General features: G+C 49.5%; 1 protein-coding gene across 3 annotated transcripts; it reads left to right on the forward strand.

Moving 5' to 3' along the window:
• The first annotated feature begins 4045 nt into the window (after positions 1-4045).
• On the forward strand, positions 4046-54306 carry PAFAH1B1 (platelet activating factor acetylhydrolase 1b regulatory subunit 1). 3 transcript variants are annotated; one of them, XM_053274920.1, is made up of 12 exons: positions 4049-4484; positions 29328-29539; positions 34138-34247; positions 34567-34651; positions 37746-37820; positions 39049-39255; positions 41158-41326; positions 44793-44895; positions 46478-46706; positions 48097-48198; positions 49237-49393; positions 50149-54306. In XM_053274920.1, the coding sequence occupies exons 6-12, from the start codon at positions 39052-39054 to the stop codon at positions 50220-50222; spliced, it is 1038 nt and encodes a 345-aa protein (XP_053130895.1). In that variant the 5' UTR covers positions 4049-4484; positions 29328-29539; positions 34138-34247; positions 34567-34651; positions 37746-37820; positions 39049-39051; the 3' UTR covers positions 50223-54306. The 3 variants fall into 3 exon arrangements, with proteins under 3 accessions (XP_053130893.1, XP_053130895.1, XP_053130894.1); XM_053274918.1 differs by lacking the exon at positions 34138-34247 and having other exon boundaries at positions 4046-4484; XM_053274919.1 differs by lacking the exons at positions 4049-4484; positions 34138-34247 and adding an exon at positions 7627-7765.
• The last annotated feature ends 5944 nt before the right edge of the window (positions 54307-60250 follow it).

Consider the following 60250-nt stretch of genomic DNA (forward strand, 5'->3'; position numbering starts at 1 on the left):
GCTTTATGGCCAAGAGCGTCAACACAAGAGTGCTCGCTCGACTGTTAGAAGGGCATTCTGCTTATAGGCTTTAGAAAGAAATCGCCGATATATGCTTCGTGTGTCTCACAGAAGCTTCAGTGATCCCCCCACCCACCCACAAAGTATTTATTCTTTTCTTGGGTGTGTGTGTGAGGGAATCTCACAGATGATCACAAAGAAGATTTGGCGATACTAAACACAGAACTCTTATATCTGCCTATGACATCTTCAGAGGCTTTCTTCTGCTACAGAGCTGTGGCTTCAGTGTTGTTCATCCTTCTTAAATCGTGTGATCTTTTCTCGAAATGTGCCAGGTGAGCTTTAAAATGCAGTTCTCAGTCACTCACTCCTTTGACTCGCCTTCCCTGTTCCCTCCTGAACAAGACAAACAATACTTCCAGGCAGGGCTGCGTATAGATTGGTCCTTGATACTGTTAGCATGCTTCTGTCATGCTCAAGACAGCAGGGAGACCTGATTTGTTACTTAAGGGCCATTAATAGATTACTCTACCCCATACATGGCATAGAAGCCAGTTGTCAGAAGGAGTCAGGTGTTTTGCTAATTGCAATCAAGCAGACTGGACTTGGACATCTAGCTTAATGCTGGACGCACCTGCTTCCTGATGGAAGATAAAAGGAGAAGGCGGTTTAAAAATAAAATAGGAAGCTGCCTCCTACCGAGTCAGACCCTTGGTCCATCTAGCTCAGTATTGTCTACCCAGACTGGCAGCGGATTCTCCAAGGTTGCCAGCACGAGGCTTTCCCAGCAGCCCGATCTTGGAGATGCTGCCAGGGAGGGAACTTGGAACCTTCTGCATGCAAAGCAGATGCTGTAGGGAGTGTACTAAGAAGAATGCCCACTGAAAAGCCCTGGTTCCTTCCAAATGGCTGTGGAAATAGGTTAAATAAAGATGTTAAATAAAGATCTCCCTGCTAACTGGGCAAAGAGGCACCTTTTTAATGTGGTGATTCTCTTTATTTAGCAGGGGGAGAGTAACTGGCCCTATCCACCCCCAGCACAGTACCTCCAGTGACTGTTGCTGTGAGCCCTTTGGGGACATAATTGGCAATCCTATATTCTTGCACTGTTTATGTGCCCCCCCCTCCAAAAAAACCAAAACACAGGTGCCTCAGGTGACTGCCTAGTGGATAGGCCAGGCCTGGCAGGATGCTTCTGAATCCCAGTTTCAGGGGAGCAACAGCAGAAGAGGAGGTATTTATTTATTTATTGATTTGATTTCTATACCGCCCTTCCAAAAGTGGCTCAGGGCAGTTTACGTTAACATACAAACAACTAAAATCAATTAAGTTAAAATCAGAAACTGTAAAAACAACATAAAACCATGAACATTTAAAGCAGTTCCTAAAACCCTGGAAAACCAGGCCAAACATTTACAGTTTAAAAAACATTTTAAAAACCCTGGAATGCCAGGCCAAACATTTGACAAATGAAGGCCAGGCATGCCTTCATTTCTTGCCTGTGAGCTTCCCAGAGGCATCTGGTGGTCCTCTGAGGGAAGAAGGATGCTAGACTAGATGGGACCTGACCCAGCAAGGCTGCTCTTATGTTCTCCAGACCAAGGAATTATACTGACGTAAAGAGACGAGGATTTTTTGCCACAAAGAATTCTTGATACTTCCAAAGACCTACACAATCAAGGACCAGGATACATCGGGAGGAAGGCACAACTGTTGGCTTGTTTATTTGTAATATTTATATCCCAGTTACTGATCAATATATCCCCGTTTCAGTTTCAGTTTCATTATTACAATCATTGATTACATACACAGTCCAAACCCAGATAAAAGGATCGTTAAAAGTGAATATCGATAGAAGTGTGTGTGTGTGTATACACACACATATACATATAGGAACAATTACATAAAATTGAAATAAAATACAATAGGATAGAACAAACAAAAAACCTGAACTAAACATTTCTAACACACCATGTGTGGAACTGCAGCTGAATAGAATATCCCAGTTTATATTTATATCCCAGTTACTGAGGTGGGTTACGATATATTTAAAGTGCACTAAGAAACAATCCAGTATCTCCTACGGGACATGGGGAAGAAAGCATAGCAAATAGAAGCAAAATAAGTGGAAAGCACTAAAAGACATCATGAAACCATATCTCTAAAATCATTTGAAAGCTTTGGCAGATTAAAAAAAAATAGTAATAGCAGGACACCTAAAACTAATCAGACTAGATATCGGGCGTATAGCTCTGGAGAGAACAGCCACCCAGGACATTTGGGGCACCTGAGGTGGGGTGGCAAACGCCCTCCTGCATTCGCCTCACACATGCACACGCGTCCGCTGCCCGCTTACCTGTGCCTCTGCTCCTCACTGCTGGCTCGCTGGAGAGCAAGAACACCGCTGTGTCCAAAAGTGGTGGCACCTATGGAGGTTAGGCCCCTCTCTGATATCTCTAGATAGCTGGGCGCTAGCTATGACACCTTCAAGGACACAGCATCTGGCTAAGGAAAGGAGTGAATTAGCTGGAACAAGATAAAGGGAGGGATGGAATGCCCAATTATAAGCTAGAGAAAATACTGCCAAATTGTAATATGAGCATGATTATAATAATTGTAATAAATAAATGATGGTAACCAATGAAGATTGTATCTACTGAATGTAACTGAGTTGTATATAAAGCTGGAACCACGATGTAATCTTTATCTCAGGTTGGGAGCGATTTCACTGAGATCAAATTGCCTGGCAATAAATCTGTTTTTTCTCAACTGGTGTCAATCTTCTCACTCTGAACCCGGGCTAGGGAATTCTGCTACAATATAGCTTGTTTATTTCTTCATTTTTGCAAAGTCCGGACTTTCTGTTCACTAAAAGTACCCGAGAAAACTGCCAAAGTTTGTCAAAGGCATCATTCCCCGTGTTTTTTCTACATAAACCACTTGTTTTACTATGTACAGACCCAGCTCCCTTGCAAAGTCCATAATGCTGGGGAACGTTGAAGGCAAAAGAAGAGGACGACCAGCAGCAAGGTGGGTGGACTCGATGACAGCCATGAATGCACCACGGAGAGACCTTCAAGGCCAAGTGGAAGACAGATCATCCTGGAGAGGATCTATCTCTGTGGTCACTAAGAGTCGACACCGACTTCACGGCACTCAATCAAACTGCTTTGGGAACTTTTGGATTGAAAAGCAGTATATAAACATTTGCCGTATTCATCTTCTTCACATGGCTCTCGCTGGTGCGCCAGTGACACCTCTTGGGGAACCATTTATTTATGTGTCAACAGCTTTGAGGGACTTTGGGGTTGAGGAGCAGTATATAAATACCCGTCATCTTGGCTAGTGAGTGAGGCCCAAGCCACTTTATACAGAGAGGCGATATTCCTGCCTGGCTTTAGGAAAAAGGCGAGTGCGAAACCATCTGGTGGTTTCAGGGGAGGAGAGCTGGTCTGGTGGCAGCGAGCGTGAATGGTCCCCTTGGCTAAGCAGGGTCTGCCCTGGTTTGCATTTGGATGGGAGACTCCACGTGTGAGCACTGGGAGGGATTCCCCTCAAGAGATGATGGGGCCTGCTCTGGGAAGAGCAGAAGGCCCCAGGTTCAGTCCCTAGCAGCAGCATCTCCGAGAGAGGGCTGAGAGAGAATCCTGCCTGCCTGCCTGCTTGGAGAGGCCGCTGTCAGTCAGCGCAGACAGTCCTGAGCTCGACGGAGCAAGCGCCTGACTCAGTCGATGGCAGCTTCCTCCAGAGGGATCTATCCGCGTCCATCTCCTCCTGGGTGGAACTATACGTGTTTTTCTCTTCGACCACTGTATTTTCTCTTACTCTTGGGAACGCAGAGGCCGTGTTGGGGGGTGGGAGGAGGCGCGCCCTGCCCCAGTCCAAGCGCGGAAGACAGCTGAGGAAAAGGAGGGCGGAAGGGAGGACGACGACGCGCGTGTGGTGGTGCGAGGCAGCAGCCCAAGGCGCGTGGGGCATGCCGGGAGTGAGGTCCGAAGGCTGTCGCCTGGGCCGCGGTGCAGGCTGGGAGGCGCCGCGCTTTCGCCTCCCCCAAGAGGGCGCCGGCGCTCCCTCCCTCCTCCTCCTCTTTCCTTCGTCCGGCCGCGCCTGCGCATTGCTCGCAGCGGGCCGAGCCTGCTTGCTCCCTCCCTTCCTCCCTCCCTTCCTTCCTGGCGGCCGGGGCGCCACTGACAAGACCGGGGCGGGAGGCAGGCGGGCCAGCCGGGAGGCAGACGCCGGCTCCGGACTAGGCGACGACGAAGCAGTAGCACCGCCGCCATCAGCACTAGCACCCCCATCCCCGCCATCTCAAGCCGGCAGCCATCGCGGAGCCAGACCAGCAGCAGCAGCAGCGCGGGGGGGAGAAGGAGCCGCCGCCGCCGCCGGAGACCCAGGAGAGGGGGAGGAGCAGCAGCAGCCGCCCCAGCCGCGGGAGGGGAGCGGCCGCCCCAGCAGCAGCAGCAGCAGCAGCAGCGCCTCCTCGGGTAAGGCCGGCTCTGCCCGGGGGGGAGGGGGGAGCCGGCTGGCTGCTGGGGAGGCCGCCGCCTCAGGCCCCTCCTCCTCCCCCCCCCGCCTGCCTGGCTGCCTCCTTCTTCCCAGCTCGCTCTCAAAATGGCCGCCGCGCCGTTGATGCTGCGGGGGGAGGGGGGAGCGAGATGGGCGTGGGGGGAGGGGGGAGGGAAGGCGGGCGTGGGGGCTCACTCAGCAGACCCCCCCGACTCACCCCCCCACTCCTCCTTCACGGATCTCTCTGTCTACCCATCCTGTGTGTTGAGGCACACAGACACAAGCGCCCAGAACCTGGGGGAGATCGCTCTCCTCTGTGTGTGTGTGTGTGTGTGTGTGTATATACACACACACGTATATGTATATATACACAAACACGCTCACACTTTGTCTCTCTCTCTCTCTCTCTCTCTCATACACACACGCACACACTTACTTGTCTGTCACACGCACGCTATGCACACACACACACACTCTTACCTGTCTGTTTCTCATATATACACACACTTACCTGGCTGTCAGTGTATGTCTGTCTGTGTCTCTCTCTCTCACACACACCCCTATTGCATATATATATAGATAGATAGTATATATACACACGCTTTCTCGCTCTCTAACATCAGAGCAACTGAAGAAGGCGGAAGTCTAAACGTCTTGCACTTTATATTCCTGTTCTGTGAATCAACAATAAATTCACACACTCGCATATCTACGCAATTGGAGGGCAAGTCTCATTTTGTACTTGGCTGTAGGCATCCCTGTTTTACGCAAATGATGGCACATAAAGTGAGTGTGTTTCTCATTTTGTATGGATACAAATAGAAAGTGAGTGTGTGTATGTCTACACCCACACACACACTCTCACAAAAGCAATAGAATGGAAAATGTGTGTCATTTTTTTAATGGCACACCCCCACCCCCCCGCTCCTGGCCCTCCTCAGCAGCCTACATGTTAAAATGTCGTTTCAAAAATATGTACACCTATATACAGAGGGAGAGACTTTGCAAAAAAAAAACAGTAGAATGGTCTGTGTCTCTCTTTTATATTGAAATATGAATGGACAGTGTCATTTCAGAGAAAGCTTGCACAAATGATGGCATGGAGAGTGTGTGGCATTTTATACACAGATTCAGAAGCAGCTGAATAGCTGTTTCATCTTTTGCTTTCTTATGAAGCTGCGATATCGGGGCTGGGTGTGCATGTGCACGCATTTAAAAAGTACGCGTGTACAAAACCACACACCATGCTCACTCACCATTCTCTGTTTTTCCTTGAGTGGTTTTGTTTGTGTGTGTGTGTCATCAATGCACAAATACACTTCTTTCTGTCTGAGGTTCCCTCCCTCCCTCCCCCCTTCTCTGCTGTAGTCTTTTTTTGTGTGGGTCTCTTTCTCCTTGGGTGACTAGGCAAGAAAGTGTGGAGGGGGGGTGCCGAATGATGATGGAGATGTTCTTCACACACACCCCTTTCGTTCCTCTCCCAGCATCCTCTTCCCAACATGTTTCTCATTCCCATTCGCTCTTCCTTATTCCTCGTTCTCTCGCCTCCCTTTCCCCCTCCCTTTCCCCACTCTGATCTGATATTGAAGGGTCTCTTTCAATTGACCCCCCTCCCGCTTTTTGCTTTTAACCCTGTAGCTCCCCTTCTACATCCCTCTCATAGGTGACACTTCCTTCCTGGGTAATGGGATCTGAATGGATCTTCTCCTTGCCTTCCCAATCCTCTCCCTTTATAAAGAGACCCTTGTATCTCCTTCTGATATTCTAAACCCCCCTCCTCCCTTTCACTCTTGGCAAGGTAGTTCTTTTCTTCCCTCCCTGGGCGGGGAAGAGTGGATATCCTACACTAAAGAGTGTGCATGATTTTTCCATAAGAGTGGGGAGAAGTTGGACTACCCACTCGCTGAATTATCGGCATCTCCTCCTCCCCAGATGGATGTGAGCCACTGTTTTTCTATAGCATCCCCACGCCATAAGCCCACTTCTCTGCATTTCTCCCTCTCTGTGCCAACATGCACACCTCTTCTCCATTCGTGACCTGGTTTGCCAGATGAGTGGCTCTGGTCTTCTCCACCCTTGGCTCTCTGTCGCTCCCACCCTGGGGGGGGGCCTCAGTTTCTGAGCCTGATTTGTCTGTGCTCGGTGCCTCCCACCCTCACAGCTCACTGCCTCTCTGCATCTCCCATTCACAGCTCTCGGGTTTTTTGCCCTCTCCTTTGCATCTGCTTTGTCACTCCGAGCACCTTCTTCTCTCGCTACCCTGTTCAAGGCCTTCAGACCAGCTCTGGGCCATATGCGGCCTCTCTTCCTCTCTATCACAGCCCACCTCCCTTCTTGATCCCAGTCTGCTTAGATCCCTCCTTTCCCCCTCCTAGTTCTTGGACCCTGTCCCTTGACTCATTCTATTGCTTTTGCTTTCTCTAAGCCCCCCAGTATTATCCCCCAATTTCTCCTCCATCTTCCACTCCCAGAGCTTCAGCGCCATCCTCTGCCAGTTCACAATTGCTTCTTGTCTGATATTTCTGCAAGCCTTGTCTCCCAGCCCAAAGCCCTGGCACCCTACAATACTTGTCTCCTTGTTCAGCATCCACGTTTATCACCATCTTTTTGACTTGGCCATCTGCATCCCTGAATCTTTTCTCTCGTGGTGACACAGCAAGAAATGAGGGTGGAGGAAGTTGTCATCTTGGTGACCCTAATAAGGGCCTGGAAATAAAGAGGCTCGTTTGGATAGAGAGAGGATACAGCCTAGATCCTCCCACCCCCACCCCCCATGTTCCTCTCTTGTTGTTGTTTCTTCCCTTCTTCCTGTCCACAAAGGTGGGAGGGGAATGATGGTTTGCTTGGCAAGGTGGCCTAGTTCTTGCTTAAAACCAATAAATGTAGAAAAGAAGCAGCTGAGCCTTAAGGTGTTGGATCATTGCAGTTAGGGACTGGTAGCCTTCAAAGTAAGGAGGTGTCTGGCAGCTCTAATCTGGTTTTCTGTCAAAAGGCCTTTTTCCCACCCATCTCCCTGCAGTGAGTAAGAGGGAAAAAAAATCATTGATAGGAGGTGGCTCAGACCTTCAAAATGAGCCGCAGCAAAGAAATGGGAGGAGGACGAGGCTGTAGCAGAAGGCGAAGGGTAGGGAGATCAGATTCCACTTGTTGGGGGTGAGCACCTCACTGCTGCTAGCTCAGAGGCGAAATTGTCCTTCCGAAAAGAAAAGAAGAGTGTTCTGGGCGGAGGAGGGAGCAGATGAGAAGCGAGAGAATGCTGGTAAGGACTGCCTGCCTGCCTTTTTGCGGTGCTGGTTCAGGGCGCTGCTGGCTTGACCGCTGTGCGGAAGTTGGGCTTTGTGGGAGGGCACGCTTGCTTTTATGAGAGGCTTTTGGAGTACCAGTAGGGGAGATGCTGTACTCTTTGCCTTAGGAGCCCTGGTTAAAGAAAGAAAGAAACTGTCCTGGTGCTGCTGCTGCAGTAGGGCTTGGTTGTTGCAGGTCAAATCATTTTGCAATGAATTTTCTAGCCAGTGAGGGTGCTGAAGCTATCGAAGCAGTTTTCAATAATCTCCTTTCTCCCCAAACCCTAGGAAACGGTCACAATGACATGTTTAGTCATGTTAGTCTGTTTCCATGTTCATTTCCCACCCACCCCCCCAGAATCCTTTAACATCATAATGTTGTGCAAATGTCATCTGTGTACTGCACTTGTGTGCGTGCGTGGGGGAGAGGGGGGATGGTGAGGAATGTTCTGCATTTTCAGAGATTTATAATTAAATGATTGTGCACTGTTGAACTGGCTTTCGGAGGGGGGGGTCAGAAAAGGCAACCCCCTTTTTTTTTAAACCCAGCTGTATTGACAGTAGCTCCGAGAGCCCCAAGATGCCAAACAAAGAAAACACTTTTAACAAAAGCTCTTGCCACAGATTTCTAGTTTTGTCAGGGATGGTTTTGTGTTCTCTCGTTGGGCTGGATTGTGTTTACGGAGGGTGCGTGCAGCCATTGAGCAGAGTAGAAACTGGGTGGAGTAAGGCTAAGGCAGAAGCTGTGAAACGGCTAGATTACCCTTTTCATAGCATCTCCCCCTGCTTGTGTTTTTGCTGGGGTGGAGGGAATAGTAATTGCAGTAACAATGAAGTCTGTTCTTTAGGGAGGAGTCTAGTGGTGCAGAAATCAAGCGGACGTAGTATTCTCTGTTTGTTCTTCTTTCCCCTGCAGGGTGGATCTTGATTTGTCTGGCAGTAAAGTGACCAGTCACTGTTGCAAGGCAAGGGATTTTTGTTGTTGTTGTCTGATTATCTTTCTCGGAGATTGACATAGATTTCACTTGTTGACCTTAATTTGAGTAAATCAACACAGGTTAAAAAATGTAGATATTTACACACACCGCCCATTTAAATATGTCTGCGTTGTGGGCTGGTTGGTGTCTTCATTTGTCCATATAGCATGTGGGTAGGTGTCTGGAGCAGCCGAGTCCCACCCCGTGCTCCCTGCTGCCCTCCTCCCCTGAGCGTAATCAAATTTAGCATGGCTATTCAGTTGCGAGCTGGGGAATTTCAAAAGCAGTACAGTATAAGGATGTTTTCTGGCGTGTTTGCCAGTGTTCTTCTTTCACAGATTTACAGAGAACAGAAAAAGATAGAGGACAAAGGATATGGAAAATACGTTGATGGTAAATATATGATCCCTCCTTCCTTACACTCATTAGATAGGAGATGGCACTGTTCGCATTGAAATTCAGTCTTTGGCATGGTAAATCCAATTCTTAACCAGGGTGAAAATACACAGATTCTATCAGACAAAGCACCATAATTTGATTCTTATCAAAGCAGGGTGTGGATTCAGCTGCCCTGGGTGTACTCTGTAGGATTTCTGTTAGAGTGTAGTGACTGGAAGGATCAACCTGATGTGTGTCCTGCATTTCTTCAGCCCGAGGAAGGCTCAGTTGTTTACTAGGGAGGCCATCATGCAAGAGGGCTCCAGAACTCTGAATCAGCCAGACACAATGACCTTGAGATCTGGATTGGCCTGAATGCTTTTGCTTGGCACAGGGAGAACATGTATGCGTGCAAAGAAAGGCATGGGAGCTAATAGGGTCATAGAGCCATTCGGAAGAGTCTCCCCTCTCCACATGACACCGGTGAGCTATCAGTAGTTCCCTCTGCTCCACCTGGCACTGAGGGTGCTCTGCCTTCTACACCTCATCGGAGCATCACCAAGCACATTCCTTGAGCCTTATTATCTACCCCCACTCCAAGGTTTGTAGGCCAAGCCAGCGTTTCTCAGACTGGGGTTGGGCTACAGTTCCCATCCGAACTGTAGCCCATCAACATCTGGAGACCCAAGTTTGAGGGAGTTCTGAGTTTGCCAGAGGCCCATGTGTCTTGCTTTTTGGTTATACTGCCTTGGCTCCGGCCTTATGGATGGGCATTCTTAACTGGCATGTGTTTCAGTATATTGTGAAGTTTTGTGGCCTGTTGTTCCATGCATGGATGTGGCCTTTCACTGCAACCCCAAAGAGTCTGAGCAGAGGTGTGGTGCCATTCAACACTGGAGGGTTTCATTTTGGCAGTAGGTGCTAGTTGTTGCCAATGTTTACTTCAGAACTGCTGTTTCATGACTTCTGAAACATCTTATTTATTTATTATATCTCTGTGTAAACCGTTTTGGAAACATTTGTTGAAAAGTGGTATATAAATATTTGTTGTGGTTTTGTCCTGATTTTTACCAGAACATACTTCTTCTGTTTCAGTGGGGACCATGGATGTCATGCAGATGAGTTGCATTAATGTCCTTTAACCTATTCCAGAGTTGCTCAGCTTTGACCCCCTTGCAGATGTTGGCCTACAACTTCCATTATTGGCCACTGTTGCTGGGGATTATAGGAGTTATTGTCCAGAAACAGCTGGGGGGCCAAAGCTGAGCAGGCCTGACCTATCCCAACCCATTGAGTGATTAAAAAGGTGGGCCTGTTTCACTCTCTGTGCATATTTATGGATGACTGACACATTGCAATTACACAACTGTATGGTCTTGTGTGTAGCAAAAGATTCTAGTCCCCTGCTCACTGACCAAAGAGGTGATTAAAGTGGTGATTATCTTGTATTTAGCAGGGGGAGAGCAACCGGCCATATCCAACCCCAGCACAGCATCCCTCCAGTGGCTGTTGCTGGTATCTGCCTCACGATTCTGTTTACATTGTGAGCCCTTTGGGGACAGGGGGGCATCTTATTCAAGTATGATTTATTTTCCTTTGTAAACTGCTTTGAGAAATTTGCTTGAAGAGCGGCCTATAAATATCCTTAAGTGGCAGTAGTCTTGACTCCCCTTGTGTGTACCTGTGTCATGTAAAAGTCCTTGCATTTTGCCAGTAAAAAGAGGAATGTTCACATTCTTAACCTTTCTAAAAGCAGCAGTGCTACTTTCTTCTGAGTAAACCTGCTGGTACCCAGAACCTTTCAGAAACTAGGGCTGATTGATGCTTACAGGGCAAAACAGTGCCTCTTCCATGACAGAGAACTGATGGTTTACTGGGGCCTAGGGCCCAAATTCAATTTGATTTGCTGCCTCTTGAACATGCCTTCCTGACTCCTCCTCCTCTCCCATACCGCCTTCCTTTTGGAACAGTAACTGTTTTGGCTACTACTTGTGTTTGCCACAATATGGCAAAAATGCTATGCAGTGTGGCTGCCCACAATTGTATATCTATAGAACTTACATGTGCACCAGTTTGGGATTGTGGCAGAAATTGTATGCTTCCTATGAAAAGTTGCTTCAGTTTAAACGTAGGCTTGTAAAAACTGCCCTTTCCTCCTCCCTATGATGAATTGCTCCTGATTTTGGTTTATAGGGTTGGGGCTCTATTGTGCTTCCAATATATGCCATCTCTTGGTGGCATACCACTCAGAACATAGTTGACCCACTATGAACCTTCTGCTTGCCTCGGCTCTAGAAGAGGACAGCCTCTTGATAGGTTTGTTTTAAGAGAGTTTGTTATCCCCTTGGAAGAACCCTTGGGGTTTCTTGAGAGGGCTTGGAACTTCTTGTTAGTAACACTTGAAACCTAAACCCTGCCAAAAAAGTGTTTTTATTGTATAAGCCAGTGACCCCTGATAGCATATTATGTGCCAGTGTGGAGTCATGGTTAGAATGCTGGGCTAGGGAGACCCCAGTTCAAAGCCCTGCTGAGTTGACTGGGTGACTTGTATATGTGTCTTCCTATTAAGACCAGCCCAACAGTGTTCCCTCTAACAGGGGTTCCCAGATGTTGTTGACACCTGCAATGGCTTTTGCCTGGACACTATGGGAATTGTCGTCAATAACATCTGGGAATCCCTGTTAGAGGGAACACTGCAGCCCACCTTCCTCTCGGAGTAGCTGTGAGGGTAAAATTGGAGGGGTGGGAATACTGCGGGCACCTCCTACAGCTCTCTGAAGGAGGCCAGGATGCTGAAATGCAGGTTGGATGACCATATTTTCCATGCAAAGCCAAATTCAAAGGTAGGAGTACTGTCTGCCCAGTCAGCCATGAAAGGAAGCCCCAAAGCAATAACAAGGTATTTGCACTTCTGTCACCTGTAAAATGAGGCTATATTTGCTAAGAATGGATTGAAAATATGCCCAATGTGGTTTTCACGTTGAAACACTACAAATACAAGACCAAAAACAACAAATAAAACAGTGCCAGAGATCAGTAGCTAACAGCAGCATTAAAATAACTCAGTCACTGACTTTTGGGAGCCTGGGGGAACAAAGAAACGTCCCAGGGTGCCTGGTGCCGAGCAGACATCCAAGGAGGCGCCTGGTAAGCCTTGCTGGTGAGAGCATTCCTCAAACAGCGTCATCGCTGAGAAGGTCTCCTGCAAGAGGTGGCCGGTGTGCTTGGAAGAGGACCGTCGACACGGACTTCATCCATTCGGAGTGTCCAAGGGTGGCCATTGCCTAGCAGTAATGGGAGGCCCTTTGAACTGGGCCTGAGACAGTGTGGCTTAAATGGGGTTAGAATGGGCCTGCTCAACGTAGCCCCCCCCAGCTGTGTCTGGACTACAACTCCCACAATCCCCAGCCACAGTGGCCGAGAGCCAGGGATTATGGGAGTTGTAGGCCAACATCTGCAGGAGGGCCGAATTGGAGCAGCCCAGGGTTAGAATAATGGCTTGGAGCTTCTATTGTGGAGGTGGTTCTCCTGCTGCATAATCTAGGCTGGGCGGCCATTGGTGGCTAATGCCTAGTGTTTGCTAATGAAGGCGGGGTGCCTGATGAGAAACTGTTTGGCTCATGTTGCCTCGAGCCTAGTTCACTGTCTAGTTTCTCTAACAGGAGAATTAAAGACTTGCTGGAGATCTGACAGCCTTGACTTGGTGCGGTCAAGATGCCCACTTCCAAGACAAAGGCGGCACTAGGAATCCATTGTCCTCGTCCAAGTTGAATCCGTAAACTCTGCGCTAGCTGAGTGGCAAATATTTTTCATATGTTTGTCTCTTTTGAGAGCTAGGCTGGATGGCCTTGATAGAAACTAAGCTTAAATGATCGATTTTTACATAGTTTCCCTTTTGAAGTCTTGTGTTTCCTGAGCAAGATTGTAGGCTAACAATGAAAACAAATGGCCTTGCAAGAAATAGAGCCTTCATACAACCTAGGCGCTGAATCGAAAACGTTTCTTCCGGTAGCCCACGTGCCTTTTGCCCTGTCAGAATTAGGAGAGCTGGTCTTGTGGTGGCAAGCATGCATTGTCTCCTTTGCTAAGCAGCATCCACCCTGGTTTGTGTTTGAATGGGAGAATACATGTGAGCACTGTCAGATATCCCCCTTAGGGGATGGGGCCTCTCTGGGAAGAGCATCTAGGTTCCAAGTCCCTGCCCGGCCACCTCCAAGACAGGACTGAGGCAGACTCCTGCCTGCAAGCTTGGAGAAGCCACTGCCAGTCCAGTGTAGACAATACTGAGCTAGAGGAACCAAGGGCCTGACTCGGTAGAAGGCAGCGTCCTGTGTTTCTATCTACTTAGGCAAAGTGAGTGGGTGTGGGTGTGGGTGTAGAGATGCTGCCAGGGAGGGAATTTGGAACCTTCTGCTCTTCCCAGAGTGGCTCCATCCTCTAAGGAGAATAGAAGGACAGCCCTGCTGGATCAGGCCCAAGGAAGCCCATCTCGTCCATTATCCAGTTTCACACACTGCCCCACCTGATGCCCCTGGGAGGCCCACAGGCAAGAGGTGAGGGCATGCCCTCTCTCCTGCTGTTGCTCCCCTGCAATTGGTATTTAGAGGCAATATCTTCCAGTGCCCACACATGTAGCCTCCCATTCAAAAGCAACCAGGGCGGACCCTGCTTAGCAAAGGGGACAAGTCATGCAGGCTACCACCAGGCCAGCTCTCCTCCCATATAATGCCTGACGTCTTGCAGGGCTCTGCAGCTTTTGCTTTCCAGCTCACATTGGACTACAACTTCCATCAGGCAGAGTAGCCCATAGTCGGAGATGAGGGGCCAGCAATCTGCAAGAGGGCTGAAGTTGTTGTCACTTGTAATGCTTCTTCTCAGAAATTTGATTATTTCCACTGATATTCTCTTTCTCTTTTACATAGTCTTTAACTTGCTGTTGGGTCATGATTCAAGTTTTAGGTGTGTTATATGTGTGGGTTTTAACATGTTTGTCCTAAATCTAGATTTCCTTTTGAACGAGGCTATTTTTAAGGCAACATTTGGTATAATTAGAATGTTTTTTTAAAAAGCAGGCCATTATGTTGCAACAAACAGTTGAACTGCTGCTCTTTGGGAAGCTGCTCCTTGGCAGAGGAGTAGTTCAATTGTTCTGTAGGCAAATGATACAGTAACCCAAAAGCAGTGTAAGTTTTCAGCTGTTGCACTTGGAATCGATGACTTCGTAGTAGCAGTTCATACTTTCCGTGTCAGTCTTGGTACTGTAAACTTTGCTCCAAATATCACTTAAATTTGTATCAGTCAATTTGAATTTAATGCATTTCTGTAGCCTTATTTGGGGCGCAGTTACAGCTATCGTGTTCAAATCTTCACTTATCATATCTGGTGAAAAACAGACTATCTAAGTTGTTGGAATCTAGTGGCTGAAAACTCATCAGGGCGGGTTCTCAAGTTTGGCTCCCCAGAGGCTGGACTACAATTCCCATCATCCTTAGCCACACTGGCCTCCAGCTGGATTGCTCAGTTGGCAGAGAACCTGATACAGCAGTTAACTCCCCTAACAAGTGCTGAAATGGCACTTGAAGGTATGTCTGCCTTATGGACTCAAAACAGATTAAAGCTCAGGGCTGTGTCAAGTGCTGGTCTTGGATGGGAAAAATCTGGTTCAGATCCCCAGCCAGCTTTGCTGCTCAGGCAAGGAAGTCACTGGCTCAGTCCAGACGATGACGATAAATAAAATAAATAATGCTATTTACACACAGTCCACCAGATGTTATTGACTGGATTTGGTACTTTAATTATTGGGCCCTTTCCAAGGGTCTAGGATAACTCAAGAAGAATTAAAGATAGTGTTGGAGTATTCGTGCTGTCCCAAGTAGTGTGGCCTTCTGGAGTTGATGTGTTGTAATTTTATTCATGCCCAAGGTGTTGAGATGGTGTTCAGGTTCTTTTGGTATTGCACCAAGGGCACCCACAACTATTATTATTATTATTATTACTATTACTATTTATTACTGTCTCAAGAACATCAGAGTTCCTGAAAATTGATATGAGAGTTATCTCTGGTCAACATCCATACTGCACTTCCGTGACTCTCCCTGCTTCCATCTGCAGCCTCGTTGGCCTCCTGAAAACATCTCCCCGAGCGTCTTTTGCCCATGGTTTGACGTGACGTCTGAGTTGATAAGCCATGGTTTGAAATGGGTTTGCAGTCCATGGGTTGTGTGAACGGGGGTTTGAGGAATGTCTGAACTGTTGAATCGTAATCAGAGCCATTGCTCTGCCTCCAGAGGCTGCTTCACCATGGAGATGAACTTCAGAAACGGAATCTAGGGAGGATGGGAAAAGACGTTCGAACGAGCCAAGCGGTTCTCAATCGTGCTTTGCCACCTGTGCACCTGATTAGCATCAACTATGATGTCTGGATTGAGCTGTAATCTATTAATATTTTAAATAATCTCTATTGGCTGCCTCTCCCTCCCAGAGCTCAGATGGCGTGTGGAGTTCCTTGGAGAAACGTGCGGTATACACATGTAACCAACTTCACAGACAATAGTGCAGGCACCAGAATATCTCCAAGAGCTGTTTGTAGATAGTTTTGCAAGTCCTCCATCAGTCTGGATAGTCATTCTCGGGAGGCAACGCTGATTAAAATACTTCCTCTTATAAACTGTGATTGATTTCATCAATTAAAGATTCTTTCCTGGTGTTGTTTACTATTGTCTCTGGCATCTGTCTCCACCCCCACCCCACCCCACCCCGGGCGTGTGTGCCAAGTCCTGGAAACAGATGCATAGTCACCACCCGATAATAAACAATATTGATTCTTTGAAGCCAGCGTGCTTTTGCTTTTGCTCCAGTGCCTCCCTCAGCTTTGGGTGCAAGGCCATTGAACCCCAATAGGTGACCCAGGCAGGTGTGTGCATGCATGCACAATATCTGGCTTCGTAGATACTGTGGCCAAAAGTCCTCCGGGGCCAAAGACGAATTATCCCAAAGCAGGACAGTCCATTAACCACTGGTCCTCTCACCCCACCTCGAGTAGCTGATGCAATGTCTTACAGAGAGCAGCAGTTCTGCTTCCAGAGTTGCTAGGAGACTTAAGATGGGGTGTTTTCTTCCCTGTCTGCGTAACAAAAGCTCTGCCATGCTGCATCTTGGCCCTGTGTCCTCTTGCGACGTGGACTAATCACATAGGAATGCAGGGCTGGAGCATCTTGCCTCTGTGCGGGTTCCTTGTCACTGCACTCTGTGTTTATGCCACTGCGTCTTAGAATGCAACCTAGTCCTAGGCTCCCTCCAGGTTGGCTGCCTCTGAACACCAATTGCAGGGCAGCAAGAGCAGGAGAGGGCCCCCCCCCCGCCTTCATCCTGCACGCCTGTGGGCTTCTCGGAGACATCTGGTGGGCCACTATGGGAAATGGGAGGTTGGAGTAGACAGCCCTTGGGCCCGATCCAGCAGGCCTGTTCTTACGTAGAAGCTGTTCTGGTCTGTTTACAGCAGCTGAGGTGAATCAAAAGGCTGGGCACTGAAATCCATGCCAGATGCTTGGTCGATCAGTAGTGCCTCTGGGGAAAGCTTTGTGTGCACATGCATGGTGGAAAGAAGAAAGGGCTGTTCCTTGACTTTGGAAGCAAATAGGCTAGGAACCCGATCCAGTCACTGAAGAGCCCATCCTGGATTGCAGGGATGGGTAGTGGCGAGGTGTGTCTTAGTCCTTGGTAGGGGTGTGCACAGCACCGCCACACTGCGGTCCGGCACTGGGGTGTGGGGTCACTTTAAGAGCGGCGGGAGGGTTTACTTACAAACTGCAAACAGCAAAGTTGTGAAGGTGTGCGTGCATGCAAAGGACTCTTGGGAAGTTTGCAGCGGGGAAGGGGTGGCAGAGAGCTGTCTGAGAACTTCCCAAGAGTCCTTTGCGCGCGTCCGTCTTCACGATTTTGCAGTTTGCAAACAGAATGTTTCTCCCAAGTGTCCCTTCCAAAATTTCTGCAAGGCAAAAGAAGCTCTCGGAGGCGCCGTGGACAGCACCGGGGTGGGCCGAGGCTGCTGCTGCTGCTGCTGCTGCACCAGCTGTGCCGCCTGTTTCTGAGCCAGCTGGATCCTCTGGTAATAGACCTCCTGGGCAGTCGGCGGGCGGTATGGCCGGATGACCGGCTTGCTCGGGGCTTTGGCGTTCCCCTGCTTGGGCAGATATCGAAATCCTCCTTTTCTGGCCAGGAAAGAGGGTGGTTAGACTGTCCTCCATTGACGTGTGTGTGCGTGCGCGCAACGGACTCTTGGGGAGTTTGCAGAGGAGCAGCGGGGAAGGGGCTGCAGGGGGACTTACATTTATATACCGCTCTATAGCCGGAGCTCTCTAAGCGGTTTACAATGATTTAGCATATTGCCCCCAACATTCTGGGTACTCATTTTACCGACCTCGGAAGGATGGAAGGCTGAGTCAACCTTGAGCCCCTGGTCAGGATCGAACTTGCAACCTTCTGGTTACAGGGCGGCAGTTTTACCACTGCACCACCAGGGGCTCGGAACTTTACGGGCGCCACATCAGGAAAGCAGCGGGAGGGGTAAGTAAACCCTCCCACCGCTCTTAAAGTGACCCCCCCACCCCCGAACCGAACCACCAGGGTCCGGACCGGTCCGGAGGCCTTTTCAATGGCCTCCGGACCGGTCCGGACCCACCCCTAGTTCTTTGGAAATGTTGTGGTCCTTAGCTGCCGCTGCTGCCGCCTTTCCTAGCATATGAAAGAATATTAACACCCAGAAGATTCATTGCTCAAATACTTGATAAAAACCAGCCAACAAGAGAACAAGGTGGGGGTGATGCTGGAAGTTTTCCTTTGGCTGTTGGATTTGTCTTCTGCCGTTGATAGATCTGACTGAGTGAACCCAGTAATATCCAGGAGTTAGAGGCAAGCATCCTAGTTGAACCAGTAATAATTGGACTGTGTGTCTGGGATCTAATGACTACCCACCCTTCTGAAAAGAGATTATTGGATTGTCTCTCCAAAGCTGCCTTCCCTTTTCCAGAGGTGTATGGGATAGCCACAGTGTTTTGAGGTATAACAAGGTCAGTGGCCAATTCCCCCCCCCCCCATCTCTGTGCAGAATGAATTTTGTTCTGGGCAGCAGTATCAAGGCACTGTGTGCACGCCTGCATTCAGAGTGGGGCCTTCCTAATTCAACCTGAGCGGGATCTAAAATTAACTGAGCGGACATCAGAAAACTTGTGAGCGCGACGTGCACGTGCGCACGCCTTAGAGGGAACAGTGAACAAGGCAATTCAGGGGAAATTGGGTGTTGTAAAATAATGGGAGAACGGTGCAGCATTCTAGCTGGAAACTGATCTACTCTGTATTATAGGGCACTAAATGCTACAAAATTGATTGGCCAAGAATGCCAGCATTAGACACCTAATCCTTAACCATAAAAGTGGTATTTTTCCATTTTGTAGTGATTCTTAATTATTTGCCACAGATAAGGCTGTGGAGCACAATGCCCATGGCACAGCGGAGTTTCAAATGGATTCCTTTTAATCAAGTGGGCATCAGCCTCTCTTGGTAATAGCTTGTCTGAAATTCTTAAACATGTGTTAAACCCTGAAGTGATTATTGCTCTAGAAATTGTGCTCGTTCAGACCTGCATGCTGCTGAACATGTGTGTGTGTGTGTGTGTGTTACAGAAAAGAGCTGGCGGGCAGAGAGATAGGCAAGAAGAACCTTAAGCATTCAGCTGCCTGTTTTGGTCATGTGAATAAACACAGCTGGCTTTCTTTCTGTGAATTCTTAGGATCAGCAGATCAGCATGTGATCTGCATAATAGATTAACCAATCAACACCCTAGAATAGGCTTGCATTATCCCCTACTGAATTCTAAATGGTATCACCCATTCTTCTAGCCTAATATATCATTATAGCTAAAAACTGCAGATGTAACTTCAGGGGCTCAATATGTCTTCACTGGGACATGCACAGACCAGTTAGAGTGTATTTCTAGGGCTTGAGGACATAATTTTGTTCCCACCACCACCACCGGGAAATGGCACTGAACAATTCTGGCTTAGGTGCTGCTCTTATCCCATCAATCAATTTGTCCCAGTCAGATAGATGAGATATATTACAATCTCTCTGTCTAATTCTCTTAAACATACCCATCGCTAATCCCATGCGTGGTAGCTCTCGTGAGAGTTCGGAGAGCTGCTGGATAGCGATGGGGACGGGCGGGGGGAAGAAAATGGCGGCAGCCAGTTGGCGGGTCTGGGAGTTAACAGTGGCTGGGGAAATGACGACGGCTCAGGCGGAGAAGGCAGGAGCGGGTGGCTGAGAAGCAGCTGGCCAGAAAGCCTGGTCAGCCGGGCAGGGTGGGGGAGAAGAAGTCGGCGGGCCTGCCGAGAAGCGGGCAGGGGAAAGAAGAGGTGGCCTGGTGGGGGAGAAAAAGGCAGCGTTGGGTGGGTGAGCCACCAGAAGAGCAGATGTCCAGCGCCCTGCCCGGCTAGTTCTATAAGAAAACCCAACTTCCCAACACAAAAAAGGCTTCTCTACAATTAACCCTAACTTACAGTTCTTTAACTCCTATTTTTGTTTCAACCCTTTTGTATTTGTCCCCTGTTATCCTGACTTTTTTCATATTCACTGCAAGTTCTGTGCCATGGTTTTGTTTCAATATAGCCAAGGTGCTCTTGTGCCAAAACTCCACTCCGTTGGTTTCCAAAGGTGTGAAAAGCTGTGTGTGAAGGGTAGGATCCGGACCAAGTCCCGTGGAGCATCATGGGACCTGGTCATGGCCAACCACTTGTCTCGTTGATCCCAGTGGGGCTTGCTTGGGCATGCCCACCTGTCTTCCTCTTGCACAAGCTTGTTACGGTTTATGCTGAAAGCAAACAAGGTGCCTATGAATTTGGGATCCACGTGCCCTCTGCGTGGTGCTCAAGGTGGGGTCTGCCAGATGTTGCTGAACTACAACTCCCAGCAACTCCAGGCACAATAAATTTGTGCTGGGTATTCTGGGAGCTGTAGTTCAGCACTATATCTGGCAGACCCCACGTTGAGAACCACTGCAGTAGAGACTCGCAAGTGATGGGGCTGTCATGTCTCTTGTTCAGCAGGTCTCCTCTGGTTCCTCACTAGTAAGATCCCTCCATGGCAGAGATCATAACTGAGCAAAGAGGCACCTTTTTTAAACTGGCGGTTCTCTTGATCGAGCAGGGGGAGAGCAACTGGCCTTCTCCATCCCCAGCACAGCATCCCTCCAGTGGCTGTTTCTGGTGTCTGTCTTATGCTTCTTTTTGAGATTGGGAGCCCTTTGGGGACAGGCAGCCATTTTATTATTTATATCTATGTAAACCATTTTGGGAACTTTGGTTCGTTCGTCTCCGTATTTTTTCATCATCTTGTGCCCTTTCCATGCCTACATAGTGTGGAGTGGTGAAAAAAGACACGTATGTACGCATACAACAATATCTTAAATAGATACTGTTTTAATTGTGTGTTTAATAGTTGTAACGCTTTAAATTTTAATTGTTGTGCAATTGTCGAAACTTTTACTCTTTTTATCGGTTGTTTTGCTGTAAACCGCTCAGAGATTTGCGTTTTGGGCTGTATACCCATACCTCATATGGCCTCACAGTCTGCTTAAGTCTATCTATTCCATACGGCATATGGGATTTCCTAACTTGTCCTTGTTTCCTTTTGGGCTGATCTGTTTTGAGGGTGGGTTGTTTTTTTGTTTTTGTTTTGGTCTTTTCATCACTCTTGTTAGTATTGTCTGTTTTTAATTTGTGTGTACTGTATTGTATATTTTTGTTGTACTATGTCAAGAGGAGTGGGGTAAACAACTTCAAAATTCAACACTCTGCCGCTTCCTAATCCGGTGCATTTCTTGAATTTAAATACCATCACAATGCATGCACAATCTTTATTTCTGGCCATTTCATTGACCTTTATTACTCTCCATGTTTGCTTCTGCTATTACAGTGTTAGCAATGTGCACTGCTTGCTTAATGTTTTACGTAGATAAACTCCAGTAAAGAGTGCCAACAATGCGGGCAAAGGTTTAAATGCTTTCACCGGTAGCATGAGATAAAACCAAGAGATAAACTTGAAACTGTGGCCTTCCGGTGGTTGCTGGACTCCAGATCCCATAATCCCCCATCATAGTGGCTGTTGACTAGGGATTATGGGAGTTTTAAGCCAACACCTGCAGTTTGAGACCCTTGCTTTTTAATATATGGTGAGTTCTTGTACAGCGAACGGCCTGAGCATGTGTGGCTTGTATGAGCCTGCGTTATCCCAATTGTAAAAGCTCGATACCAAATCTTAGATGCCTGCATCTGTCAGTGTAATTTATTTATTGTTGTTTATTTGTTATATTTCTATACAGCCTGATACAAACATCTCTAGGCGGTGTACAAATTTAAAAAACGTCAAATATTAAAACCGTATAAAACAGTTAAAATTCACAAAACTAATAAAACAAGATCGCAGATAAAAACATATTAGATACAAGAAACTTTCAATTCAAAAGCTGAGAAAACAGATATGTCTTAAAACAAACAGAGAAGAGGGTGCTTTTATTTCAACAGGGAGTGCCTCCCAAAGCCCCGGGGTAGCCGCAGAGAAGACCCGGTCCTGAGTTGCCTCCAGACAAGCTCGTGGCAACCCTCACCGGACCTCTCCAGATGATCATAACAGGCGGGAGGGTTCATGACAAAGGCAGCAATCTCTTAAATATCCTGGATCCAAGCCATTAAGGGCTTTATTCTCTATAATAAAAGGCTTGGGTGTGCGCCCGTGTCTCTGCGCCCGTGTCTTTCTCGGCCGTGTCTTTCTTGGCACGTCCGAGAAAGATATGGCCACAGGCACCAGGCGGCCATGTTGCCTCTCTGTGCGAAAGGAGGAGAAGAGGGGATTGGGGAGGAAGGCCAGCCGGCGGCCGCGGCCTCCCTCCCTCGCTGCGGCCGCCGGCCAGTCGGCTGGCCTTCCTCCCCGGTCCCCTCTTCTCCTCCTTTCGCGCGGAGAGGCAACGTGGCCGCCTGGTGCCTGCGGCCGTATCTTTCGGTGGCTGCGGCGAGGCAGGGAGGGAGGCTGGCCGGCCGGCGGCGGGGCAGGGAGGGAGGCCGGTCGGCCGGCGGCCACGGCGGGGCAGGGAGGGAGGCCGGCCGGCCGCGGCGAGGGAGGCAGGGAGGCCGGCCGGCGGCCGCCGCGGCAAAGGAGGGAGGCAGGCCGGCGGCCGCGGCAAGGCAGGCCGGCCTTCCTCCCCGGTCCCCTCTTCTTCTCCTTTCGCGCGGAGAGGCAACATGGCCGCCTGGTGCCTGCGGCCATATCTTTCTCGGACGTGCCGAGAAAGACGGCCGGCGGCTGCGGCGAGGGAGGGAGGCCGGCCAGCAGCCGCGGCGAGGGAGGGAGGCCGGCCGGCCGGCGGGTGGTCTCCGTCTACACAACCCAACTAGCGCCTGTTATTTTAACGGGCTTAAAAATACTAGTAGGTAATAACCAGCAGTTTGTATTTCGCACAGAAAACATATTGGCAGCCGGTTCAATTCTTTCAATAATCGGTGTTATATGGTCCCTTTGATTTGTCCCTGAGGCTAGTCTGGCTGCTGCATTCTGCACCAGTTGTATTTTCCAGACTACATACAAGGGCAGCCCCACACAGAGTGCCTTACAGTAGTTAAGGATAGTTTGCTGTTCTTATGGCAAAAATACATTTAGGGTGCTTTATTGGTAAGTCTTGGTTACTCCAACAGGGCAGAGAGTACTTCTGGTGTTTCAAGTGAAGTGTCCGTCGAGTCAGTGTCAACTCCTGGCGACCCCAGAGCCCTGTAGTTTTCTTTTGGTAGAATACAGGAGGGGTTTAACCATTGCCTTCTCCTGCACAGTATGAGGTGATGCCTTTCAGCATCTTCCTATATCGCTGCTGCCTGACATAGGGGTTCCCCATGCTCTGGGAAACGTACCAGCGGGGATTTGAACCGGTAATCTCTGGTTTGCTAGGCAAGCCATTTCCCTCTGTCAGAGGCCCTTCCTTGGAGACCTCACACAGTTGGTGTCCCCCACCCCACCCCACCCCAGCTCCAGTGTCCCTTTATGGTCTCCCTGATCCCTGAGGATCCCCCCTTTTGGCAATAACCGTCCAGAGGCCAAGTCTGGAGCAGAGCACAAACATGCGTCTGTCTTGTCTCGAGTTGGACTCGTGGTTTGCCTGGCCCAGTACTGTCTACAGAGCTTCTGTGATGTCCACACAACAGTCGCAGGGTCCCTTTTCTGTGGCTATTTGATCAAAGCCTTTTATGAAAGCACTGTGAAATGGTTATGGGTTTTTTTAATGGGCAAGCTCCAGTTGATTTTGAGTTGGTGGTTTTCAGCTGGATTTGATCCTGCTTTGTTCTAGATTGGGTGTGGTGGTCTAAAACCTCAGGGTGGGATAAGAACTGCATTCACATGTAAACGCACATGCTTCTTGATGAATTTTGAAAAAACAAATGCTGAATTTGCTAAGGGACAAGCAGTTAGTCTGGAAAGGAGTCTGCATTTCTTTACTGACGCATTACTTCTGATGGTAAAGCTTTGATCTGCAGTTGCGTCCCATCTCTCCCCACACAGTGTGTAAGTCATGAATGACGGATATAACTTGCCTCTGTTTTATGGATTATCATCTAAAAGGGGGTTTATAGCTAATAAATACTTGTGGCTGAGAATCCCAACACTTTCCTCTGATTGAAAAGATTGTATAGTAGCAATAGTGGCTAAAAGCTGCTGATATTGTCGTAAAATAAGTTTGACGTACCAGCCGGTTCTAGGGACTCTAACTTTACAAGGCTTGAGAAAATGGCCTGGCTTCCATGCTTTCCAGTAGTGGAGGTTTGGCTGGGAAGGGTGAAGAGGTTACGCTAATTAGGAGGGTTCATCGGGGAAATGTACAAGGCCAGAAAGGGTGTCTTAATTATGCAAGAGCAAGGCTCGGGCTTACGGACCAGCCTTGTCTGAGACCAGCCTTCTAATAAAGTACTATCAACGTAACTTTGATATCTGAAGCTGTGTTCAGGCACGAGTCTTTAACAAGGAGCCGTTTAATGTATGAATGTCGTGCCTACTGGAATATTTCCGAGGGAAGCAAAATGGTGAACAGACCTAATCTCTGTGAATCCTCTAGTTGCTAATGAACAGCTTCCGGGAAGTTCTGACCTTGCTGACTGCATAGCAGCTCGATCGAAGGGTTGTGAGTTTGCAGCTGAGGGTAGCCATAATGCCGAACGGAGCCACCTTCTATGAAGCACATGCCTGCTGTCAGTCCAGAGCGAGCATCACTTCTGGTATGGCCTAGAAATGAGTGGGCAAAAGTGTGGCTAACCTTGTGTCTGAGAGCAGTCCCACTCACTTGGCAAACCTGTTGTCAGAGTCGTGCGGCCTGTAAGAGGAGTTGGGCTCGGCCCTTGCTGAACTGAAAGGAAACCGTCCCACTCAGGTGACCTGCTAATCGTGTGTGGACAGCCAGCAGTGTGGAGTAAATGTGCTTTAATGAGATCAGAAGGTCAGGGCCCCAGTCTCCCTTGCCCTCCTGGTATTAGCATGTCAATAGCAGCTAATGCACCATGGTAATTCTGTTTAGCCACAACTGTGTGTGTGTGTGTGTGTGTGTGTGTGTGTGTGTGTGTGTGTGTGTGTTTGGGCGCATGCGTACCTTTCTATAATTTCCTAGAAGAGAATTTGCATTAAAAAAGGATCTTTCCTGAGAAAACCTCCTTTGTTTAATACAGTTTAATCCCATGTTGATAACTCTGCTTCCACAGTAAGCTATGGGGGGTTAGGCAATCAAATTCAGGTGAAGAATTCTCCGTAAACAATGCCTTTGTTAAGGATCTTTGCAAGTTTGGTATGTGGAATATTCCTCACTTGCAGGGCTCCTCTAACTTGGTTCCCCAGATGTTGTTGGACTACAACTCCCATCATCCCCAGCCACAGTGGCCTTTGGCCAGCAACATCTGGGGAGCCAAGTCTGAGAAGCCCTGCCTTCCTAAAACACTGCACTTCCCTGAATCCAAGGCTTAAGTTTTTTGATATTGGGAATCAGGAGGTTGTCTTCAATTCAGAGTCCTGTACTACAACCACAGAGGTGGTATATAAACATCTGTTAATGGAGCTCAGTCTTTTTTTTTTTTTTAAGAGCTGTCTTCCTGCCATTGTTCCCTCCAACAGGGATTCCCAGATGTTGTTGACTACAACTCTCATTCAAAGGCCATTGCAGCTGGGGATTCTGGGAGTTGTAGTTGGCAACATCTGGGAATCCCTGAGGTGCCCTCAGCCCTCTGGCGAGCAGGACACCCAGCACCACATGGATCTCCTCCTCAGAGGTCTCATTTCTGCGGCCACTTTTGAGAAAGTAGAAACGGCAGGATTCCTTTTTGAGGAGCAGGAGTAGGAGACGGTTCTCGCTGTTTCTTACCATCTCTACCTCCCAGTGTGAATGAAAATACGGATATGGTAGATATTTATATACCACTTTTCAACCAGAGTCCACTTAGATATAAACGAATGAATGAATAAGAGGGCTCCCTGTCGCCAAAGGGCTCACAATCTGAAAAAGAAACATCAGACAGACGCCAGCAACAGCCACCGGAGGGATGCTGTGCTAGGGGTGGATAGGGCCAGTTGCTCTCCCCCTGCTACATTAAACAGGTGCCTTTTTGCTCAGCAGGGGACAGGCCCTTCTCTGCCTGTGTGTCAGAAAAGGAGTGAGATGACAAAATCTCAGTTTGTAGATCCCCGATTCAACAGCACCTGGCTCTCCAGCTTCCAGCCAGGCGCTGGGGAAATCCTCCCTGGCCGGGTCACCTGGAGCCCTTCCGTCTCTCTTCCCCAGCAGACCCCTGCGTCTGTTGCCTCCGGAGCTCGGCGCCCCTCCTCAACCCGTTGTCCTCTCTGCTCTGGGGACCACCTGCTCATGAAGCCACCCACTAAGTCCCAGGAGCCTTTCAAGGCATCGAAGCAAACAGTATCAACCTCTGCAGTGGATGGAGCTGCTTGTAAGGCAGTTGTTCAAGCAGGCTCCAGACATGTTTTCTGTAAGGTCTGGTAATGCAGATCTTTGATCTGAGCAGCTTAAAATGTTTTGTCAGATGGTTCGTTTTCATAGCATCGTTCTCTCCCCCACCACCCCGCAATTAGCACACTGCATTTTCACAATTTAGTGGGGTTTGGGAATTCTGACCAGAATCTTCACAGAGAATGGGGTTGCTGTCTTGGAATTGTGTGAACCTGAGCCTTCAGTGGAAGAGCAGTCTTCTGGTCCTTGTGGCTACATGGAAAATGTGAATTTGGTGGTTCCTACAACAGTAGAGGGAGGTGGCTTGAATCCTAATTTCCCTTCTTAATGATGGATCTCCCTCTGCCCCAATAATCCTGCCAGAAGAGAGAGCTAGAATTAGGCGTCTGGATTAGTCTAATGTGCATAAGCTATTCAAGACACACTTGTTTTGTCTCAGAATGCACAGTTTGGGGCTGTTGCTTGTGTTTTTATTTTGCAGTTTAAAAATAAAAATCTAGACGCTTCTAAGCGGGATCTGGCATGTGTTTGCCTCTTATAGGCACTTTGCCCCCTTCTTCCTAGATCTCACTTTATCTAGATCGCCTGTGAGCTTTCGTTCCTCCCGGCGAACCCGGCAACCGGCCAACCGTTTGCAGCATGGCTTGTCAGAGCATGTGGAGGAAAACCAGGCAGTGACGCCACGCTCAGCTTTTTGGCACTCCATGCATGATGACAGCACTGCTGTTTATCCAGCAGCAGCAGCAGCTGCAGTGCTGGGGTTTCTTCCGAGGCCGCTCTTTGTGAGAAGGGCATGTCTGTCATCTTGGGGAATTGGAGCAGCTGCATGCGGGCAGGATATGGGACATTGCTTGCTAGAATTGAGGGTCCTGGCCAGGGAGCGGAGGTCAGTTGGGGCTCTGTTCTGGTTCGTGTTTGTGTGTAGACAGGAGGCCCTCTTTATTTGCAGGTTCTGTTCCCGCCAGTTAGCACAAATATGGAAACCGCTTATAAAGAAACCTTATTCCTATGGGAATCCAGGGGGCTAGGTTCCTTACTCTTAAAGAAAAAAAGGAAAAGTTAAAGCAGAAAGGGAGCCGAAATAGGGGTAGAAAAGCACAGTATCTTGTTCTCCAGGAATGCCCCCCAAATCCTCGTATTTTTCGTTGAAAAACTGGGGGTTTTTAAAAAATAAAAGAGCCACAAAATGGCTCTGTACTTCAAAATGGCAGCAAGAAATGACACCAGGAGCCATTTCCGGCCACTCAGGAACTGCGGATAGGTGAAAATTGACTATATTTCCTGCCACAGATAGAGAAACCCATCCACAGATACATGAAACTGCAGTCTGTGAAACCATGGATAATGGTCTCCTGTACATACTAGCCGGTGAGGCCTGTTGTTGACCAGGCAAAGTCATTTTGCATAGATTACCCTTATAGGAAGGTTCAGGCAATTAAATACATGTCATAGAATTTTGTATTGATGTGTTGGCAAAAGAGAAGGAAAAGAACCATTTTAAATTGGTTGGAGTTCAAGCATTATTCATTTTATTGAACAATTACTGCACATAGTAAAATTTGAATCATAGTAAATTTGCATCTGAGAAAGATCTTCTTTGGGGCTATTATAGCATGTTAAAGATCTGTTGAATACAACAGTTAAAACATGATGATGATTATATTCTAAAAAATAAAAAGAACTCATTTAAACCATTCACCCAACATATTTTTTTGGGGGGAAGCAGTGCATTCCGCTAATTTAAGAGGCAGGATTCTGTATGCCAAATTTGGTATTTGTAAGTCATTGACATCTTGACTTGGGTCATGACATCTTGCCCCAAAGAAGCAGATCTTTCTCAGATGCAAATTTACTATGATTCAGACTTTACTATGTGCAGTAATTATTCAATAAAGTGAATAATGCTTGAAGTTGAACTCCAGCACATTTAAAACGGTTGTCCTTTGCACAAACAAGCAAGCAAATTCTTCAGAATATATTATGTATATCTCTGTCTGTCTGTCTGTCTAATATAGGTATTCTCAGTTAAGTTCTGGCCAGTTGCTAACTTTAGAAAATTGTTTGGTAACCACTTCAGACCCTTTAAACTGGTTAAATGTGTTTCAGGAACAATATCAAGCTCTGTGGCTTGTAATAGAATACAGTAACTTTTTAACTTGAAGAAATACTGTGTGTTAAGAAACTGTTTCTGAATCTTTTTAGAGGTAAACAGGAGAAAAACCAGGAAAACAAAAAGCATCCATCCTCAAGTTGCAAGTGGAGTGTTCACGAAACCACTTACTTTAATCTGGCTGCCCTGTTTTGTGTGGGGTTTTGGTTCCCACTCCAGGCAACCCAAAGATCTTTGATTTGGCTTCAGTTCTATTCAGAGAGAAATGTCTTGGAACCAGTTTTTGTGACTGATCCTGGCTTGCTTCTGAAATAATAGGAGATGAGTGGATATAGCTGGATAGATTCCTACCCCCCCACACACCTGTCCCCTCCTATCCATTCAGCCAGAAAGCATGGTTTTCATGGCAGGAACAAGATTTGAAGCAGGGACCTCTGTATTTGATGGGTGTGTGTGTGTGTGTGTGTGTAAAGTACAACACTTTAATTTTTTTTCTCAAGCAATTCACTAATTTTATAGAGTTGCGCTGCAGGTGAGGGAGTTCTGTATTCTCCATGAAGCGCAGCTCAGATGGCTCAGAACTGGTTCGGTGTGTGTGACCTGCATACCGAACGACTTTTTAAAGTGTATGTCCACTCCTATGGGTTGATTCCTTACGGGACAAAGGAGCGTTGGGGAAGGGAGCTTGTGAGGAGGGATTTGAAAGACTTGGTTCTCCTTGGCCTCATGGAGGTGTCTTGAGAGGCAGTTCCAAGACGCCTCCATGGGTGAAGCTGTGTTAATACTGCCTTTCATAATGCATCTCAAGGTGGTTTAAAGGTAAAAGGTGAAGTGTGCTGTCAAGTTGATTCCGGCTCATGGGGCCCACAGAGCCCTGTGGTTGTCTTGGGTAGAATACAGGAGGGGTTGACCATTGCCGCCTCCTGCGCAGTATGAGATGATGATGTCTTTCAGCATCTTCCTAGATCACTGCTGGATAGTTTCTGGAAAAGAAACCAACCCCGCTGTTTTTTCTCTCACTCTTTCCCCACTAGATGGAACGAATCTTCCTTGTTGAATGCATCCGGTCTACTTGCTAGCGTGTACACTTGGCGACACCGTGTCCTTTGGGTTGAAGCCACTTTGTGGCCGACTGAACTGTGGATCCCAAAGTGCTGAAGTTGCTTGACGAAGGGGAGACTGCCAAATCACGCTAGCCCGTCATCACAGCCAGGATGGTGCTGTCACAGAGGCAACGAGATGAACTGTGAGTAACTGGGGAGTATCGGACTGCAGAAGTTGACCTTGGCGGCGAGAATCTTTTTCAGAACTGGAATTGTTAGTTTTTGAGGGCAACAGCTTTTTTCGTCCTCTGAACCCTGGAGTGAAGGAGAGTTGGGAGTTGTAGCAAGCATGAGTCAGGGTCTGCCCTGGTTTGCATTGGAATGGGAGACTCAATGTGTGAGCACTCTTAGATATTCCCCTTTGAGGATTGGGCCGCTCTGGGAAGAGCACCTGCTTGCTCGCATGCAAGAGGTTCCAAATTCCCTCCCTGGCAGCATCTCCAGATAGGGCTGAGAGAGAGACTCCTGTCTGTGACCCTGGAGAAGCCGCTGCCAGCCTGTGTAGACAGTACTGAGCTACGTGGACCGATAGCTTGACTTGGTATAAAGCAGCTTCCAGTGTCCCTCCATGTCAGCTGTGATCTTGCATATTACTTTGGGCTAGTGGGGTGTTGGGCATGGGAAGAAATTAATACCATGAAAGATGGGCTTTCCGGAAACCTTCCCGCCAGGCATTGCATCCCGTCTCTAGGCTCAGATCTCCTGAGGCTTTGCACCAGCTTTGACTTGGCACTTGCCCAGTTGTTGCCCAGTTACCAGGTGGGTAGCCAAAGAGGGGGCAGGCATCCAAGTTCTCCATCAGCTGTCTTTTGCACACGCTAGCTTAAGACGCACAGACCTAGGATGGGTTTCAGAAGCCCAAGGGTTCTCAGGTGTAGGTCCCCAGATGTTGTTGGACTTCAACTCCCATCATCCCCAGCCAAAGGCCATTGAGGCTGGGGCTGATGGGAGTTGTAGTGCAGCAACACCTGGGGACCCTTGTTTGAGAATCCCTGGGCTAGAGCAATAAGTGGAACAAATTATTTGAAAACAAGTTTGGGATGTGGGGAGATAGAAGGCCAGGCATGTACAACAGAAGAAATCGTGGGAAAGGGGGTGCCCTGCGTAGATTGATAGCCTGTTCAGTCTTGGCCTGCTGCTATCGTCTGTGCCTCCCCCCACCCACCTTGAAACAACTGCTTCAGTGACTTGCTGTACATCTTGAATATGTCCGGCCCATCAGCTTGAACGTTTCCGCTTGAATCTAATGGGCCTTTGCCTCACCTCCCTCCTTTGATAATTTTGGTTGAGACCCCGCAGAGCAGGGTCTTTTCAGTGCTGGCGCCTTCCTCCCAAGACAGCTTTTGGCATCAGTCCCTCACCGTGTGCAATTAGGTTTTAAGAGGAGGGAGGGCAGTCTTCTCATCTCAGGTTGGGTCGAACCAAGTATAGTGTTAGACCAGCAGCTGTCCTCCTTCCTTTGATAGCGTTAATGAGGGGTTTGCCTAAAGGTTCCATGGCTTTTGTTGTGAGCCATTTCGAGTGCCTTTGATGTATAGAAAGGTGGGTCCTTCATTATTTAACAAGGAGCCTCTCTGCTGTAGCGTGGGCAGAGACTCGAGGGTTGCAGTCTGTGTCCACTGCATAGTATTTTCTTTTTCATTAAAAAATAATGGTTGCCATCTAAGGCAGATGGGATAAGGGCTTGTGATTCCCATCTGTATGGCTACTTCAGAACTAAGAGTAACTTGCGAGGAGAGAGAGAGTAAGTATACCTCTCCTGCTGTTGTGGTATAAGAAGACGTGCTTGCATTGGGCTTGAAAAATCCCAGGCACCGGGGAGCCGTAGTGCCTCGACTATTCCGACGCAGCGTCATTTAATAAAATCTTCGTTTGTCCCTGGCCAGCTCTGCTTCTGTTCCAAGCAAGTTACTTGTAAAGGGGATAAAGATCAGCCCATTTCCTCTCTCCCTCCACAGTGCCTGTCACGAAGTCCAGTAATTTCGTCAAGTGCCTATTGTCTGGCTCCTAAATTTGGGGGGCTGGCTCCTAGATCCGAGGGAAGTTTGCCGAGGCCTGTGCTAGCCGAGTTGTGCTTCCCGGAGTTGCTTTGCACATCCGAGGAGAAGCCTTTCATGACAGCAGGGCAGGCTTTTCCTAGTTAACTGGACAAACGGGTTCTGGATTCCCATGGGGACGAGGAGCACTTGCTCACAAAGGGCCCCTTCTCTTTGGATTTCTGCATGAGTGGGGCGACTCACAGAAAGGATGCGGATTCCGAGGCTGGCCCAGCAGGAACCTGACACCACATGACAGAGCAATCTGTAGGTCCGATCCTGTTGGGAAGCGGATGCTTTGGGCAATATCTGAGCCGTCCGTTGGTTGGCTGGCTGTCGGAGATGGTCCATCTCAGCAAGCCAAGTAAATGTCAGTTCCCGCCACCACTCATTGAGGTCTGTCTGCCTTCCCTCAGCTGTCACGGCTCCATCTGTTGGAGCAGGGGGTGGCTCTCTTCCTCCCCCCCCCTTCGTTGCAGCAGGGGTCAGCCTCGTGATTAATGCAGCCCTGCGACTCTTGAGTTTGGGCCAGCGTGGCCACATTGGCTGCTGTCGTGTGGACCTTGAATCAAGAGGCCTTCGTGTCTCACTCACCCTCCATAACAGCAAGACCACACCTGGTTTGGAATTAAGGCTGTTTATATTCGGTGCCCTGAACAAATAAAATGACAACTAACTTTCTGTGTAAAAGGTAACTTGGATTCTGCAATGGAAGCTTAATTTAGATTTGCATAACCTCTCTATCCTGTTCTGCATAATTCTGCTAGCCCTCTGAAAACCTTAATCAGTGGCATCTGAAATGCTATCAGGCGTCGTCCCCCCCCCCCCGCCTCCTATGCATATCTTTGCAACCTTCAGGTCTAGACACTTTAAAAAGAGGCAGCAAAAATTCAGACACCCAGAGCTGGTTGCTGGGACCCCATTTTCTGGTTTTCTTGGGCTTCCAAAAATTGCAGCGGCCAGCCAGCCCTGGCAGTAGTTTTGTCCACTCACGGGAACGTTTGTCTTTCTGCCAAGCAGTTCCAACAGGCCTCTTGCCTATCACATCTTAAGGTGTGCTAAAAGTTTGTTCCGGCTTTCACTCCTGACAAACATTTTTTTTAATGCTGAACTCTCTGCTCTTCCCTCCCTTTCTCTGGGGCTTTAGTCAAAGCTTAATGTGCTTAATGTGCCACTTTTCCTGTAAATGACAGCCTAAGGCAGCAAATGGTATTAAAAAATAAATAAACAAAGCAATTCTGAACAATACAAATGACACTTCACTAAAAACAACAGATGAAAGCAGCAAGCAAAAATGGATAGAAGAGAGCATTATTTACCAAAGAAACAATTTGAGAGGCCGTGTAGGGAAGAGGGCTGGTTGGATTCCATTTGAAAACAAGCATAGAAGGAAGAGAGCTGGTCTTGTGGTAGCAAGCATGACTTGTCCCTTTAAGCTAAGCAGGTTGCATACGAAAGGAAGACTAGAAGTATGAGCACTGGGTGATAGTCCCCTCAGGGGATGGAGCCACTCGAGGAAGAGCATCTCTATGCTTGCATGCAGAAGGTTCCCAAGTTCCCTCCCTGGCAGCATCTCCAAGATAGGGCTGGGAGAGATTCCAGCCTGCAGCCTTGGAGAAGCCGCTGCCAGTCTGTGAAGACAATACTGAGTGAGATGGACCAAGAGTCTGATTCAGTATATGGCAGCTTCCTATGTCCCTATGAGCTAGTCAGATTTCAGAGGCAAGTGTGTTCCAGGGTTGTGGTGCTGCGTAAACTCTGCAAGTTTACTCATAAGAAAGTCCACTTGTTTCATTGGATTTGCTCCCTAGCAAGTGGTGTTGCGGTTCTGGCTTTGTGGCCAAGGTTACAGAGAGGGAGGGGAGTCCCACAAGCAAGAAACACCAAAACAAGAAATTGGCCAACTCGGGGTGCATTCTAGCCTGGATTTGTCGCTGTCATTAATTCCATCCAGTCTGGGTGGGGCTGCGTCTGCAAATGAGCAGGTGTGAGGTTGTAGAGGAGTAGGAAGCACGAGCAACTGGAATGTTCTGTTCCGGTACGGCAAGGTAACCTCTGAAGCCGTCACGCCAGCGTTGTACATGCTGAGACCTTCTCTTCCTCTCTGTCCTTGCCAAGATGGGAGGAGACAAGGCCAAGGTTGTTGCACAAACATCTCTTGGGTGAGGAGAGCTGGCCTTGTGGTAGCAGGCATGACTTGTCCCCTTAGCTAAGCAGGGTCCAATCCTGGTTGCATTTGGATGGGAGCACTGTAAGATCTTCCCCTCAGGGGTTGGAGCTGCTCTGGGGAGAGCAGAAGGTTCCCAGTTCACTCCCTGGCAGCATCTCCCAGATAGGGCTGAGAAAGACTCCTGCCTGCAACCTGGGAGCTTAGATGGACCAATGGTCTGACTCAGTATATGGCAGCTTCCTATGTTCCAATGGGAACTCTTGGGAGTTCTCTGCTTGCCATCATCCAGTTGCCCAGACACTCAGCACGGCCCCCGTAGCTTGAGCCCATCACCGGCCACCCCTCCTCTCTCATCTAGCCCATTACTAATTATCCTAGGCAGTTATGCAGACTTCCCGTTGCCTTGCAAAGGTTTGAAGGAAAGGGGAGAGTGAGTGGCGTGTCCTCTGCATACTGATAATCAATTCTCTGGTGATCAGTCCCTGAGAAGCGTAGGGAAGCCTACCGATGCTGCCTTCTGAAACTTACCTGACAGGTATTCATGAAGCCATAGCAAGTGGGTGTGTGTAAAACACACGCCCAGTTCCCCGGCCTGCCGAGCAGTCCGGAGGGGACGACTGTTGCGGATCAAAAGCCATAGTCCAGGTCAGTGAGCAAGGCCAGCTTCCCTAGTAGTCTCTCGCCCTGATTAATAACAGCCCTTTTATACGACAGCCAGGGAGAAATGGCCCTTTATGTGCAGGAAGGAAGTTGTGGGAAGGAGAAGAAAGTTGTAACTTCTTGTAAAAGAAAGTTGTAACTAGTCACAGCGACAATTTCCTTTCCCAGAAGAGCTCTGCTGTTTCTCCCGATTAGTTCGCGCCGATCTGTGACGCTTCAGTGGGGTGGGCGTGTCGACGCATCAGAATTGCGGCGAGAGGGTTGTGAAAACGAATTCTGAGATGCAGCCCTTTGGTTTCTTTAGAAATCGAGCGATAGCAGATTACCTTCGTTCTAATGGCTACGAAGAAGCCTACTCCGTGTTCAAAAAAGAAGCCGAGCTGGATGTGGTGAGTACAGAACTGCATCTTATCTTCGTGGTTGGGGGGGTGGGTGTGATCATGCCTCACCTCCTAAAATTCTGGGCCGTGTGATCTGCCTTTGCTAACTTGGGAACATCAGAACAGCCCTGCTGGATCAGGCCCAAGGAGGCCTCTCTAGCCCAGCATCCTGTTTCACACAGTGGCCCACCAGATGCCTCCGGGGAGCCCACAGGCAAGAGGTGTGTGCATGCCCCCTCTCCTGCTGTTGCTCCCCTGCAACTGGTATTTGGAGGCATCGTGCCTCTGAGGCTGGAGATAGCCCAAAGCTACCAGACTAGTAGCCACTGATAGACCTGTCCTCCATCCATAAAAACACGCAACCTTTCTAAGTCGCTTGTAAATTGCCAAAATGCAGTGCAGGAGTGTTGTTTCCACTGCATACCCCCTACCATGTCTATCTTCAGACTGTATTCAGTCATTCTAAGCCAATCCATGCTGAAACAATGTTGAGGTTTCCTTTCCAGCATTTGCCTGATAACTGGATGGGGTGGCTTCCTCCTCCTTGTTTTGTGATCCAGTTTTGTGCAAAGCCTCTTCTGGGCTGCCGTAGCCGTGAGAGCAGTGTGTGTGTGTGTGTGTGTGTGTGTGTGTGTGAGTGAGAGAGAGAGAGAGAGAGAGAGAGAGAGAGAGAGAGAGAGAGAGATCTGCACTGCCCATCTTCCTTTTATCCTGCTGGCCTTATTTGGACTGTAAGTCATCTTTAGGATGGCCGTGCTGTTTCTGTCATTGCATGCTGACTGTGGCCAGAATGGCAGGCTTAAAGAAAACCAGCATCCCCCAGAAAAGCATACGTAGCTGTAGGAAATGCCCACCACACTTTGCAGCTTTTAAGGCACCCGACCTAACGCTTTCCTGTGGCTTCTGAAGAGCAGGAACCATCTTTGTGCGCTCTGGAAACCCAAAGTAACATCTCTGCAGCTTGTACCCAGGGACTCTGGCAACGAACAATTTAAATATATGCTAATCTCCCAAAGTGCCCTTCAGGCCTACCAATCAGACTGTGAAAGACTCGGAATTTTGTCTTCCCCACCAAAATACCCACTTGAGGCTCTAATTTCAATTCTCCCAATCTCATGCAGATAAGGCCTAGTTGTAATCTCATTGTACGTGTAATTGAAAATGGGGCTTGATTCAAGGAGTGCGGGCCGCTCTGTCAACCTCATTAGGAAACCTTTTCCCCAAAAGGTAAAGACAGAAGACCTGAATATGCGAAGCAGGCTTGCTGTTCAGCAGCCATGAGGGAGGCTGTTCGGAGAGAATTACTCTTGGAAGCAAAGGGGTGTGAATTGGGCAGAAATCTTAATGAATCCAAAGACTATTTCCCCCTCCTCACCCCACATTAGTGGATTGGATGCCATCCAGGCATCTGCTTCAGGGGATGTGTTTGTCTCCACCACAAATTAGTTCCACAAATAACCTCCAATTCCCCCAAGCACTGAGGGTGGGGATGCCTCCACTGTGGCCTCTTCCCCAAGAAGATACAGTAATCCAGTTTCTGATTCGGATGTTCTTACTCCCCTGTCTTAAAAAACCTTCGGTATTGTTGATCTCTCCAAGACTCTGCAGCCTAAAATGTCATTTGTCCTTGTCTGTCTTCTGTTCGTTCTGCCTGGATTTCTGAGATTTACCTCTCTCCATGATATGGAGGGCAAGCCACTTGTTCAGGCCTAAGAATGATGACCTGTGTGCCCTCAGGTCAGTGTCGACTCCTGGCGCCCAGAGAGCCCTGTGGTTGTCTTGGGTAGAATCCAGGAGGGGTTGACCATTGCCATCTCCTCCCGCGCAGTTTGAGATGATGATGCCTTTCAGCATCTTCCTATATCGCTGCTGCCTGATATAGGTATTTCCCATAGTCTGGGAAACAGACCAGCGGAGATTCGAACCAGTAGTCAAGTCATTTCCCCGCTGCGCCATTAGGTAGCTGACCGATATTCCATGCCACTTCCTGGACCACTTGCTCTTCAGTTCTGGCCACGCCCTCAACTTGCATCCCGACACTAGTAGGGAGGGTTTGGGCGCTTTGTTAAAGCACTTGGTACCAGAGCTCCCTGAATCAGGGACTCCCAGACAGTTGTTGACTACGACTCCCATCATCCCCAGCTGCCATGGCCTTGGGCTGGGTCTTATGAGAGTTGTAGCCAACATCTGGGAACACCGGTTGGTACCCTGGGAACCTTACTATCTAGAAAACAAACAGACCCTTGTCTGGCGTTGCTCCTTTTCTCCTTTGGGAACCCCAGGACACATTGTGGAAGCCACTGCCCTGTTTGTGCATGGCAGGTGGGCTTCTTTCCTCCCCAGTGGAGCAGATGAATGAGCCTGACTACCCCAGTCTCCCCAGCGCTAGTCCCTGGAGGACTGTTGTTGCCTCACAACAGCGGGCCCAAGGCTACCTAATAGGTGCTCTCCCCTGCCCTTAGGGCACGCACCCAGTGGATGCTTTGAAGAGGAGCGTGGCAGGAGGGAAACGTGTCCTGGATGCTGGGGTGGGCGGGAGAGAGAGATCTGCCGCCTGAATGAGATTGATGCATATGTCAAAGACTGTGCCTATCAACCTAGCTGTGTTATTGTGGGGGCCACCCAATGCAGGTGGTCCTAGAGGGCTGCTACAGCTGGGGAGGGGTTGCTGGACTACGTCCCTATCATGGATACAGGCCAGAGCTCCTCCTGCCTGCCAGGTCCTCCACATTACTGAGCCGAAAACGGCAGTTCACTGCTGCATCTTCCCAAGTTCAGTGAAGACCATCCTACGATCACCTGTGGCAGCAGATCAAGCCCTTGTTCTCTGAATGACGTGCTGCTGCGTTGGCTTTTGGTCTGGAAGTCTTCGTCCTTTGTGTGTGCTGTGTTTCACTTAGGCCATGGATTTGACTTCCGTCGGGGCTTTTGGCTGGCCGCCCCATTCTGTGGCTCTGGTTTCTGAAGGGTGGAGAGTCCTCCTCAAAACAGCTAGCAAAAGTGGTCCCTGTCCGCGAAGAAGCCCTTGGGACGTGGGAGGGGAGAGAGCTGCCCAGCAGGCCTGGTGTGTGTGACTGACGGGTTCTCTCTTGCTTGTCTTTAGAACGAAGAATTAGATAAGAAGTATGCCGGGCTCTTGGAAAAGAAATGGACATCAGTCATAAGATTACAAAAGAAGGTAAGACGAGGCCCGAAGCTGGCTGGCTACTGGTGCAAGTTGCTGCCGTGGGCTAGAAAGCAGTCCACAAAATGCCCCTCTTGGAAAGGCCGTGAGGTGGCTGTTGGTTTTTTTAATGGTCTTCCCCAAGGTATATCTGGAAAGGGGTGAAAGCATGAAAAAATATGTGGACAGCTATGAAACAAGGCTTTTGTAGAAGGGAGGGGTGGGGTGCTTTGTAGAAGTTTTATAGCATCCTTGAATGTTGCTTTTGATCCCTCAAGGGTTTCAGCCTTGTACAGAGTAGTTTCCCCAAATGCTCAATTCCGGCATGAAGGCACAAGATGTGCTGCTACGATGCCTGGATCATCCTCTTAATGGTCCGGCCATTCGTTTTGGATGCTTTCGAGTGTGTCTGGCGAGCATAAGCAGCAAAGGTTATTCCTCTGGCAGGCCTGGCTGCAGGCAAAGCAGCTTTTGGAGACAGAGGAGAATCCTCAGGCAAGTCATTTCCGGCCACTTGGAATGGGTGTCATCTCTAGTGCAGTACTGCAGAGGGGTGTGTGTGTGTGTGCGCATGCGTGCTAGTATACCTTTTTATTCAGCATACTGGTTCAGGTATTTATTTGTTTTTATTTATTGTTCTGTGTTTATACCGCCTTTCATAATGTATCTCAAGGCGGTTTTAAAATACAATAACATTCCATCAGTTACACTTTAAAACCAGTGAAGCAATAAGAAACAGCATATAAAACACCCCCCAACACACCCATAAAAAAGACAAACAGAAGCAGGAGAGCTGAAAGACCCAGCAGCCCCTAAGGGGGAGAAGACTGAACAAATAAAAGGGTCTTCAGTTATGTGTTGTGTTGTTTTTTTAAAGCCGCAGATGTCAAGGAGCGGGCATTCACTGGGAGAGCATTCCAGGGCTGGGGTGGGGGGCAACAACAGAGAAGGCCCTGTTGCATGTGCAATGGTACCATCTGGGCTCTCTTCCCATCCCTCTGGGTGCATCATGGAGTTAATGAGAGAACCGTATTGGATGGGCTTTGGGTGAGGACGAAAGCTGCACACAGGGCTGAAGGCTGGTGGCGTTGAGTACGGGTGGCCTCTGCTGCTGTGTCTAGGGATGATGGGAGTTGTAGTCCCACAGCATCCTGGGACCCGAGGTTGGGAATCCAGTTAGCCCTTTTCTGAAAGTGGCGTTGACCCCTTGTCTATTCTTCCTCTGTCCCCACTCACCACGCAGGTTATGGAATTAGAATCCAAACTCAATGAAGCGAAGGAAGAATTCACCTCAGGGGGGCCCCTTGGCCAGAAACGAGACCCTAAAGAATGGATCCCTCGTCCTCCGGAAAAGTATGCCTTGAGTGGACACAGGAGTCCGGTCACGAGAGTCATCTTCCACCCAGTTTTCAGTGTTATGGTCTCTGCTTCAGAGGATGCCACAATCAAGGTAGGTGTTTGCTGTAAGCCGGGGCTGGCAAATCCCAGGGGCCAGGGAGCCCTGGTGCCTCGAGGACTCCAGCTCCGCGATTGCTTCGTGCCCGCCCCACCCCGGGCTCTTCCCTTCTGTCCTCTCCCAGGGAAAAGGATGCTCTAGAAATACAGGTCAAATTCATAGATGCCTTCTAGAATTTGAGGGAACGGTATGGGGAGCTCTCTCCCCCACTCGGCCCCGCTTTTTTCACATGAGTGTGTTGCCACTAGTCCCCCGGAATAGGCTAGTCAGAGGTAGATTACTTCAAGGAAATCTCTCTTTGCCCAGAAAGCCCTGTTTCTGTTCACAGGGGATAAAGAGAATCTCTTCTTCTCTATATGCAATTCTTTTCAGCGTACCTGTCGCTAATCCCGTGCGTGGCAGCTCTCGCGAGAGTCCGGAGAGCTGCTGCATAGTGACGGGGACGGGTGGGGGGGACCAGTGGCGGCCGGCCAGTGGCCAGCCAGAAAAACAGTTGGAGGAGGCCGGGGCGGCTGGCGGGAGGGCGGCCGGCTGGAAAGCGGGAAGCCCAGCCAGCCAGGTGGGGGAGAAGTGGCGGGGCGGGGGGGGGGGAGATCAGCAGAAAGCGCTTGTGAAGGGGGAAGTGGGTGGGGGGGAGAAGAAGCAGGCCGGCTGGAAAGCGGGGGGGGGGTGTCGTCTGTGTGTGTGTGTGTGTGTGTGTGTGTGTGTGTAGAGGCCAGAAGGTCGGGGGGAGGGGAAGCGACCAGCCAGCTAGTTGTTCATCGTCACCGTCATTGTTATTTCTGACTTGCAAGACAGTTATTGTAGCTGGGGATGGTGGGAGTTGTAGTTAGTTGGGCGACTTCTGGAGCCTCCCAGCTTGGGAGCCCCTGCCCTAGAACGATTGTTGCCAATGGGGACGGCGGAGAGCTGTGGGCTGGCAAGGCCTGTCTCTGTGTCCCTTTGTGGCTTTTTATCGCGGTGCTTCAGAGCAGTGGCTGACAGTGATGTCTCTGTGCATTGCCATGAACTTTGGGATTGTTGGTGAACCATCTTTATTGTTGGGTGGTGGTGGGGGGGCGTGTTGTGTCTTCTGGGCTCACCTTGAGAATACAACTCCAAAGTACGTTTGCTCGATAAATAATAATAAATGTCTGATATGGTGTGGGCCGTAGAGCACACTTTGGGGTGAGAACATCGCCAAGCCTTAAATGGGTAGCTGCTTAGCAGTGCAGATCTTGGCTCCTAGCGCTGGTCATCTCATCTGGACGCTGCTTTTATAAGGCAGCAGCAGCAGGCGACCCTTCGCTTCGGTGGGCGGGGTGCCGTGCTAGATGGTGAACGCTGGTTTTTTTTGAAATGGGTGTGGGAGAGGGTGCACTCTTTAAAAAGCCTGGCCCAGTGGACACTGGTCCGAGTCTCATCCCCAGCCACAATGGCCCAGGTTGGAGAACCACTGGCCCTCAGTCATTTGCAAGAGAAACTCTCCCCGCAGTCCCCCTGGATGCTCTTTCTTCCGTTTTAACTGGCCTTGAGCAAGGTGCCCAAAGGGAGGAGAAGCTGGTCTTAGCGTAGCGAGCAGGAAGGGCCCCCTTTGCTAGGCAGGGTCTGCCCTGGTTTGCATTGGAATGGGAGACTACATGTGAGCACTGGAAGAGATTCCCCTGAGGGGATAATGGGGCCGCTCTGGGAAGAGCATCCAAGTTCCCTCCCTGGCAGCATCTCCAAGCGAGGGCTGAGAGAGACTTCTGCTTCCTGCAACCTGGGAGAAGCCGCTGCCAGTCTGGGTAGACAAGACTGAGCTAGATAGACCAGTGGTCTGACTCTGTAGATGGCAGCTTTCTCTGTCCTTAGGATACTGGATAAAGAAGGCTGAGCGTCTCCTTGTTGTTCCCTCCCTCGCTGTCTAATTCTCAGGTCTGGGATTATGAGACGGGCGACTTTGAACGCACCTTGAAGGGCCACACAGACTCTGTGCAGGACATTTCCTTCGACCACACCGGCAAGTTCCTGGCCTCCTGCTCCGCAGATATGACCCTTAAGCTATGGGATTTCCAGGGCTTCGAGTGTATCCGGACCATGCATGGTAAGGCCTCCAAGAAACCCAGGCGGCAGCCCCAAAGCTGAGGGGCGGAAGCAGTCCTCTCTCCCCAGCACAGCAGTCTTGCCGCTTGCACAGGGGCCAAGGTGGCGAAGGGCAAGCCGCTCCCTATGGGAACCCATCCAAGTGGTTGCTTCTCCCCCCTTTTGTCCCTGGCTCTAGATCCAGATGGTTTTGAATCCCCTTGCGTTGCATTTGGAGATACTGAACCAGCATTGGCCATGATCAGCTTGTATCTGGAATGAGCCTCTTTTAGATCATGCCCCCTCCCCGTCCCCAGCATAGTCTAAGGCAGGCCTGTCCAACTTAGGCCCCCCTCCAGCTTTTTTTTGGACTACAACTCCCATAATCCCCAGCCACAGTGGCCAGTAGCCACTGTGGGATCCTGGGAGTTGTAGGCCCACATCTGCAGGAGGACCAAAGCGGAGCAGCCCTGGTCTAAGGGCACAGGATCCAGCCCCCTTGCTGAAGCCAAGAGGTGTGGCCAGTGCCTGGATGGGGAAACCCACGAATTCCACCTTGGGGCATGGGGCTGTAGTGGCACTCAGAAGGTCTCGGGTTTCCCTTTTGGGGTGAGGCATCTTTGTGTCACACTGAGCTTTGGCTGGGGGAGGCTCCTGCCGGAAACCTCGGAGAAGCTGCTGCCAGTCGGTGTCGACAATCCTGAGCTAGATGGACCTGGGCTCTGACCCGGTCAAAGGGGTGTTAGAGGCGACACGGATGGGGGCGCCATGTTGTAAGTCGTGGTGGGGGTAAACTGCCACCCCCTCCCCACTTGGTCTGCAGTCCAGGAGCAGGCTGACCTAGGCTGCTTGCTGTCGGGGAGAACCAGAACCACTCGCGAAACACACCCAAGAGAAGAACCTAGTCTCAGTGGTAAGAGAATATATACCTCAGTGAGCATCCAGTGTGCAAAGATCCCAGTGGGTCCATTGTGGACTGTAGGCGGACTCCTCGCTTGCGTTTATATTCTCTTCCCATTGCATTGATGATACAATGCACTTGGACATCCTTTCGGTCCTCCTCTCTGTTGTCTTTTGCGGCGGCCTTTGGTGCCCTCCCCTTTCCATTTCCCAGAAGCAGATCCAGGCATCGCCCTTCTCGCAGCTTGGGCACAATGGCGAGCCTCGCTCCGCACCAGCCCATCGGCATCCTCCCCCCCCCCAATAAGTGGGTCCCATAAGGCTTGGGTCCTTGCCGTCTCCTTGGCTGGCTGGGCAGTGAGACTGTGCTGGCAAGCTTGCGCTGCTGTGCGGTGCCGTTGTAGAGCAGAGCCCCCCCCAGGAAGCATCACATTCTGGTTCATTTTGTTGCCAGCCATATTTCCCGAGGAGGGCATCATTCCTAGCTCTGTTGTCCCTGGGAGTCGAGGGCTCGCCTGCCTTCTCTCGGAGAGCTGTCACTGTCAGGCATTGCTGGCTCTTCCAAGAAAGTGGTGCCTCATCTGGAAAGAGGCCCGGATTGAAATGGGTGTGTGTGTGTGTGTGTGTGTGTGTGTGTGTGTGTGTGTGTGTGTGTGTGTCGGGGGAGAGGAGTCTTGTTCAACACACACACACACACACACACACACACACACACACACCTCTCTCTGTGTCTAGAGGCAGCTGCCCGCCTTCTTTCTCCGGCAAGGAAACGGGCTGGGAGGGCCCAAGGACTGTCACCCTGGAAGAGTCTCTTGCCTTCGCTGGGAGGAGCACCGTGGCTCTGGCCCCAGAGGGCCACGAATGCAACGGATATCGATAGACCTCTTTTCAGCCAAAATGCCCACAGAGGTTTATCAATGAAATAAATAAATGGAGCGGCTCCCTGTCCCCAAAGGACCCACAGTCTTAAAAAAAAAAGAAACAGAAGAGAGAGACGAGCAACAGCCATGGGAGCGTTGCTGTGCTGGGGACGGAGAGGGCCAGTTGCTCCCCCCCCCGCTCAATAGAGGAGAAGCACCGTGTTGAAAAGGTGCCTCACCTCAGTCAGCAGGGGGTTGAGGTGCCTGCCTCCACGAACGTGCCTGGCAGGGCTTTTAGATGGGGAGGGGGCATTCTTTGCACTTTGGGGTCCCAAAGGATTCACAGAGCAGCTCCCCAAAGAGGAAAGTCCTCCTGGTGAGGCTACACACCCTGCAGGGCTTGGGCCCAGGTCTCTCTGGCTCACACTGGGCTTTGGAAGTGGGAGCTCTGCCCCCCCCCCCCCAGCACAGTGGAGGGGTGGCGGCGGCGGCTCTTGTGCGGCGTCTTCAAACAGGCGGAAGTGCTCTAGGTCACATGCACATCTTGATGAAGCAGGGGCTGCCCGATGAGGCCCAGCGGCCTCTGGTCCCTGGCAGCTCTGTGGGTGCCTCTCCCCTCTGAGCTGTGGGGCCTGCTGGCTGGCCGCTCGCCAGGTGTGCTGCCTGCAGGCGGTCCATTCAGGAGAGCGCTACGCAGCTCTCCCTGACGAATGGCTGGCCGGCCAGCCGGAGCGGCCCGGAACCCAAGGCAGCTGTGCCCCAGGCCAGGCCCATGTGGTGAGGCATCCCCGCCACACCCCTTTCCCTCATCTTCTGCACTGGGACGGGTTGGCTGTCTCTGGAACCCGACTGTGCTTTGGAGCAGGCCGATGCCCCACAGCTGGCTTGCGTGGCAGGAGGGCACTGCCCCCTCCATCCTCTGGCGAGCGGAAGCAGTGGCTGGCCAGGCCAAGTCCGTGGGTGTGTCGGCTGGCCCTTGCGTGCCCGTGCCGATGAAGCCACTTGCCCACCCCACTCAGTTGGCTGGGCATTGAGGAGGACCACCAGCCATCTCCCCGCTTCCTTTTGGGGGGCCTCGAGCTCATGTGGCAGCCTTCTTCTGGGCACATGTTAGCATTTGTGGTGTCCCTCCAGTAGGCCAGGACCAGTGACCCTCCCTCCAGCTGTGATCTGCCAGCCCCCAACATTTGGGGGTGGAGAGAGGCAGCAGCGGAGCTTCATCGGGTTGGGCTTCTCTCAAAAGTGCCGCGGCGTGGAGCAAGATGTTGGATGGACCTTGGGAGCACCTGCCCCCTCCTGGTTGCCACAGCGTCCCCCAGGGGGCAGCCTGGCACATGCACCTGCCCCATCCTGGCCTCGAAGGGCTGAGAAATGCCGCCGCTGGGTTGCCCCATGGCCCGGCCCAGCCTGTCGGTGCGGAACAGAACTCTTGTGTGGGGACAGAGATTTGCAAAGCTGCTGCTGCTGTGAAGTGCTTTGGTTTCTCACTGGCAAATGGGCAGCGAACCCTCCCATTCTTGGTCGCTCAGTAAGGGGCTGAGTTCTTTCTCGGAGCCACCCAGCCATTGTTCCTAGCCAGACAGCCTTGATAGGCCTGCTGGGATTCAACTGGGCCTCTGGTTTGAGGATTTCCATATAGGTCTGCATAAACTCCCATACAGACTTCCCCCACCCAGTCACAGCACGTCTTAATGCAAGCTTTCCTTTCTCTTCTCTCCTCGTTTCTAGGTCACGATCATAATGTTTCCTCAGTAGCCATCATGCCCAACGGGGATCATATAGTCTCCGCCTCGAGGGATAAAACCATCAAAATGTGGGAAGTTCAAACAGGGTAAGAGCCTCCAGACCCAGGCACAAGCGGTCCTTTTGGTTTGCTAGAAAGAATCTCCCTGGATATACCAAGGAGAGATCCGTCCTCCTTGGAGGAAGAGTGGAATATAGCAGTGTAAAAATAAATAAGCCATCAATGAAATGACATGGCGCCAGGGCTCTGGGTAGGATGCCTCATTCCCCATCCTACAGACCACAGTCTCTCCATGGGAAGACAGAGTCCCTGTCCAGCCTGGGAACTCAAGCGCTTGAGAAGGCTTTGTGGGGACGTTCCCTGGCCTCTTCCAGCCTTGCCTTCTGATCTGTTTTGTCTTGCCTCTTATTGGTGAAACGTCTACTCATTTTGGGAGATTGGCCCAAATTCCTTCGAATCCTGAGGGCTTTTTCCTTCTGCTCAGTCTCTTAGTTTTGTTTTTTTTAACTAGTAGATGAGGCCTGTTGTTGACTGGGCCGAGTGATTTTGTGTAGATCACACTGCCAGGGAAGTTCAAGAACTTAAATATCTGTCATAGAATTTTTTTTAATTGATATGCTTGCAGAAGGGAAGTAAAAGAACTCTTTGGAAATGGCAGGATTTCAACCTCAGACGCTGTTCATTTTATTGAGGAATTACCATGCACCGTAAATTTAAGTCATAGTAAATTTGAATCTGAGGATACTCTTCTGCTTCTCTTTGACATGATGTCATTTTTGAATGATTGATTACTGAGTGTTAATCTGTTAAACAATAACAGTGAAAATATGAGTGTTCAGAATTTCTTCTAAAAAAAACCCCAACCCTACACATTTCACCCAGTGTCCTCCAATGTGTAAAGTAGTGCATTCAGCTGATTTAAGTTAATTTAAAATTGTTTATGCAAAATTAGATGTCTATAGGTCATCTGGAAGTATATGACTTTATTTTGCACAAACAAACCCACAAACAGACTCTTCAAAATATTTTTTTTAAATTTTGTTTATTTAACTTGTATACCGCCCAAACTTTCGTCTCTGGACGGTTCACAATAACATAAAAACAATTAAAACAAATATAAAAGGTTAAAACAATTTAACAATTTAAAAACAGTATAAAATTAAAACAGTATAGAATTAAAACTACAAATTTAAAAAGCTGAAAAGGCTTGGGTGAAGAGATGAGTCCTCAGATGTTTTTTAAAAATAGTCAGAGATGGGGAGGATCACATTTCAGCAGGGAGCGCATCCCACAATCTCGGGGCAGCGACCGAGAAGGCCCATCTCCGTGTGGCCACCAGATGAGCTGGCGGCAACTGGAGATGGACCTCCTCAAGTGACCTCAGTGGGCAGTGGGGCACATAATGAAGAAGGCGTTCTCTTAAAATTTAGAACTGCTGCTCTCGTGTCTGCCTGCCTCTCAATTTGTTCAGGTTCCTTATGGTCTTCTCCACCCTGTTTAGACCTCTGGTTGACCTCTCAATGCCGAGAGACGTTTTGAAACGGAGGCCCAGCCTCCTCGTTGTCCCTGGACCCTCGGTTTCACTCTGCTCTGTGGCTGTAGCAGGCTACCATCAACAGCTGTTTCTCTCCCCAACCCTGCTTCTTCTTCTTCTTCTTCTTCTTCACAGTTACTGTGTGAAGACTTTCACGGGGCATCGAGAGTGGGTGCGTATGGTACGACCCAACCAGGACGGGACGCTGATGGCCAGCTGTTCCAACGACCAGACCGTGCGCGTTTGGGTGGTCGCGACCAAGGAGTGCAAAGCCGAACTCCGAGAACACGAGCACGTGGTGGAGTGCATCTCTTGGGCTCCCGAGAGCTCCTACTCCACCATTTCGGAAGCGACAGGGTCGGAGGTAAACAGCATCCCGTGTGCCCTGCACCAGAAGGGTCTGGGGGGGAGATGGAAGCCGTGCGTTGGCCCAGTAGAGAGGTGCAGTGCTGTATTGAAAGCAAGCCGAAATAAATGGCTAGCATGCCTTGCAACTCCATTCCCATCCTATTTTACTGTTGTCTTTTAAAGACAGTTTGGCAAACAGAACAGCAAATTCTAGGACAGGTTTGCCCTGGGCTGTCGTCATGGCAAGACACTTTCAGATCCCAGATTGTCATCTGCAGGAAGCAGACAGTCCAGCACCTCACTGCTAGGTGTGACGATGGTTAAACCAACACATCCACCCACCCCATCCACTCCTTGGGTCTCCAGACGTGTTTTGTTTCAAAGCTTGTTTTCAGTGTCTAACGGTGGCTCCTCCTCCTCGGACCACCTTGGTCCCTGGGAACTCCAGCCTATGGTCTCTGGCCATGTCGGGGTGTGCATGGAACCGGTTTGTCCAGTTTGGCTTGAATCTCGACTGGATTTGAGCCGAACTGGGCTGCTTGAGCTCGATCACGCTGGGGCCCTGCCTGTTCTGGCCGCCTCGCACATTCCTATGGCAGAAACCCGCGCAGGGGAGTGGATGTGATGTGGCTACGCAGAGGGTGCCCCTAGAAAACGCCACTCCCTCTGCTCTCCCCTCCCTCTGGCACAGGCTTGTTGGGGAAGAGAGATGAGCAGGGTGCTCTGCCTCCCGTGAGTGAGTGATGCTCTGGAGCAGCAGCAACTTTGGCCCTTGCTGCCACATGCTTGAGCCCGGCCCTTTCCCCGTGGCCAGCAATCAGACTCCCAAAGGTACAGTTGAGGTCCTTTCTGTCAGCGGACGGCCATGCTGCAGCCTTCTCCTCTCCCCTGCCCTCTGCTGGTCTGACTCGGAAATTATTTCTCACGGGTGACTTGGGTGGTTCCTGTATTCCTGCTGACGGGGCCAAGAAGCCTGTTCCCGTGGTGGCTCCCTTCTGTTGCGCCGGGGGGGGGCCTGTCCCAGTCCCGCCCAGCAGAGCATCTCTTCCGAGGGCTGTCGCTGGGGCCTCCCGTGTGCCTCTCCTTTTTACGTGGGAAGCCCCTTTGGGGACAGAGGGCCGTCCGTTAATGCCTTTTGCTAGGTAGAGCGCTCTGGAACTCTGGTTGAAAAGTGGCGTGTACATCATTTAAAAGAAGGCATGTGACTGTCTTTAAGCTGCATTTCCACCTTGGGAAGCCTTCAGGGTGAGAGCAGGTTTCAAGTGTCCCCTCCTCCCCCCCTCTCCGAGCACTGTCTTCCCTCGAACAACTTTCTTCTTAGGTCTTTGCATCCTTCGCTCAGCTGGGGGTGGGTCAGCGTTTCTCACGTGCAAAACGGCTGCCCGTGACTGTTGTTTTCTCTGCAGACTAAGAAGAGTGGCAAACCTGGGCCTTTCCTGCTCTCTGGATCGAGAGACAAGACCATTAAGATGTGGGACATTAGCACTGGCATGTGCCTTATGACACTGGTAAGTGGTCTCCTCCCCCCCCCCCCACCAGGCCTGCTGCCAATAGGAACAGCTTCTTGATGGGTGGAGCAGGGGGAGATCGGAAGCTCCCTTCTGCCGAGTCAGACCCTTGGTCCATCTAGCTCAGGACTGTCTGCTCAAACTGGCAGCGGCTTTTCCAAGGTTGCAGGCGGGAGTCTCTCTCAGTCGTATCTTGGAGATGCTGCCAGGGAGGGAACTTGGGACCTTCTGCATGCAAGCGGGCAGGTGCTCTTCCCAGAGCAGCCCCATCATTCCCTCAGGGGAATATCTTGCAGAGCTCACACATGTCTCCTATCCAAGTGTGAACCAGGGTGGACCCTGCTTAGCAAAGGGTTTGCCACAATGCATGCTTGCCACCTCAAGACCAGCTCTCATCCCTCCGTTGAGTTGCCCCTCTTCCCAATACTGGCCACGCCTCTCTGCGCCTGGCATGGATGCAGGGGGTTTGTGTGATTCGGGGGAATACATAAGAACATAGTTAGCTGCCTTCTGCTGAATCAGGCCATCCAGCTCAGGATTGTCCGCACAGACTGGCAGCGGCTTCTCCAAGGGTGCAGGCAGGAGTCTCTCTCAGCCCTGTCTTGGAGATGCTGCCAGGGAGGGAACTTGGGACCTTCTGCCTGCAAAGCCGATGCTCCAGGGAATGTACTAAAATGAATGAGGGGAAATGCCCACTGAAAAGCCCTGCTTCCTTCCAAAGGGCCCTGGGAATGCAACTTTGGGTCTCCCCCAGCTGTTTTTTGGATTCCCACTCGCATCATCCCCAGCCAGTGGCCCCTAGCCAGGGATTCTGGGAGTTGTAGGCCAACTTCTGCCGCAGGGCCAAAGCGGCGCAGGCCTGGTCTCGGGCCAATGTTCTTCTTCCTGTCCTCCTCATCCTCTTCCAGCCAGTCTCGTTTTGGACAGGGAAACTCCCCATGGCCGCCTCCTCGTGTTTGGGTTTTGGGCTGGCGTTGTGAGCCCTTGGGTGTCCACGCCCAGGCTGAGCCGTGACCCTTCTCCTCCTCTCTCTCCCAGGTGGGCCATGATAACTGGGTACGTGGCGTCCTCTTCCATTCTGGGGGGAAGTTTATTTTGAGCTGCGCCGACGACAAGACCTTGCGTGTCTGGGACTACAAGAACAAGCGATGCATGAAGACTCTCAATGCGCACGAACACTTTGTTACCTCGTTGGGTACGTATCTCTGCGCCTCGTGGCAGGGCGTGGCCCAGGGTGGGGGGCCCCCTGCCCCTTCTTCCCGAGAAGTCCGTTGCCCACCCGTGTGGGACTCCTGGTTCAGATATGCCAGGAAGCGTTCTTTTTCTTTGTCTTCCTCTTCCACACCACACTTCATAGCGTTCCTTAGTGCCGGGTTCTCCAGCCTGGGACCCTGGATGCTGTTGGGACTTCAGCTCCCATAATAGCTGTCCTGGCTGGGGATTATGGGAGTTGAAGTCCAGCAACATCTGAGAATCCTCTGCCCTAGTGGCAAGGAAGGGTTGCTCATCCAGAGGAACGGGAAGCCATATTTACCTGAATTTTAAGTCGACCCCTTAAAAAGGGAATACAGGTTATACCTGCATTTACACGGAGGGAACAGGGCTCTAAATTTAAGACGACCTCCTGATTTCTAATGTCAAACAAATTTTTGGGGGGGGTGGGGGTGGGGACCTAGTCTTGGATTCAGGTAAATACAGTATGTTTAAAATTTAAAAATGGGTCAAGTTGGAGGTACAGGTGAGTCCCAGGCGGGAGACTGTGGAATGCATCGGCAGACCTTTCCCTCCTAGAGAGGAAGATCCTTCTGTAAGAAGGAAGGCAAGTGTGGAAGAGCCATGTTGTGGTTGGTCATTGCTGCCTTTCATCGCTTAACCGAGGGAGGGAGGGAGGGAGAACCCGTCTGCCTTGTCGGCCGATATTCTGACTTGCTGGTGTGTTCTCTCTTGCAGACTTCCACAAGACAGCTCCTTATGTGGTCACTGGCAGCGTAGATCAAACAGTAAAAGTGTGGGAGTGCCGTTGATTTGACTTCCCGCCTGGCCCTCCCCACTCCTCCTTCTGGATGCACTCGGATACCATGGTTACCCATTGAGCTCTGTTTAAAATAAATATTGTCCTTTCATGTAAATTATTCTGGATGTAGATTGAGCTTATTAAATGTTACACACAAAGTATTCATGCATGGTGAATCCAAATTGTATACTGTAAATTTACATACGTTGTCTAGAAGTACCATAGGTTTTAAAAACATGGGCTGCCATTGGTCACATCAGACCTGAAGAAGGCGGAAGCCGGTTGGTTGAATTTAGGGGCACTTACAACAGGTGACAGCAACACCTTTCTGTGCTGGATAAACTTAAGACAACCCATTCTCTCCTCTGGGGTGGTGCCTATAACTAGTGACTCACAAGGGATTTGGGGTGGGTGGGGCGGGCGCTCTTGCAGAAACACCTATCTCTGTAACATCACTTAAGTGTGCTTAAGAAATCTCTAAGGATACTAGATAAACAAGGCTGCAATTTAGTCTTAGGTAATTAATGGAAACTAATTAAAACTTCTGAGTCTTTTCTTCTTCTCCTCCTCGTCATGAAATATTTGCCAAATCAATAGGATCTGTTTTTATTTTTGGCTTCCTATCACGTTTGAAAAAGAAGAGAAGAGTTAGCATTCTCATGCTAACCTGTGGCAATATAGGAAGAGAAACCATGGCATGACGTGAAGTGAATTTTTTACCATTTGAATTGGGTCGTTGGAGTTCCATTGCGTTCGAACACTTGGGCGCTTTAATGCTTTCCACGCAAAATGTGTTTCCGGGAGGCTTTTGGGTGTTTTGCAAAGACTTGGCTGAATCTGGGCCCTTCGAGTTAAATCTCTCAGTTGACTCCTGCACCAGCTCTCTCTGCTGTTGGTTGTGCTTTTATTAGGCTTGTGCGATGTCAGTTGCATCCAAGGCTGCCCCTGATACCTCCACCATTAGTCCTTGACCAGGCGTAGTGGTGTCAGGTCATGTTGGGGGATGATCTCCCTTTTTTCCAGTTAGGGGGGAACTCTTCAGAAGGTTTAGATCAGGTGGTGCTCGGATCCTAGGGTGCTTACAAGGAGAGCAAAGCGTGCGATATTCAAGACACTACAGAAAAACAGGAGGAGGAGAAGTGCTTTTGTTGGTTGCAGGCTTCTTGAAGACTCTGCAGTTTTATTTGTTGAAGCCATCTGGCCAGCATGGAAGTTGTCTAGTTGAAAAATGGCGATGTGTCCATTTCAGTGTGAAAACAAACCCCCCTCTTGCCATTTTAAAGAGCCCTAGGAGGAAGGCACCTGTCGATCTGAAGGAACGGGGGAAATGCACGCGTCGGTTAAGACCTAGTCCGAGTCTAGTGCGTATCGGTCGATTCTAGTTCTGGTCTCTTCCTCCAGCACCCCCACTCTTTCAAAAGAATAATGGCCTTAAAAACAATGTAGTGAACTGCCAGTCGGAGGCGTTTTAAGACACAAAAGCGTTTTGTTCTGTTGGCTCTGTGGCTTTTAAAAAGTTGCTCCCCTTTTTAAAAGCAAACAGGCGCACACTATAGGAAGCACTTGAGTTGTGGAGAATTTAAACGTCTTGTCAAAAGGCAAAGGACTTTAATCTTTCCCTCCCCTTCCCCTTGCGTGCGCACATGCACACAGGGGTTTCCGCCTCGGGTTTCTCCTGAAGGGAGCTTGTGTTCTGGGTTGGACAGTTTAGGATACAATTTTCGGAAGACCCAGCCGCCACCTCAGCTCATCCTATCGAACCAGGAGGGCACCATAGCCGCTTCCGGCTCCTGGCGGCGGCAGCTTGAGTTGATCCCTTCTCTCCTGCGCTGCCTGCAGGCGGGCTGTTCGTCAGGTAGAGCTGTACAGTTAACAGCGCAGCTCTACCTGATGGATGGCCAGCCTGCCGGCAGTGTGGCTCAGGCGGGGAAACCGAGGCAGCCACCCCTCCTTGAGTGCGCCCCACTCGTAAGGTTGAGTCGCTACGGTCCAGCAGCTTGTGGTCAGTCACTGTTTCCCACGGCTGGATCGTATACCTGTCGACGTCTGGCTCTAGGTTTTAAGCGCTTTCTGGCAGGAATTTCATGGCTGTGTTTGCCTTCCTTTTGAGGACTCCCGAATCCTTCGTGGTGTGGTCTCCACAGTGCTGCTTAGAAACTGTAAAGTTGTTCTTGGCAAGGTGTAGCCGTTTGGGGTTTTTTTCCAGTCATCTCTAGCTGCGTAGTCAGTCAAAGAAAGGGACCGGTGACTGTGGGTGCGCGCCTTGGGTGGGGTTCCTTCCCACCCCAAGCAGTGGCTGCCGAAGCGAATTCCTTCCTTTGCAGCCTCTTGCTAGCTTTGAGAGTGCAAACGTTCCCTGCTTTCAAATCGGTAAACGTGCGAGGTACAGAGTTATTTAGCAGTGGTAATTCTCAGGGATGGTCCTGGCCTGGATCCGTGGTTCTACAGCCCTGGTTTTGAAATGAAACACACAGCCGGGAGGGGAGGGTCGCGTTGCGTCCTGCAAGGGTTCTGCCTCCCAAGTCCGTGGCTCTGGTGTGGCTTTCTCTGGCTGGTGAGGCCTGTGCCTTTTTACTGTGAGGAGTCCCCAATGCAGAAGGGTACCAGTGCAGATTAGAAGAGGAGTTTGAATCGGAAAGGGTGTCTTCACTCACGGCTGTCCTTGTTGCCTGTGAAAATGGGCGCGTGCCATTTCTCAAAGCAGGGCGGGTGGAGGAAAGGAGGTACCCTTGCCACATTCCCAAGTAAGCTCCCCCCCCCCGCCGTGCCCCTTCTCGCTCAAGTTGCCGCCGGTGCATGCGCATTCCAGGACGCTGTGAACGGAGGTGTGCCCAGGAAAAAAAAGTTCTAGATGCATCTCACGCTTCCTCCTCCTTCCCCCCCCCCTTCTTCAATGGTGCAAAATATTCCATGGTTTGGACACAATCTGAAAGCCGAGGTCTCAGAGCATTTTGCACTTTAGTTTTTGTTCAGACAAACCGGGGGGGGGGGGGCGGGGGGAGAGCCGTCCTGCTTTTTGTGTGTGTGATGTGACCAATGATCTGCCCAAGGCACTAATTATTAAAGACAAGCAAAATACTAGTTGCTAGCAAGTTGTCAAGAGCTGTGGAGCACTGTAGTATTTTGAAAGCTTTGGCTGTTGCCTCACCAAGCCCCCTCCCCTCCACTCCCACCCCGCCTTCCTCTTGGCTGCTTCTCCTCCTCTTACCTCTTTCTTACGTGAATTGAACTACCTGTTTAAGAACGAGTTAATCGCTTTCTCTTTTTTCCCTCCTCACCTTGCTTCCCCCACCCCCAGCCCCACCGATGCTATTTAAAAGGAAGATCTTGGTTGTTGGGTGTCATGGACAGTCATGGTTTGATAATCCCAGGATGGGTCTTGCGTGCAGCATTACAGAACGTTGAATGAAGGAAAAGGAAAACGCTCTGAATGATTCCATATTCTTAGTCCAGCGCTAGAGATTTTTTTAAAGGGAAAAAAAGACAAATCCCCAGGATACTAGCGAATACAGAACCTCAGTTAGTGACAGAATGGTGTGTATAAAAATAGGGGAAACTGGCTTGGGAGGTTGGGGGAAGAAAGGGGGCAAAGGGGGTCAAAAAGGTGGCGCTAGCTTTGGCAAGTCGTGACTGGACACTAACCGGCTTTTTAAAGCGTGGGGATGGGGGATCTTTTCTGCTTTGTCCCTGTAACTGACTGCTTGCTTGTCCTAAGCATACCCTTCAAAGCTTTCCAAAGTTTGTTCTGAAGAGAGTTAGCAAAATCTTCCATGTTTTTAGAAGTTTTTGATCCCAACACTGACATGAAGGCAAGCATCTTTCTTTTTTTATGAAGAACAGTGTGGCGATTGCCTTTGGAGAGAGTTTCCCCACCCTACCCCCAGACTGTAGGAGTTAACTGAAGATATTGACACACAATTAAAATTTAAAAAAAAAATCAGTAAAGGAATGTATATAATACTTGCTCTGTGTTTTACAGTGAGGTTTGTTGCTCTCAGACTGTGTAAAACAAAAATTTATTCATGTTTTCTGCATATTAAAACAAAAATCTTATTGTACCAATTGGTAAACTATTAAATGCATATAAAACTAAATGTGTTTCTCTTTTGTATGGGTGCAGAAGATACGCCTTTTTTAAATGGCAGATTTAAAGACATCAGAAAAAACCCAAGCTCAAAACCTGTGTCTAGAGCAAGGGTGGTTTAGATCCTCTGTTGTAATGAGTCTGTATGGATATCTGCCTTTGGTCTGTTGATCTATTGTACCAATATAGTTATTTAAGAAAAGATATTTTGCTTATCTGTTAGCATTTAATCATACAGAACTCTGGTTTCACAGCCCACTTTTAGTTGAAAAAGTGGTGGGTCCCTGTGTATAAAAAACCCCCAAAAAAACCCAGAAGAAGAAACTCCCTCAACAGCTACCTAGAGGAGAGGGAACCAGCACTCAATTAAAACCGAGCCAGAGTGCTGAAGTCTGACCTAATTCATAACACCCAAATGAGCCACTGTGTTTAACCCTAGGCAAGCACTGGTTTTATTAACCTAATTAGTATTGATTCTTTGATGGGGAAACTGTGTCCTGTTCTTTGCTAGACATCGCTTTGTCCTTTCCCACAATGCAAGATGGTAACTTGCTGTTACCAGTTTTGTCTGTGTGAATTGAAACCAAGTTCAAATCTAGGCCTAAAGCGGACCCATAAAGTACATCATGGGGGTGGGGGTGGGGGTTTAGTGTGTTAAGGACTGAACCAGAATGCAGCTGAAAGACTTGAGGACTCAGTACCCTGGTTCAACTTTGCTCGTTTTATCCTGGATAACAGCAAGGTAAGAGATTCTGCATATAGGCGACTTTATATGCCGAAGCCGCCGAGCGAAGAAAGGTGAGCTGGAGTGCATAGTTGTAAATGAAAACCGATACAGTGAACACAACGGAAACCTGGTGGAACGGTGAGTAGAATGGTACACAGTTCTCCAAATGTGGTTGCACCAGAGGTTTGTATAAGGGCTTTGTAATGTTAGCATTTTTATTCTCAATCCCCTTCCTAATGATCCCTAGCAGGGAACTGGCCTTTAATAGCTTCCACAGTTTCAAGGAGCGATCCACCACAATGCCAAGATCCCTCTCCTGGTCAGTCACCAACAGCTCAGATCCCTTCTGTGTACACATGGGGTGGTTTGCCTCAATATGTTTAAACTTGCTTACATTAAACTGCATTTTTTTACCCACTCGCCCAGTTTGGAAAGATCCTTTTGGAGCGCCTCACAATTTCTTTTGGGTTTCACTACCCTGAATAGCTGAGTGTCGTATATGTATTTAACTTTTTAAATGCTATTGTTAACTGCCCTCAGATGAAAGTTTGGGACGGTGTACACATTTGATAGATAAATAAATAACTTGTTCTTAAGTTATCTGGAAGTTGGGAGTAAGCAGAGAGGTGGCCAAATCCACAGAGACACTAAATTATTTAAATTATTTAGGGGACTGAAATCCAAAAGAAGATTGGGAGGAGCTCCAAAAGGATCTCTCAAAACTGGGGGTGTGCTTAGAATCAGTAGGAAAGAGTTTAACTATAAAACGGCTAATCTAAAGATCGAGGGTTCAAAGGTTTGAAAGATCGAGGGTTCCAAGGTTCGAAAGATCGAAGGGTCGTAGCTTCGAAGGGTTGAAGGTTCAATCTTATGAACCTTTGAGACCTTCGGACCTTTGAGACCTTCGGACCTTTGAACTTAGGGTCAAAGATTTGAGAGGGCAAAGGGGCAAATTGCCAAAGGTTCCAGAGTTCCAAGAACCCCTTGTGTTTGATCGGTCAGGCTTTTTCCTTGACCGGTCAGGCCCAGGCCCCGACTGCTCGGGCCAGAGAACCCAGTGTGTTTGACTGGTCAGAATTTTACCTTTACCTGTTGGACCCAGACACCGACCGGTCGGGCCAGAGAACCCAGTGTGTTTGACCGGTCAGACCAGAGAACCCACGGAACCATCAAACTCTTGAACCTTCAAACTCTTGGGTTTGGCATGACTGGGGAAGATCGAAGGCCCTGGACTTTGAGAAGGGGTCCCATTTTAAAATCTGGTCTCTGGGCCCACTGCAACCTTGCTACACCCCTACCTTTGTCCCGCTGACCCATTGACCCACTGTACCTTCGTACCAGTCCACTGCTAACTGAGAAAAGAGACACCTCTTTAAAAGTGGTGATGATTCTCTTGATTGAAAGGTGGGGCCTGGGGTGTGCGGAGGCCCTGGACTTTGAGAGGGGGCCCCATTTTAAAATCTCATCTCTGGGCCCACTCAAACCTTGCTACACCCCTGTCCTAAGGATTTGATGCCCAGCGCAGTTCGTGTCCAATCCCAACTAATTTGAAACCAGCTGCCTGTTGCGGCCAAGGCACCTTGAGAGGGAATGCTGTTTCCTTTTTGCATTGGTGGGGCGTTGTGGTCCCTCAGCCCCCTATAACCCCCTGGTCTGCACCGCCAGTGGAAGACAGAGGTCCCCTTTATGACCTCGCCAGGTGTGGGGGACAACCTCTGGCTGGGATCATGCCGTGGTGAGGGCTAAGCGGTGGAGGGAGGGAGGAGGGGCTGCCTTGGCTTGCCTCGCAGTGACACGTGGGCAGCATGTGGGACCACGTGAGCTGCGTGGCCCCAAAGGCAGGCTGGTGTGATTGGCACATGCAGGGGAATTGGGAGGGGGGCACAGAAGCACGCACTGTGAGAGGATGGGGGAACACCTGCTACACTTTAGTGCGCAAGCGCAGCGGTGGCAGCTCTTGGACCCAGGCGACCTTCCCAGCGCAGTCTGGTGCACCATTGCCTTGCCCAACCTGGACAGTGCCTCGTCTCCCCAGCGAGGAATCCACCGCTACCATGCCCCACACTATCTCAGAATTGCCCCCTTCCCTTTAACATCAGGTCCCCACTGCTCTTCCTCACATTTTCCATTGTACAAAGGTACATACCTTTGTCGCTTTGTACCTTTGTCGCTTTGTAACATTGACCCACTGCCCCTTTGTAACTTTGTCGCTTTGTAACTTTGTCGCTTTGTAACATTGACCCACTGCCCCTTTGCCCCATTGCCCCTTTGTAATGTTGTTGCTTTGTAACTTTGTCGCTTTGTACCATTGACCCACTGCCCCTTTGTAACGTTGTCGGTTTGTCGCTTTGTACCATTGACCCACTGCCCCTTTGTTGCTTTGTAACTTTGTCACATTGACCCACTGCCCCTTTGTTGCTTTGTAACTTTGTCACATTGACCCACTGCCCCTTTGTAACTTTGTCGCTTTGTAACTTTGTCGCTTTGTAACATTGACCCACTGCCCCTTTGCCCCATTGCCCCTTTGTAATGTTGTTGCTTTGTAACTTTGTCGCTTTGTAACATTGACCCACTGCCCCTTTGTAACGTTGTCGCTTTGTCGCTTTGTACCATTGACCCACTGCCCCTTTGTTGCTTTGTAACTTTGTCACATTGACCCATTGCCCCTTTGTAACGTTGTCGCTTTGTAACTTTGTCGCTTTGTAATGTTGTCGCTTTGTAACTTTGTCGCTTTGTACCATTGACCCATTGCCCCTTTGTAACGTTGTCGCTTTGTCACTTTGTCTCTTTGTAACATTGACCCACTGCCCCATTGTAACTTTGTCGCTTTGTAACTTTGTCGCTTTGTCACATTGACCCACTGTCGCTTTGTAACTTTGTAACATTGACCCACTGCCCCTTTGACCCACTGCCCCATTGTAACGTTGTCGCTTTGTAACTTTGTCGCTTTGTAATGTTGTCGCTTTGTAACTTTGTCACTTTGTACCATTGACCCACTGCCCCTTTGTAACTTTGTCGCTTTGTAACATTGACCCACTGCCCCTTTGCCCCATTGCCCCTTTGTAATGTTGTTGCTTTGTAACTTTGTCGCTTTGTACCATTGACCCACTGCCCCTTTGTAACTTTGTAACTTTGTCGCTTTGTACCATTGACCCACTGCCCCTTTGTTGCTTTGTAACTTTGTCACATTGACCCACTGCCCCTTTGTTGCTTTGTAACTTTGTCACATTGACCCACTGCCCCTTTGTAACTTTGTCGCTTTGTAACTTTGTCGCTTTGTAACATTGACCCACTGCCCCTTTGCCCCATTGCCCCTTTGTAATGTTGTTGCTTTGTAACTTTGTCGCTTTGTAACATTGACCCACTGCCCCTTTGCCCCTTTGTAACGTTGTCGCTTTGTCGCTTTGTACCATTGACCCACTGCCCCTTTGTTGCTTTGTAACTTTGTCACATTGACCCACTGCCCCTTTGTAACGTTGTCGCTTTGTACCATTGACCCACTGCCCCTTTGACCCATTGCCCCTTTGTAACGTTGTCGCTTTGTAACTTTGTCGCTTTGTACCATTGACCCACTGCCCCATTGCCCCTTTGTAACGTTGTCGTTTTGTTACTTTGTCGCTTTGTAACATTGACCCACTGCCCCTTTGTAACGTTGTCTCTTTGTAACATTGACCCACTGCCCCTTTGTAACTTTGTCACATTGACCCATTGTCACTTTGTCTCTTTGTAACATTGACCCACTGCCCCATTGTAACTTTGTCGCTTTGTAACTTTGTCGCTTTGTCACATTGACCCACTGTCGCTTTGTAACTTTGTAACATTGACCCACTGCCCCTTTGACCCACTGCCCCATTGTAACGTTGTCGCTTTGTAACTTTGTCGCTTTGTAATGTTGTCGCTTTGTAACTTTGTCGCTTTGTACCACTGCCCCATTGTCACTTTGTCTCTTTGTAACATTGACCCACTGCCCCTTTGTAACTTTGTCACATTGACCCATTGTCACTTTGTCTCTTTGTAACATTGACCCACTGCCCCTTTGACCCACTGCCCCATTGTAACGTTGTCGCTTTGTAACTTTGTCGCTTTGTAACTTTGTCACTTTGTACCATTGACCCACTGCCCCTTTGTAACTTTGTCGCTTTGTAACTTTGTAACATTGACCCACTGCCCCTTTGTAATGTTGTCGCTTTGTCACATTGACCCACTGCCCCTTTGTAACGTTGTCGCTTTGTAACATTGACCCACTGCCCCATTGTAACGTTGTCGCTTTGTAACTTTGTCACTTTGACCCACTGCCCCATTGTAACTTTGTCGCTTTGTCACATTGACCCACTGCCCCTTTGTAAAGTTGTAACTTTGTCACTTTGTAACATTGACCCACTGCCCCTTTGACCCACTGCCCCTTTGTAACTTTGTCGCTTTGTAACATTGACCCACTGCCCCTTTGACCCACTGCCCCATTGACCCACTGCCCCATTGACCCACTGCCCCATTGACCCACTGCCCCATTGACCCACTGCCCCTTTGTAACTTTGTCGCTTTGTAACATTGACCCACTGCCCCATTGTAACATTGTCGCTTTGTAACTTTGTCGCTTTGTACCTTTCCACCTTCCCTTCAAGGTACAAAGGTACAAATTCAAAAGCTTGCTTGTGTGTAGTTTTTGAATTTTTCTAATGGCCCAACATCCCTTGTCCATTGAGTAATCACAAGTACCCCCACCCCGCACATACTGAAGACATATTTGTTCACCCAGGCTTTTAGATTGAGGGGTTCTCAAACTTGGGTCCCCAGATGGTGGTGGACTTCAACTCCCATAATCCCCAGCCATAATGGCCAAATGCTATTATGGTTGTGGGATATGGGAGTTTAAGTACACCAACATCTGGGGACCCAAGGTTGAAGACCCCTAATATTCGATGTTTGCAAAAGATTCCAAATCTAATTATTTTAATGCTTATATTATTTTAATTGTAAACTGCCCAGAGATGCGAGTTCTGCTGGTCCGGGAAACTGTGCATGAAGAATTTAGCGGTCCTTGACTCCAAAAAGGTTGAGAAACACTGACCTAACCCACACTTTGGTGCCCCTAGGAAGTACCTATCTTGGAGAAGCCAGTGAGAGAACTTGAAACCTCGGCTCCATCCCCTGAGGGGACTATCTGACACTGCTCACACTTCTAGTCTCCCATTCAAATGCAACCAGAGCAGACTCTGCTTAGTTAATA

This window comes from Hemicordylus capensis, chromosome 12 (genome assembly GCF_027244095.1).
Source record: "Hemicordylus capensis ecotype Gifberg chromosome 12, rHemCap1.1.pri, whole genome shotgun sequence".
NCBI lineage: Eukaryota > Metazoa > Chordata > Lepidosauria > Squamata > Cordylidae > Hemicordylus > Hemicordylus capensis.

Coding starts and splice junctions, on each gene's coding strand:
- PAFAH1B1 (XM_053274918.1), top strand. CDS start 29,508: ATGGTGCTGTCACAGAGGCAACGAGATGAACT. Junction 34,652..37,745: donor AAGAAGCCGAGCTGGATGTG/GTGAGTACAGAA, acceptor GCTTGTCTTTAG/AACGAAGAATTAGATAAGAA. Junction 41,327..44,792: donor GTGTATCCGGACCATGCATG/GTAAGGCCTCCA, acceptor CCTCGTTTCTAG/GTCACGATCATAATGTTTCC.